The sequence below is a fragment of the Rousettus aegyptiacus genome, unplaced genomic scaffold (genome assembly GCF_014176215.1).
Source record: "Rousettus aegyptiacus isolate mRouAeg1 unplaced genomic scaffold, mRouAeg1.p scaffold_m13_p_10, whole genome shotgun sequence".
Taxonomy (NCBI): Eukaryota; Metazoa; Chordata; class Mammalia; order Chiroptera; family Pteropodidae; genus Rousettus; species Rousettus aegyptiacus.
In genome coordinates, this window is record NW_023416285.1 from 622644 (window position 1) to 687719 (window position 65076).

At 63.5% G+C, this 65076-nt stretch overlaps 4 protein-coding genes across 12 annotated transcripts; 1 reads left to right on the forward strand and 3 right to left on the reverse strand.

Annotated features, from left to right (window-relative positions):
* Positions 1 to 7928: 7928 nt before the first annotated feature.
* On the reverse strand, positions 7929 to 26830 carry FAM53A (family with sequence similarity 53 member A). Of its 4 annotated transcripts, none has more exons than XM_016159318.2 (5): positions 26686 to 26830; positions 17152 to 17389; positions 14285 to 14339; positions 13058 to 13749; positions 7929 to 8731 (listed from the first exon to the last, which is right to left on the reverse strand). In XM_016159318.2, exons 2-5 carry the CDS (start codon positions 17227 to 17229, stop codon positions 8417 to 8419), a joined length of 1140 nt encoding a protein of 379 aa, XP_016014804.2. In that variant the 5' UTR covers positions 17230 to 17389; positions 26686 to 26830; the 3' UTR covers positions 7929 to 8416. The 4 variants fall into 4 exon arrangements, with proteins under 4 accessions (XP_016014804.2, XP_016014803.2, XP_036083278.1 ...); XM_016159317.2 differs by lacking the exon at positions 26686 to 26830 and adding an exon at positions 25994 to 26670; XM_036227385.1 differs by lacking the exon at positions 26686 to 26830 and adding an exon at positions 25532 to 26670.
* A 5009-nt stretch (positions 26831 to 31839) lies between these two features.
* LOC107518023 (stem-loop binding protein) lies at positions 31840 to 42129 on the reverse strand. 2 transcript variants are annotated; one of them, XM_016159326.2, is made up of 8 exons: positions 41976 to 42129; positions 41757 to 41873; positions 39376 to 39480; positions 37380 to 37439; positions 36947 to 37084; positions 36194 to 36343; positions 35217 to 35298; positions 31840 to 32742 (listed from the first exon to the last, which is right to left on the reverse strand). In XM_016159326.2, the coding sequence occupies exons 1-8, from the start codon at positions 42032 to 42034 to the stop codon at positions 32626 to 32628; spliced, it is 828 nt and encodes a 275-aa protein (XP_016014812.1). In that variant the 5' UTR covers positions 42035 to 42129; the 3' UTR covers positions 31840 to 32625. The 2 variants fall into 2 exon arrangements, with proteins under 2 accessions (XP_016014812.1, XP_036083281.1); XM_036227388.1 differs by lacking the exon at positions 41757 to 41873 and having other exon boundaries at positions 41976 to 42108.
* A 1124-nt stretch (positions 42130 to 43253) lies between these two features.
* On the reverse strand, positions 43254 to 48205 carry TMEM129 (transmembrane protein 129, E3 ubiquitin ligase). 3 transcript variants are annotated; one of them, XM_016159321.2, is made up of 4 exons: positions 47575 to 48184; positions 45624 to 46098; positions 44844 to 45003; positions 43254 to 44709 (listed from the first exon to the last, which is right to left on the reverse strand). In XM_016159321.2, exons 1-4 carry the CDS (start codon positions 47777 to 47779, stop codon positions 44461 to 44463), a joined length of 1089 nt encoding a protein of 362 aa, XP_016014807.2. In that variant the 5' UTR covers positions 47780 to 48184; the 3' UTR covers positions 43254 to 44460. The 3 variants fall into 3 exon arrangements, with proteins under 3 accessions (XP_016014807.2, XP_016014809.2, XP_016014808.2); XM_016159322.2 differs by having other exon boundaries at positions 44595 to 44709; positions 44822 to 45003; positions 47575 to 48194; XM_016159323.2 differs by lacking the exon at positions 44844 to 45003 and having other exon boundaries at positions 44520 to 44709; positions 47575 to 48205.
* A 212-nt stretch (positions 48206 to 48417) lies between these two features.
* TACC3 (transforming acidic coiled-coil containing protein 3) lies at positions 48418 to 59342 on the forward strand. 3 transcript variants are annotated; one of them, XM_036227390.1, is made up of 17 exons: positions 48555 to 48702; positions 50260 to 50422; positions 50586 to 50725; positions 52016 to 52330; positions 52394 to 52975; positions 53599 to 53683; positions 53878 to 54034; positions 55453 to 55505; positions 55856 to 55959; positions 56312 to 56399; positions 56563 to 56667; positions 57234 to 57310; positions 57386 to 57429; positions 57910 to 58070; positions 58693 to 58799; positions 58871 to 58991; positions 59128 to 59342. In XM_036227390.1, exons 1-17 carry the CDS (start codon positions 48620 to 48622, stop codon positions 59191 to 59193), a joined length of 2451 nt encoding a protein of 816 aa, XP_036083283.1. In that variant the 5' UTR covers positions 48555 to 48619; the 3' UTR covers positions 59194 to 59342. The 3 variants fall into 3 exon arrangements, with proteins under 3 accessions (XP_016014806.2, XP_036083283.1, XP_036083282.1); XM_016159320.2 differs by lacking the exon at positions 48555 to 48702 and adding an exon at positions 48418 to 48531 and having other exon boundaries at positions 52016 to 52975; positions 59128 to 59339; XM_036227389.1 differs by having other exon boundaries at positions 52016 to 52975.
* The last annotated feature ends 5734 nt before the right edge of the window (positions 59343 to 65076 follow it).

Genomic DNA, 65076 nt, shown 5'->3' on the forward strand with positions numbered 1-65076 from the left:
CCAGGGCCCCTGAGACCCTCACCCTCCAGCTCCCGTCCTAGAAGCAACCTCTCCTGGGGCCTCATCCAGGGGCCAGCCCTCCCGAGGCGATGCCGTGAGCGAGTCGGTGTGGGGCCCAGCGTCCGCGTCCATGGTAGAGTGATCCCAGGGACTCCGGCTCTGCTCTGCCGTGTGTGGCAGGATCCCAGACCTCTCTGGGCTCAGGGTCCTGGGAGGGGAGGGGCATTCCGCAGCCCCTGGGCGGGGGAGGGGCGGCATGGGTGAGGAGCACTGTGCCCGTGCAGACCCAGCAGCCCCTGCCGCTGGGCATCCCGCTGCGGGCTGGGGATCCACTGGGCACTCCGCTGCGGGCTGGGGATCCGGGCCCCCACTCCCCAGCACCCCCAGTGCAGCGGTGCTGGCTCCACCCTCTCCCCCCCCCACAACCCCCTGCAAGGCCAGGCCTCTTAGGGGGGGCCATCTCCTCCCCAACCGTGCCTCCAGGGTGCCCCGCACCTTTCTGGGGACGGCACCTTTCTGGGGACGGCACCCAGACGGCCCCCAAGACCCAGCCCTGGCTGGGACATGGCAGGAGCCAGCAGAGGGACTGGGGTGGTGGGCCCGATGGGGGACCCCACCACCACCACAGCCCGGGCTGCTCCCCGCCCACCATCGGGCAAGCTGCCTCCTCGGCCTCCCCAGGGGCGATCTTTGCTGCCACCCAGTGGCCTGCGGGGGCAGTGCAGGCGGAGCGTCCCCGCTGCAGCCCGTCCTGGGCTTGTCCAAAGCCGCAAATCCGCAGGGGCTGAGAGCGCAGCAGGGGGGACGGGTGGCCGGGGCTGGCTCCTTCGGACGGACGGACGTCTGGGTCCCAGACGGCAGCAGGGGCTGCCCGGCCTGGGGCTGTGCTCACTGCCCCTTCTAGTGGTTAATGTAACGTTATGTGAACTTCGCCTCAAAAAAAGTTTAAGAGGCAGTTAGATAGTTTGGATGTCGAGTACCATGTAAAAGGAACATCCAAATCAACAAACCCCTGTACCCAAACAACGGAAAAGAGCCGTCCCACAGATCGTGACACTTACAATAGCGCTAACAATGGAGAAAGCACAGCTTGGCCTCCGTCCCCGGGCTGTGGCTTGGCTCTCGCCCGTGACCTGGCTGCGCCCAGCCCTACGGTGCCCAGGGAGGGTCTCGTCAGCCCCACCTGGCAGGTGTGGGCGTGACCCCTCAACCTCGCTGGGAGTGGCCGGGCCAGCGTTCACACAGGCACCTAAGACACGCCGTCACCCCCTGCAGGCTGGGGACAGGTGGCATTGTGGCTTTCTGTTCCCAGCTAAACGGGCGGCTCGTCAGGGAGGGGCCCGCAAGAAAGGTCCTCTGACCTGGAGGTGTCAACCTCAGAGGGGTCTCTGTGTCCAGGGGGTGCAGGCGGCCTCTGCGACTCCCCGAACCCCACCCCCCGGCCACCTCCTGGCACTGACGCCAAGTGTGGGCTGCTCCTGGAGGCTCACTTCCAGCAAACGGAAAGCAGCAGAGGGGACGGATGTCATTCCCCGGCCAGGCTCCACAGAAGCGGCTTCCGTCCAGGGTGCACCCCCCTTGCTGGCTGGCCCGTGAGGGGGCCGGCTGCCACGTGCGCGCTTCCCGCAGACAGGCCCACGCGGCGAGGGCCAAGCACGACCCCAGAGGAAGAAAAGGCAGCCGTCGCAGCGCGAGACGTGGGGACCCCGGACGGCGGGACCGAGAGGGAAGGGGCGGCCTGTCCAGGCGGAGGCGGAGGCCTGGGTGGGCTTCAGACTTCGTAAGGCCAAGTGCGCATCGCGACGTCTGGGAAGCCACGTACAGAATAAAACGGGACTAACAGCCTCACGAGTGGGAGGGGACAAAAGGGACGGATCCCATCGCGACGGCTGGAGACACCCTGAATGGTCTCGGTGACAGCTGGAGGGGGGACTCACACAACACTGTGGTCAGGTCGCCAGACGTGTGAGGCCGCGGCGAGGCGTGCCGTCGAGGGACACCAATTCCGGGCCCGTGACATCCGCCCAGCACGCAGGGGGCGTCAGGGCGCCGGGGGCCACGAAAGGCTGGCCGCGCAGAGACACCTCGGAGAGCCCGAGTGTGGGGGGAGGCCAGGCTTGCCGGTGGGCGGGGCCGGGGCGGCCCACACCTGGGGGCCGCCTGGCCAGCGGCCTGAGCCGTCGAGGGGCCTAACGTGCCAAACCAGATTCCCAGGGGGAGAAGATGCAGCAGGAAAAACGCCTCACGACCCACTGACCACAGAAGCTACCAAGTGGCAACCACCATGCAAGATAAACAAAACAAAGACCACCCCTGGATGTCATGGCAACGTGTCAAAAAACAAAGGTAGAGAGAACCTTCAAGGCCTCCAGGGAAAAAAAATACCAAGAAAGGGGAGTAGCCAACGGGAAGTAAGGGCAGCGCTTGTGACTTCTCACCAAGGACTATGCGAGCAGAAGGTGATGGAACTGTCTCCTAAGGACAGACTAGAATTCCGTATCTGGCGACACCGTCCTTCCAAAATCAAGGCAAAAGGAAGGTATTTTCAGGTAAATGAAAGCTGAACATTAACTATGTACATGACTACATACATAACCACGGCAAATGATAAAGAAGTTTTTCAGGCTGAAGGCGAAAGATACCCAATGGAAACTTATCTACGAGGAGGAAGACGGGCCTCCAAACTCCTGAGGGTAAGCAAAGGGAAGATACTGTACCCATGACACTATCAGACGAAACAGAACTGGGGCAGAAACCGCCACTAGAGACAAAGGGGGTCACTTTGTAACTATACGAGTTTCAATTCAACAGAAATAGATAATAATTCTAACCTTGTGTGTACAAGTCTGACACACTGATCAGCACTTGATCCGTCAGACAGAAAAACTCAGTAAGGACACAGAGGTTTGCACAATGAACGTAGATCCTGCAGACACATGCGCAATGCTCCAGCCATCATGGAATGCGTCTTCTTTTTAAGCCCAGGTGGAACCCGCCACCCACCAGCTGCGCCATGAAGGTTCAACAAAGTTCCTGCTGCAAGACAGGTAAGTTAGACGTCGGCAGCGAGAGAGAAAGCACCGTCCGCCGGCAGACCTCGCGCCCTCGAGGACGGCTGCTCTCAGGACAACGGAAACCGCTCCGGGCCGCGGGGTGTGGAGAAATCGGGGCCTCGTGCGCTGTCGGGGGACGCAAGACGGGGCAGCCGCTGCGGGCGCGGTGTGCGGGCGCCCCAAACAGTTAAACATGACGGCCCCGCGCCCCACTTCTGGCGCTCACCGCGGGAGCAGGCGCGGGGGCTCGGAGCGCGGTGTTCTCTGCCGGAACGTGGAAGCGACCCCAGCATCCGTGGACGCATGAGGGTGAGCCATCGCGGTCCGTCCGCGCGGTGGAAGGTGACTCGGCCTCAGAGAGGAGGGGAACCCCGCATGCCTGCGACGTGGACGGGCCTGGGGGACGCCGGCCCCGGGCCGGAAGCCGGCCACGCAGGACGAGCGCTGCGGGAGCCACTCGCGGGAGCCACGGCCGCAGGGACAGGAAGTAGAGGGCGGGACACGGGAGTGAGCGTCTGGGGGGGGACAGAGTGTTGGTTTGGGGAGATGGTGGCGGCGGCCGCACAGCAATGTGAATGCGCTTAACACCATAGAACTGGACACTTTAAAGTGGTTACGATGGGACATTCTATGTTACGTGTATTTTACCATGATAAAAAAAAAAAATGAAGACGGGCCCTTAGGCAGTTAAGTCAAACGAGCTCACCGGGGTGGCCTGGTCAGACCGCTTGTCCTTAGAGGAGGAAATCAGGACAGAGACAGGCTCGGAGGATGACCACGTGAGGACACAGGGGCAGGACAGCGTCGGCACGCCCAGGACAGAGGCCCCAGGAGAAGCCGGCCCGCCACACCTGTGTCTTAGGTGCCCAGGACAGAGGCCCCAGGAGAAGCCGGCCCGCCACACCTGTGTCTTGGGCGCCCAGGACAGAGGCCCCAGGAGAAGCCGGCCCGCCACACCTGTGTCTTGGGCGCCCAGCCTCCGGGACGGGAGAGAGCTGTCGGCTGCCTGAGACCCTCTGGTCCTCGTCACAGCAGCCTCGGACACGAGCAGAGTAAAGGAGAAATGCCATACGATCGCCCGGGTAGATGAATAAGTATAACAAAGTTCACCGTCCATTCATGACTTTTTCATAACTGGCTGACTAGGATTAAAACTGAACACCCTGTGCTTGAACATGTGGCGGTCACCAGCTGGGCCCCTTATTTTCCAGGTGGAGCAAGGACCCAGGGCCGCAGGACCAGCCCCGCCCAGGCCACCCCCTGGGCTTAAAGGCATCTCCGTGCCCTGTTAACAAGCAGCCCTGGCCATCCGGACCCAAACAGGGAATGTGAGGTCAGGCGCCTCGGTCCCCTTTGGCGACCCAGGCCCACGTCGGAGAGTTAGGGCCGGCCCTGCCCGGAGACCCAGGATCAGGGGGATAGAACTGGAATGAAGACAAGAGCCTGTCACCGCCGTGCTGGACCGGGCAGCATTCACTAGAACATTCCACACACATGTGCACGCAGCCAGGCATGTGCACGCACACGCCTACACACCCGTGTGAGCACACATGCACGTGCACAGATGTGGGCACAGGGACACGTGTGGGCATGCGTGCACTGTGCTCGTGTGGGTACATGCACGTGTATACGCACACGCACACGTGCGTGTGTACCTTGCTACATTCCGAATGGTAAAGACATTTACAGGCCTCACCATGTAAAGCAATACAATGAACCTAGAAATTAATAGAAGGACCTAAGAGAGAAGCCCCGTGGTTTGCAAGCCCCAAGACCCTCTCCTAAGTGACTCCTTGTCAGAGCGCAAACGAAGGTGGCCAGGACAGACATTCACAGCCACACAGAGGCTGCACGTTCGCGGAGCCCACGTCGGCGGGAGTTGGTGGAGGACTCACGGCCTTACATGTTTTTATTATCGAGCAAGAGACTGAAAATAAATGAATTAAACGCTCCACACCGGAGGGGAAACGGAGCCATAAAGTACAGCCGCGGGAGGCCGGAGAGGGTGGTGATCAGTCCGAGCGCGGCTTCCCCAAAGCGAGCGGGTGAGAGGCGGCCGCCTCTGGCCAGCCAGCGGGTCAGTGCGCTGGGCGTTCCCGATGAAACTCCAGATTTCCTGAGACAATGTACATTACCCAAACCCAAGAGGTGTAAAGCGCTGCGCCGTACGCTATGCCGTAACTGCGGGAAAACAGCGAGGTGGGTGGCTGGGCGTGGGGCACGGGGTCTCCCATCCAGCATACACCATCGGGAGGGCCAGGCCGGCTCAGCAAGGGGCAGTGAGGTCAGGGCCAGGAAGAGGAGGGCAGGGGCTTGGTGCCCATGGGCGGGCGGCCTCGTGAGGGGACCGGGGTCTTGTCCTCGGCCATCCAGAGGGCTGGGGTGAGGCTAGGGAAGCCAGGCGGGGCTTGCCCGTGACCCTTATTCATACAAACAGGGCCCCCGTGTGGGGTCAGATGGAGAGGTGGGGGAGCAGGGGCGGGTGGTCAGAGGCCGGCCCGGAGCTTCCGCACACCTCGGCCCACAGCCCTCGGCCGTGCGGCCTGTGCTGTGGACCTCGCCCGCGGCGTGGCCCGAGGCCGGTGTCCTGCCCACAGCGGGCGCCCTGCCGCTGGGCCGCCCTCTCCGCGGTCTGGTCCTCGCGCACCCTGTGCGCGCCTCTCCGGGCGGCTCTCGCACTCTTCTCCCAGGAGCTTGTCATTTCCCCGGTTCTTCGCACTGTCCCTCGGTCGTTGTGGCCTCCGCGCAGCCTGGGCTTGTCCCTGTGCCAGCCATACGGGTCGGTCGAGGCCGAGGCCGTGGGTGTCCTCGCCTGGGCCGCGCCCGCGCCCTCCGCTGACCTCTTCCCACCCTCTCCCCGGCTCTGTTCTCTCCCCACGTTCGGGACGCCGCAGAGGCCGGCGTCTGCCCGGCGACAGCGAGCTCAGCGGGGCCTTCCCGCCTGCAGGCGGAGATGAGCAGGGCGTGGGCGAGGGGACTCCCCGGCTGCGGTGGCCCTCGGGACCCGCTTAGCCGCGGCCCTTCTTGAGAGCCTGCTGGCCTCTGCCCGCTGTCCTGAGTGGGATGCTCAGGTCACGAATTCCTCACTTTTGTTCTAATGTGGCCGTTCAGGGTTCCGAGTGCCCTCGCCCCTGACGACTGCAGAGCCGTGTGAGCAGTTTTAACGCGCTTCACCACCGTTCAGTTCCAAGCGTGTTCTGACCAAGATTTCTTCCTCGACCCGCGAGCTATGCAAAAACTTTTAAAACTTCTGCACACAGGAGGTTTCGTGTGCTGTCGTTCCGTTACTGAGCTGTGCTGAGAAGACACGGTCTATAGGAAGCCAAGTTCTCGAAAACTCTCGACATGTCTGTTTTGACCAGTGGCGGCCGCCGCCGCCGCCTGCTCCTGAGCGGGCGCGACCCCCCGGCCCCCAGCAGCCGCGTCCAGATGGCCGCACGGCCTGCTCCACGGTGCTTGCTTCCGGGTTTCCCTGGCCAGCCAGCATGGGGAGGGGCCATCCGAGGACCCCACTGGACGGCAGGCGTGGGGACTTCCGCCCACACCGCTGTCCGTCTCCGCTGCGGCTGTAGCTTCCAGGCGTCCCTTCCACTGCCTGGTGAGTTCGCGTCCCCCGCCCCGCCACCTCCTGGCCTGCCCGCCACCCTCTGGGCCCCTCCCCCACGACACAGGCCCTGCTGCCCGACGGCCATCCCGGGAGGCTCTCCAGAGGGCTTGACACCTCCGCGTTCTCCGGGGCCCTGTCCCAGCTCCTGCTGTCCCAGAGGCCACAGGCGGGCAGTGCCCTGCGGGGCCCCGCGGCCTGCCACCTCAAGCACCACCGGCCCCCACCCCACAGCCTAGAGGCCTGGATTCTCGGGTCAAGCCCAGAACCAACCACTGGCTGGTGACTGCTAATGCATGGAGCCCCTCTCCGAAAAGTAATGCAAAACACAAGCTGCCGGTGCAGGGCCTGGCACTTCGTTGAGAGCTCTGCGCAGGGTCCCAGAAGGGAACCACCCCGCCCCCGCCTAGGACCCCCCGACGGTGGCTCCGGGGCACAGGTGACACACTCGGGGTCGGCACGACCCCAAAGGGCGCTCTGCTTCTCAGGTGCCCACGGGCTCCCGTCCCGCTCGAGGCCCACGATGGGCCACTCACGACGGCCCCGGGCCCGCGGCGGCTTCCGTCTTCCTCCGTAGATGGAACCGCCGCCCGGGCGGCGCCCAGGCGGGCCGCACCAGCGACTTTGCCTCCCACGGTCTGGACGCAGGCTGCTCTGGGCCAGGAGGGAGGCGCCCGGCACACCTGGCCTCGCCCCGGCGCTGCCCCACATGGCCGCGGCTACCCACCCGGAAGCCCGCCAGGCTCTGAGCCACCCGCCCCTGGGAATAGCAGGGCCCCCGGACGGCAGCCTGAATTTTAAGAAGAAAAAAAATTTGTGACATTAAAAATAACCACTGTGGCCACTGAGGTTCTGCAGGATGGACCAGGCCGGGCGCTGCTGGATCCTGCCCTGGGGCACAGGGGTGGCCACGGGGCCTGGTGGGGGGCGGGGGCCTCGGGAAGGCCCGTCTGGGAAGCCTCCCCGAACCGTTGCCTACCTTTGGTCTGCAGTCCAAACTGGCTAAGACGGTTTCCATTATGACAGTGATTTATGCAAATTTTCTCAGGGAAGAAAAAAATCAAGAAACTGTCTCCAAAGATGACTAATGTTTTCTTTTGCTGTCACAAATGCCTTCCTCTGCCCCAAAGCTCCCAGGTCAGCGTCTCTGGTAGGAACCCATGACTTCCCTGCAATGAGGAAGGACGGGCGGGAGAGCCGTCCTGTGCTACCCCGAGGCCAGCGGGCCTGCCTCACACCCGGACACGGAGCCGACACGCAGAGGTCACGCGTGCAAAGCAAATGCCTTTTATTGAAGCCACGGAACGGACGCTTCCGGGACTGCTGTCCTCACGGCCCGGCCGGAAGCCCCAGCTCCTGCACGCCCTCCTCGGCCAAAGGCCGCCGGCCAGCAGGCAGCCCCGCAGCTCGGCCCTGCTCCCCACGGCAGGCAGGAACACGGGGCGCAGGCCGGCCGGGCAGCGCACGGGATGGCCGCGTCCGCGGAGGGCCCGGGCCACTGGCGCCCAAGGCGGTGTTCCGAGCAGCTGGGCAGCGCGCGGTGCCCACCCCGCGCAGGCGTCGCCCGAGGGGCTGACCCGCACCGCGGCCTGTGCACGCTCCCGGCTGACATGCCGCCCTTCTGAAAATTCATCTCAAAACAGATGCTTCAACCCGAACTGTGAAAGCCGTGGGAATGCACGAGACTTCCCTGGGAAGGCCTGAGCCCCAGTCGCACCCGCGCTCACGATGCTGCGCCGCGCCCGGCGCCGCTGCCCGCTCAGTTGTTCTCGATCTGCTCCAGGTCCAGCTCGCTGCGGTCCAGGGGGAAGATGCCCTCCTCCCCGGCACTGTCCCAGTCACTCGGGTCCCCGCTGCTCCCGCCCTCGCCGGCCGCCGGCTCCCCAGAGGCCCACGGGCCGGGGCTGGCGGGATGGGGCCCGGGACACGTGCTCAGGGGGCTGGAGCCAGAGGCGACAAGGCCCATGAGGCCATGTGGGTCACACGGGGAGGACACGGCCGTCTTCACTCCAGGGTCATCCTCATCCTCATCTTCATAATCGAGGGAGCAAAGGCTTTTTGAGTTTTTTAAAGTCTGCAACAGAAAAGACACGGGCTTAAAGCACCCCAGGAGGGTTCATGGGAAGAGGCGTCCTGCCAACCCCGACGGGTCCCCAAGTCACACAAAGCGCTCTTGACCCCCTGTGCCTTGGCCATCACCTGCCCTCGGGGCTGCCATCTCAGAGCCCTGGGCATCCACGTCCCTGGCCTTTCCCAGGCAGCCAACAGGCCCTGCAGCTGCCTGCCAAGGCCTGTCGGGCACCCATGGGAGACATGTGTCTTGGCCCCACCCAGACCACTGCACCAGGCTGAGGGTGCCCAACCCCAGAGCAGAGATGCCAGGGACTGGAGTGTGCCAGGTGCTCAGGAAAGGTGGGCCGGGAGGGTCCCGTGTCCAGCTCCAGCTAGGCGAGTCCTGCATGCCCCGCCCCCGTGTCCGGGGCCCGCCTCACCCCGCTATGCACCCTTCCCTCCCCAGCGGCTCTTCTCCACACATAAACATGCTCGAATCTTCCTCATCTCAAAATACCCAAGGCAGACGCCACATACAGGGCATCCTCTGCCCCTCGGAGCAGCCTCCCCACTGCGACTGGTTCCCCAGATGGGCCACTGCCACCCCGGGACCCCAGCCAACCTCCCCGCATCGGTGAAGACAGGGGTCCCCAGGCTCAGCTCCAGCCCTGCTCCCCAGACCGGAGCTCGCCGCTCAGCTGCAGTCAAGGCCCACCTCTCGGCAGCACCTCCCCCTGGCTGTCTCATGGGGGCTGAGGCCTGGCAGGCCACCCAACCCACCTTTGGGGTGGCTCATCCCAGGCCGCGCGCGGGAGTAGGCCCCGGCCACAGCCCCTCATCACAGGCAGGGCCATGGCCCCCACGCCGCCCACACCCAGGCTCGGCACTCCCGGTCCTCTGTGCCGCCCCTGCATGCCACACCTCTGCCGGAGCAGCCCGCCCCCCCGTGGCTCCACCCAGCCGGGTGTCCTCTCGGCCTCCAGCCCTGGGCCACACGCACCCTGCTCCAGCATGGCTCTACCTGGCTCGGACCTCCTACGGGGACCCTGCTGACCAGGTGTGGCAATGCACGTATCAACCCCAGCCATGGGGACGGCCACCCAATGCCCAGGCTTCAGTTCAGTGCCCGCACACTGACCAGCACCTGCGAACTAGGATGTGCGCTGACAACTGTGCGGCGACGGCCCCCAACCACCGTTTGTCCAGAGCACGGGACGCCCCTTCTGGCTGGAAACAGGGAGCTGCGGCCAGCCCACGCCCCCCGGGGGGCGGCGACGGGGCGCAGAGCTCCTGACAGGCTGCGCGGCCCTGCGAGGCGGAGGCGAGGCCCTGTCCCCGCTGCTTTGCTAATCTATGCTAACAGGTGAGACTCTTTGAAAAGTAAAAGACTGAAGAATCAAATCTTTGAAGATCCTACTGGCCACACGTTTTGATCACAGAGTGAAGGTTCGCGAGATCGTTTCTTCTTTATTCAAATCCAGGTGGGTTCTGGCACGGCCGTTTGGGCCACCCCGTCACTCCGCAGAAGGCAGCCACAGCCTGGGTCCATGCGTGGATGGCAACGAGCCCACGGCACAGAGGGCGCAGCTCCGCACACGCGTGCTGATGGCGTGTTGCGTGTCCTTTTTTAAACCAACGCCTGTGACGTTTCCTTGTGACTCACATAAGCCGAACCTTCTAACCCAACAGCGGTCGCCTGACAGGTGAGGGAAGAACCAGAGGACGGGTCACCTACGGACCACACTGTGGCTCAGGCCGTCTGTGAAGCAGACGGCACCGCTGACGGTGTGCACGCAGAGCCCCGGCCTGCAAACGCGGCCCGACGGGGTATCTACCCCGCCCCCCGGACACGTGCCTCCCGATGCAGAAAGCCAAAATGACCTGGCCTGGGGCCCAACCTGACATGGTGGCCCCTGTCACTGGACAGTGCTGGCTCCTGCTACCGTCTCCGAGGTTTGATGATGACCTGCACATGAGCGGGTGAATGAGAAACGTTTTTTCCAAAATCAAAGGTCAAGACTTGAGTTCTAAATGGTTGAGGGTCTTTCACCCCGTGTGCAAATAGCTGTCCCATGGGATGCTGGCTAAGAGCACCGCTGACCATCCCCACCACCGGAAGCCAAGTTAACAGAGACACCTGAGCCAGCAGATCCTGAAAAGACCACGGAAACCCTCCTATGAGCCATCCTGAGTCTCCTCCAACAGCGCCCGGGCCTGGCCGGCCACCAGCATCCGCCACTAGCCAAAGCGTCCACTCTCCCCCACGAGCCGGGTCCCACGAGGCTTGTGCAGCGTCTGCCCAGCCAGCGCTGGCCGGCTGCCACCAGCAGCCGCCTCCGGAGGCCAGGGCCGAGCAGGAGCCCGGACCAGGGCCCCCAACTCCCTGCGAGCACCCGCCACGCGGCACACGTGTGCACTCGACCGACAGGCTCCAGCTGGCGGGGAGAAACGGACACCCGCCGGCAACAAGCAGCTCCATGGGGCTGGCCTGGCCGACCCCAGCGCACCTTCCTCGCGCAGCCAAAGGGAGGGGCCAGCCACAGAGCCCCAAAGGGCTCGGTGGGTCCACACCGTGGTGGGACAGAGATGGCCAGAGGTGAGGGCGCCCGTGAGCATCCAGGTGCACCTAAGACCTCCCGGGTCCTCCCTGCCTTCCGCAGGACAGCCAACAGCCCCACGGGCCCCTCCTGAAGCCCCCCCGTGTCACTGGGTGGCAGAGGAGCCAGGCAGTGCCCAGCACCCCGCACGCATGTGCTCCTAGGACCACCTAGATGCGGTGGGCGACTGGGCTTCGGCGCCACCCTGCTGGCCACGCCTCCCGGAAAGAAAGCGGAGAAGACGGTGGGAGGCGACCACGGCGGATGCTCATGCAGCCCTCTCTGCTGAGCCGTTTCTGCCCGGAGGGAGCAGGAACCCGCGGCCAGTGTTCCGGGACGGCCCGAGCCTGCCTCGGCCACAGGAGGGCGAGGGCCGCAGACCGACAGCTCCGGGTTTTTGACAGCCACGTGCCGGCAGGCACACCGGCCCGTGGGCCCGCCCTCCGTTAACTAGCTGGGGGCCCTGGACCCAGTCGGCACCAAAAAGGAACTGCCTGCCGTCTGAGGGACTCCTCGCGGCCCCCTCTCACCCCAGGGTGCCCCTGCGGTCACCAAGGCCTGGGCCCGGAGCCCAGGTCGCCTGCTCACCGCCAGCCCCACCACCAGCTGCAGCCTGACCCCACGTGTGGGCGCAGGAGACAAGCAGGACCAGGTCTCCATCCTCCACAGCCCAGGTGGCCACGGAAAGGCCGCGACCTGTCCAATCTCAGCCTGACCCCTCTTGGGAGCCAAGGTCTTCTTTCACGTGACAACTGTCGCGTTCACCCAGCCACACGACGACTCTGGGACGAAACGCCCAGAGTCAGGTGGTTTTCAGATGAGACAGCTGCGTCCACCCACCAGGTCAGGATGTCCCTCTGTCTGCCCAGCCCCCCCGGCCAGGAAGCCTGGGATTGGGGGCCCCTCCCAGCCACCGGGAGGGCTCTTCAGAAAACCCAGTGTTCAAGAAAGGCACGGCGACAGTGACGTCAAGGACCACGCCGCTCTGCGGACGGCCCGGGCTCCGTCTGGGCTCTGGCTGTGGAGCCCCGCGCCCCACGTGGCCCACGGGGCACGGCCGGGCCCAGCGGGCAGCCCCCGCACCCGCTCCCTCCTCGACCCGGCCGGCCCCACTCCTGCTTCCTCAGCCCCTCCCACAGCAGGCCCCGAGGAAACGAGACCGAGCCGCGCGCCCGGGCCCCGTCCCGCTCCCCACGACAGCCCTGCCGTGCCGGCGCCGGGACGTCGCCCTGCAGAAGCAGAGGTGCCGTCCTCTGGGCTGTTCCTTCCCCCCAGCTCCGCTCTGAACAACGGCACGCGCAGAGAACAGGGTGGAAGAGGCGGGGGGCCCACCCGCCTTCACTCTGGCGCACAACCCAAACCTCAAAGCACACGCTGTCCCCAAAGAGGACACGGCAAGGACCCCAAGGAGAAGCCTGGGTCCGAGCGGAGCCGGCTCAGCCCTGGACGGCCTAGGACGGCCCCTCATATCCCAAACTGTCGCCCAAAGAGCTCAGGCCCCTGCTCCCCGCTGCGCCCCGGGGCCAGCGTGGACGGAAGGGGGCGAGGAGTGGACGGCGGCAGGAGGCGTGGCTGCAGTGGTGCTGCCGGGACGCTCTGGCCTCAGACCCGCTGAGCACGCGGCCTGGCCCTGAAGCTGTGCGGAGAACACGGCCCCTCGCCATCACGGCCGCGTGCCGGCCAGCCTGCCCCCAGACCCGCCCGTGGGGGAAAGCGGCGTGGAGAGGTCTGCACCCAGGAGGAAGCCTCACCCGCGTCATCTTCAGGAAGTCCAGGGACGGGCGTGGCCACCGAGCGTCCCCCTCTCGCCGGCGCTTGAGCCGGCCCCTCCTCCCGGGGAGCACGCAGGGCTGCGAGCGGCTCCGGGGCAGGCCCAGCCGCCGGCCTGGTTCGGGCGTGCACGGGGGGCTGCCCACGTCCACCAGGTGCTCCTGCGACAGGGACAGGCGGCGACGTGAGGACAGTGCACAGGGACGGGCAGGACACCAGGGCAGGCCCGGGCCACCCCTGCTGCCATCCGCAGGGCCACTACTGGCAGAGGCCGGCCGCGGAGCTGGGGGTGGGGGCGGGCCGGCCTCGGGGAAGGCCCCGCCTGGCGGCTCGGCGCTCCTGGGCAGGCCGGGGCCCGGCCCCCCCTGCAGCGTGGCGCTCCCACCACTGTGACACCGCCGCTTGGAGACCGGAGTCCAGACCTTGGAGCTGCCAGGGCGCCACGGGGACCGGCAGCGGGCCAGCTCGTCTGGCTCAGACAGGGACCGGCAGTGTCGCTTGGTGGGCGGTGCTAGGGGTGGCCCCGAGCTCTCCCTGAGGTCCACGGAGCTGACGGCACCGAGGCCCCTGCTTGGCCCGCAGGGGCCTGGCGGGAAGGGGAGAGCAGGGCCCGTGGCCACCTGGCTTCCGACAGGTTGTCCTCCACTTAAGACCGTCCAAGGGCGCCTGTCTCCTGGGGAAACAGGAAGGAGAGACAAGTGAGCAGCAGGCATGCGCGCCCCCGCCACACCTCACACCCGCCAGCCTCAGGGCGAGGACACGCCGCCAACGGACACACAGCCATGGGCCCCAGGGGCCCTGAGGACCCAGCACGCCGGGCGTGGGGCATCCCCACCCCCGTGCAGACCCGTCAGTGCCGGCCCCTCCTGCCCACCCGGCCACTCGGTCGAGGCGCCCTGCACTTCTCCAGGGGCACGGTCAGAGGGCAACGGGCGGGCCCTGCAGCCGGAAGCCCGAGGGGCTCTGGGCAGGGACAGGCCGCGTGCGGGGCGGACTCCAGGGGAGGACGTGGCACCCAGGGTGGGTGCCGGTCCACCTCCTACTTCCATCGGTCCTCAGGGCATCTGGGAAAAGCCTGCGCGTGAGGAGTCTGGGGTGCCACCTAACACAGGGGTCACCGCCAACAGCCCCAGTGACCAGAGAGAAGGTAGGACTCAACTCGCCTGAAAGTCACAGAGCTGACACACTTCGGGCTTACGAACACCTACCATGGGTCTCAAGAGGGAACAGGTAGCCACCTTTGCCCAGTTTCTCAGCAGAATACTGAAAGTGATAAGAAAGAGGGTCCACGTGAGACTTCAAAGACAGCACTGAGTCAAGAACCAGCCCTGTTTTTATCACTGCAATCAACTCTTTTTTCCCAGCCCTGTCTTTTTGGTGATTAAAGAGAAAAACAGTGACCCATGGAATACATCTTTTTCTTAGGATTCTTAAAAGCCCAACAACGTCGACTTGAGTAAGGGGAACAATGAGCCACGAGCCTGCGCCTGGAGCGGGTCAGCCCTCCGGCCACCGCAGCAGCTGTGGCCATGGCCATGGATGGCGGCCGACAGAGAAGGCGCTGCCCCTCTGGGACGGAGCTGTCTCTTCCGGCCGCGGTCTGCCAGTGAAGTCAGGGCCTGCTCGGCGAGCTCCAGGCCCTGGCTCAGGCATGGCACCCCGGGGCACTAAGCCCCACCAGAACCCAGAGGCCACACGCAGGAGGTGCATGTCCTGCAGAGGTCATGCAGCCGTCACTATGCAACTGGCCATCGCAAGACCTCTGGAAACTGAGCAAGACGCCCCACGCTGTGAGGACACGGAGCCCCCGGGAGACACTGCCACGCCTGCAGCGACCTTGCTACTCAAGAGGAGCAGGACAGATGACCACCAAGACCGGCGCGCGTGCGGTCAGCAGCCAGAAGCTGGCCGCCGCCCGTCGTCCGCTGGCAGAACCACGCCCGCAGGACAGCGCAAAGGGCCGAGCCGCCGCGCGCCCCCAGCGCCTTTCCTGAATTTCGGTTTAAAAGCCCGCGGGGACCAGGGGCTCCTGTACAGGACGGCACAGCGAGTTCCGATCGGCAACGTGCAGAACGGGCTGGGCGCAGGGGACACGTGAAAAGACACCTTTCGGAGACGCGCACTGGAACACCCACGGAGGGGGAAGGCCGGGCGGGCGCGGGCGCGGGGCAGACGGCGCGGGGCTGGGCGGCGGGCGGGGGGTGCTTCTGACTCCCCGCTCTCGCCTGCATTTAGATGTGGCCATAAAAAGACTATTTTAAGTTGCCTTTGAAAACTTCAGTGTCTATTTTTATACAACAAATTGGTTTTTCAAACTGATTTGTTTCAGTGGATGTTAAAAGTAACCTGCGCTTAGCCATTTGCTGGTAACGGAAAGAGCTGGTCTCACGTACGAGAGTAACTGGCCACCGGGTACAGGGTTTCGGAGTTCTCCCAGAGCTGAGCAACTGTCCTAACTGTAAAGGGTATTAAAGAACCACGTAAACTAAAAGTCAAAAGTCAAATGGGTGATACAGATGGCAGAGACTTCTTTCTCAAACAGATACGACAATTTGCGTTATTTCACGGCATGCAAATTATCTTATTTTTTAAAAAAGTGAATATTAGAAAAAGCAGGTGCTAGAAACGAAAGTCTACGGACCAAGTCTATGAAACCACACAGGTGCATCGGCAGCGCTCACCGGGGGGCTGGCGAGACGTGTCCCGTGATAAGGGGACCCTTTTCCAGACCATTCCCTTCCTGCACAGACCGTGAGGTAGACTCAAAAGCAAAACGACTTGTGTTACATGGGAAGAATTACACACAGGACTTTTCTTGTCACCTAGTGTCTTCACAGTGAAACCTGCTCGCATGCCCCTCTGCCCTGCGGAACGTCACCTGACCGGCAGAGGGGAGTGGCAGGGCCTCCCCCAGGCTACGGTCCTCTCCTCAACACACACCAGAACTATGCTTCAAACACCAGAATGGCTCTTCTTAAAACTGAAAATATTAAAACTGGGGCAAAAGGAAAGTCTATTCTCCCATTTCAAGAAGAAAAAAGTACCATGAAATGGGCCTTAAAAAATTCAAGTCTTGAAAAAAAAACCACTGTCAACAGCAACAACCCAGAACTGACCTGCAGGGCCAGCAGAGGCTGGAGAGAGCAGCTGCACCCAGGCCTCGGCGACACTCACTGGGCCTGCTGCTCGGGGTGCTCCCAAGCGGCCACTGACGACTGGCCACATGGCCTTCTCTCCGCCAGGGGGACAAGGCGTTCCCCAAGCAGGATGAGAATGACAGCCGGCGTGGAGGACTGGGTCACCCAGGTGGCTCCCGGGGGACCCTGCAGGCCCGTCTTCCTGGAAAAGCCACCCGGCGCCTGGCTGCTGGCTCCTTGCACGTGGCGCCCGCTGACGCGCGCGCGGCGCATGCCTCTGGTCCTGGTTAAAGTCTCGTTTCATGGGAAGCGAGACGGGAGCCCGGGCACCGTGTGTGTGCCGCAGGAGCCCCCTCGGGGCAGGCTCAGGGCACCGGGCCAGGCGGGCAGCACTCTGCAAAGGCCCCGCCAGCCCCTGGCCACCCTGGGCAGTGGACAATATAGCCCAGCACCTGTGCGCGGCCACACCCCACGCCAGGTACCCCACTCCGTGGCACTGACCCTCAGACCCGCCGCCCTCTCACCACCGAGGCCCGGGGCGGAGACGGGACAGCTCAGGCTCAGCCCCACACCCAGAGGGGCCGGACACCCAGCCACCTCCTCCGGACCTAAGCTAACCAGGCCAGGGGTGATGTCCTGAAATTCACATTAACACGACCCTGAAAAATAGCCCCCCTCACACGAAGCTCAAACCCAGAAACCAGCCGATGCGGACAGACTCGAGACAGGCTCTCGGGGACGGGCGTGCAGCTGTTGGGCTGGGACGCCGCCACCAGGCCGCCGACTTGCGGGCTGCGCACCGAGGGCTGGCACACGCTCCGCGCAGGTCGGACTCTCGTTAAGACTCGTCACTGATGCTGAACACGCACCGGCCCGGTGTGGACGGGCTCTGGGCTGCGTGCGCGTGTGGGCCAGTGCGCCCGAGGCCGCTGGCTTACCGGGCCGGCGTCGTAGCTGCTGCGGGCCAGGTCGTCCAGGCTCTGGTTCTGCAGCTTCTCGGTGATGAGCGTGACCATGGTCGGGGCCGTGCCCTCCGTCCGCACTGGCGGGCGCTGGGGCTCCGGCACGGCGGGCTCAGCAGGCCCGGGCGTCGCTGGGCGCGCGCGGACGCTCACAGCTGCACTTCCGCCTCGCAGGTGCGCGACCCATCGCCAAAGGCTCTTCCCAGCTTCGCGTCTGTGTTTTGGCAAAGAGACATCACATCACCTGTGACTCGTGTAAAGCCAGTCAGCATTTGTTCCGTGCTGGGAACCAGCTGTGCAAAGTGCTCCTGCCCACTCCACCCGACAAAGCCCTCCCCCAAAAGGACCACACACATTATCTCCCGGAAAGCGCAATTAAAGCGGTGTTCGGGTTGAAGGATGGCGGGCTGAACACACCTGAGAACCAACTCCTCCCAAAGCCCCAGCCGCAGCTCCAGGGACAGCCACCCCCACCTCTCCTCCAAAGAACAAGAAAGCAGGAGACAGGAGACATGGCCACAACATTTTAGAAGCTGCCGGAAAGCCAGGTCTAAGCCAACAGTGGAGAGACCCAAGATACAACCCACCTGTGACCTGCTGGATGCCCCCGCCGACCACTGACCACCACCTGAACACCCCCCTAACTGCCGACCATGCCAGAATGCCCACCTCACCTCTGACCCCTGCCCCAAGCAGTTAAACGCCCCTCCCCCACTCCATCCAACTGCCACTCTGGGGCCGGGGCCAGGAGGGGGCCTGCGGGGGTGCAGGAGATGTGAACTGGAGCGCTGAGCCCCCGGCACCAGCAGCGGGAGCCCGGGCCGCCCCCCGCAGAACGGAGGGGCCTGCGCAGGGGCCTGGCTCCGTGGACACCGGCGGGGAGAGAGCCCCACACATCCGCCACCAGCCCTTCTGGGTGGCCCTGCCGAGTGCGAGCAGCTGCCGAGGGCCCCCGCTGAGGGAGCCAGACGGACAGGACGACCCCAGCGACCCGGAGCAGACAGACAGGAGAGGACGACACCTTGACAGTGCCGGCAACCCCGCCCTCAGAGGGACAGGGCACCATGCCCACGACGCAGAACAGAAAGCCGGTGAAAAGGAGCATTTAGAGAAAAAGACAAGCGCACTCAGAAACTAAAACGCTGAGCCGCGACGCGGCCGCCGCACCCCTGGAATCCAGGCTCCTCGCCACCGCCAGGCCGCGCGGCGCCCCCTCCCCAGCGGGCCCTTGACGGGGCCCCACGGCCCACCTCAAACCACTCGGTCACCTTCTGGGCCAGCATCTCTCATCACGTCGCCCCAGACCTCAGGGTGTCTGAGCAGCATGACCTGCCTGCGGGGACAGCGGCCTGCACCCCAAGCAGGCTGCCAGGAACACAGGGCCCCCCCTCCCAGGAAACCTGTTAGCGAAACACACCAGCTGGTCTCAGGAGAAACCGGGGAACGTTTCCGGGGCCACCGAGATGTCGACAAACTGAACACCCACTGCTTATTCTTACACACGCATGTGTGCACACTCTTAAGTCAACTGACACCCTCGACATGACTTTAAACCCAGGCCCAGGGCCAGCTGCTCACGGGGCGAACGCAGGCGTCCGGCAGCAGACAGACATGCACCGCCACACTGCACGTGTGCACTCACCGAGGCCATGCAGGGCGGAGCGGGGGCGTGGGGACGGGGCTCGCCGAGCCGAGGGAACCCGATGTCACGAGCCACACTCAGGCTCACTCCAGGAGAGGCGTGCACCGTCAGCACCGTCCACGGGTACTCACACCCTAGCCAGGCGGCGTTAGCACCTGGCGGCCTGGCACGGACAGCCCTCTGGGCAGGGACAGCCCCCTTCTGCAGCATGGCCGGGATCCCGAGGCCTGAAGAGGGCCAGCCCGTTCGCCAGAGGGGCGTGTCTCTACGCAAGGAGTGGCTGCACTTGGATGTGTTTGGGGGTGGGGGGAGCCAGAGCCAGCCACGGCATGCTTACACCACAGGCCCAGTCACCTGGGCAGGACCAGGTGGGCCCAGGACGGCATCTGCCACTTGGCCAATTCTTGCTGCCACTCCACGTAAATCGTCCCTGGGCCCCCGCCTAACCTGGCACCTCCCTCACAGGACGCCCCTTCAGGCCAGCCAGCTTTGCTGCAACCCCACCAGCCCACGACAGCAACGGCACTGGCCTCTGACACAGGGCCAAGGGGCAGCTTTCTCCTCTGCCCACAGTGCCCACCCCTTGGGGGCCTCTCAAATCCCCGTCAAAGCCTCCTGGTGGCATACGGCACGCACAAACCCTAGCATGGTTACGGTGGCTACCACAAAACTTGAAAAATGATAAAATGAAAAAATAAAATTAAAAAAAACCTAAAGTTAAATTAAAAAATAAAATAAAAGTGATAAAATGACTAGCATTTTACTTTATAAACAGGCCACACACCCTTGGAGAGATGGTTGGTTTCCAGGGCTCAGGCAGGGCAAGGACAAGGACAAGGACAAGACGAGGCTGGAGCACCCCGAGTTGGGTGCACGCGGAGAATGCCGACAGGCCTCCGGGCAGCCGCCGGTGGTGAGGGGCCGGGGTACTGTCCCCGGAACAAAACAAGAATCCGCAAATCCACACGGCCCCAAATGGATGAAGAGTAAGGAGACGGGGAAGGGAAGCTCCGCGTCTCGGGGCGCCGACTGAGAAACGTGGGTGGAATGTCACCATCGAACGAACACACCACAATGACTCAGGCAGGAATCATTAAGAAACGCTAAAATCGGTGGGAAAAGCTGAGGAGAAACAGGACATTCCCATGGGCTCAAAGTATCTCCTGCAAGACACAGGCTAATCACAAAGGGAAAAGGGAAACGATCACTCTACGCCCGGGGTCCCTGACCCCCAGTGGGCCACAGGCCAGGACCGTCTGGCCCGCGAGGAACCGAGCCGCACGGCAGGAGGCGAGCGGCGGGCAGGGGAGTGACACGTCATCTCTGTTTGCAGCTCCCCAGTGCCGGCTTCACCACCCCAGATCATCAGGCACTAGATTCTCACGGGTGCACTGGTCCCTGAGGCCGCAAAGGCTGGGGACCGCGCCTCTATGCAGAAGCCTGGCAGGACGTGCTTCCATAGTGGAGCAGTGAGCACGTCCGCTTTCCACGCAGAAGGTCCCAGGGTCACGCCCCAGTGGAGCCACGGTCCATGGTCTACAGCCAGGCCACCCTGAACAAGCCCCATGTCTGACCTCGGAAGCTAAGCAGGGTCGGGCCTGGTTAGTGCTTGGATGGGAGGCCACCTAGGAAGACCAGGTGCTGTAGGCAGAGATGATTAAAAAATTTTTTTAAAAAGCCCGGCAGACACCGACTCAAGCAAGTGATCAAAGCAGGTACTGCCAGCCACAGGACAAACACGCAGCGCGCCGTGCTGGGAGGACACGGGGTCCTGCCCGCACCCCGCGAACATGCACCCTGGCTCGAGTCGTGAGGAAACACCCCGCGAGCCCGAGCGAAGCGAAGCGCGCCTCACGACAGGCCGTGCTCTCTGGGGGTGCGCGGGCGGCGTGACCGCCAGGGGGGCACCGAGCCCAGCTCAGGGCAGGGCTGACGCCAGGGGCAAGTCCCGGGAGCTGAGCGGGCCCCAGGAGGACGCTGGCGCCGCGCCGCACCACGTGTCCTACGGACGCCTGCGCGGCACCCGCCCGCTGCGCGCACTGGGGACCGACGAGCCCCAAACGGGCCTGACCAGCTCCAACGTGAACGGTCATCCTGTGACAAGCCACAGTTTTAAAAAATAAAGCAGAGTGTGCTCAGTGTAAACGTGACCCCGGCCACGTGGGCCACACAGAGCGCCAGTCACGGCCACGGCAGCAGACGCACACGAGGCGAGCACAGCCGTGGGGGACGACCCCAGGTGGCCGCCACGGTGCCCCGCCAGGAGCTGAGATGGGGATCGGGTGCTGGGCAGGGGAGAAGGGACCCTGGAGTGTGCCATCTCAACCTCCTCTGAGGAGGACACGTTACTCAGGTGTTCTAAAACACACGTTCGAATCCCAGCATGCTGGCTTCCGGTGCTGCCGTCGCAAGGCGCCCCACGCGGGGGTGTGACACGGAAGCCTCTGTCCTCACAGCTCCGCAGCCACACGTCTGGAGTCGAAGCATCGGCAGGCGGTTCCCTCTGGAGGCCAGGCCTGCGTGCTCACAGGGCCTTCTCCCTGGGTGTCAACCCTAAACCGGTGCGACCTCACCTTACATCTTAATTACATCTGCAAAGACCCTGTTCCCAAACAAAGTCACGTTCCCAGGTCCTAGCGGTTAGGATTTGACCCTGTCTTTTAGGGGAGACATAATTCAATCCACACTGCAGAGCCAGGTTCCCTTCATAAGAAACCGATCAGGACGCAGGTCCTCAGCAACAGGGCGGCCAGTAGGGGGCACTCAGGGAAGCCCTTCTGAGGGGGTGGCGGCTGAGCGGGAGGTGCTGAGGTGGATGCAGCGCCAGGTGTGGGCAGGATGGAGGACAGGTGCAGGATGCGAGGGCGCCCCAGCCTTGCCGCCCGCTGGCCCGGGAGAGGCGCGGGCGGGAAGGGGGCCTGCACGCTGCACAGGGCCCCGGTGGCGCTGGGCTTGTGCACAGCCGACCTCCAGCACCCCCCGCGGCTCTGGCACTCCGGTCCTTCGCCCCCACGCACACAGACCAGGGGACGCCCTGGGCTCAGGGGACGCCCTCTCCTCGTGTCTAGTGAACTCAGACCAGAGGAGGCACGGTTAACAGCCTCATCTCTACTCTGCCTTCTATAAGAAGTTCAAAGCTGCCGGCCTTGCCTCCAGACGTGCGGGTCCTTCTCCGCGACCAGAGCAGGGACTCAGCTGACAACCCGCACGGTCCCTCTCTGCCCCTCGGGCCCGTTCCTCCGCCACCGCACCCCGCTCAGGCCCCCTCTGTGAACCTGGGCAGCGTGGTGGCCTAAACCGTCCCTTCCCGTCCTCTAGGCACCCCAGCCAGCCTCGGCAGGGTGTAACCACAGAGCCCCAACGGGACACAGCTCAGCCTGTGACAAGCCGCACGTGCTTCCCGTGGCCATGCATTCGGTCTTAGAACCCATGGTGCCGCGTCCCTGTCACAGGCAGAGGCTCCGCGCCACCGGTCCCCACCCCAGGGGGCCCCTCGCCTCCGGCTCTGCACTAGCCATTTCCGTGCGCTGCACGAGACGCACAGCTGCTCACTGACCGGTCCACTCTGCGTGACACCGGCCACTGAGTGTGGGCACCCTACCCCAACCCCCCTACCCTGATGGACTTTGTCGTTAAGTCGCCACGGACACTATCACGTCACTATGGAGTGTTCCCGGCTAGGCCACACAGTGGCGTCTGTTCCCCAGAGTTAATAATTTCCTCCTTTTTCTCATATGCAAACTTTCTGCCCAATATAAATTCTTCCTCCCAAATCCCCAAAATCATAGAACTTGACAAACCATCAGGATGCCCTCGGCCCTTCTGCACTTGGCTCCCCAGCCTCCACTCAGGCTGATGTTGTCACCCTGCCCTCATCCTGTGGCTTCCTGAGCAGGGTGCCCTGGGCAGGCGGGTGGCTGACACCCATGTCCCTTCCCCCGGATGCCTGCCGGGCTCGCAGGAACTCCTCCCTCCCCATGCTGGAAGATGTGCCCGGGGCCTTGGGACAGTCGCCCTGGCCTGGAAACCAGCCAGTGGGGTCTCAGGGATTTGCTGGTGTCGCTGCCGAGTCCCTCCCCACCTTGCCCGGTGCATTCCTGGAGCGGCTGGTGGTCTGACTGCACCCCCCACCCCCCGGGCTGGCCCCCGACCTTCAGCCTCTGCCACTCTCTCTGGGGCTGCTGCGGAGCGACTTCCAGGACTGGCTCTGACTTCATCGTCCAAGCGTTCTTACAACGTGTCATTCCCGCTCCTCTGTGCTTAGCTGGCCTGGGCCTCCTTGGCCGCAAGTGGTCCTGGGACAGCCGCCCTGGCCACGTCCCACCGCGGGCTCTTCTCGTTCACGACCACTTCGTCCTTGCACTGCACTGAACCAGTTCCCTCGCTCCCTCTGCGTTCATGCTTGAGGGCCCCACTCACGAGACCTACCGTCCATGCCACCCCACAGCCACGCAGCCCCTCCACATACCCCCGCGGCCGCCTGACCCACAGGAGAGGTCAGCAAGGACTTGCAGGGTGAACAAACATGCGTGGACGACCGGCCCCAGGGCAGCAGGCACGTGGGCAAGCCACCCGCAGGTGGCCGTGGCTCTCCCAGGCCGAGCCCCCGCCGGCACGGAACCCAGACCTTCGCTGGCTGCAGGTCAGACGCCGAGCTCCAACGCGGGCCGCGGGCCGGCCCCTCGTGCCCCTCCACACCAGCTCCTGAAGCACGAAGTTGGGGCCACCTCAGCACCTGGCCCCAGAGCTCGCCATCCACAGGAGCCAGGATCCAAAGGCCACTCCAGCCCATGTAGCAGCACAAGAGTGCCGTGGTCCCTGGGAGAGCTGTCACAGCAGATGGCAGCGGGGTCCGCCACACTGCTGGACAGAGCACAGTAAACGGAAGCAGCGCCGCGCAAAGGCCGACCCCGCGGCCAGCACCACAGCCGGCCCCCAGCCACCCCAGCGGCACCAGACCCCCAGCCCGAGGGGCTTTCTTTCTTTCCAGCTCCCTCTCAGAGAACACTGAGACCGTACCCTGTAACCTGGTCGGACAGCAGCAATTAACAAGCGACTGTGAGTGCGGTGCGGGCAGCGCGTGACGGCGACGCTCTGGCGCTGCCCCCGTGGAAAGGCAGGGTTTAGCCGCCCCTAGAACGTGACAGAGGCGGGCGACTCCCCGGACTGCAGCAGCACAAGCGCTGCCATCACCTGGCTACACACCCCCAAGCCCTCATGTCCAGAGACCACGTGGACGTGGGGTGACCACAGAGCCCCCGCTGTCGAAGACTTCCCAGCCCCGGTACCAGACACGGAGTGGGAGGCCAGAGGGGACGCTCGGCCCAGCCCGCATCTGACCGGCCTGCGCAAGACCCCAGGCCCCGATTGCCAGCTGAGCTGCTCCGGAATTGGACCCCTGAAACCAGGAGCAATGATGAATGAGTAATCACGTTTGAAGCCACCAATTCTGGAGATAATTTGTTATGCTGCCATAGTAACCAAAGCAGTGACACTTAACAAGGCAAATGGGGCCAAACACCACTCTCTCCTTGTTGGAACCAGCCATTACCACTCCTACATCACACGGAGGCTAGGAAGACAAAGGACATGGCCATGTCCTCATACTCAGTACAAGACATGCGAGCGAAGTTACCGCAGACCACCAAAATCACAGAGGAGACTGCACCACAGTGAAGGAAAACCGCGGCAAGCAATTTCCAAGAGGACACAGGTGGACAGAGGACCCAGGTTCAGGCTGGCCCGCTCACAGGCTGAGCACTCGCATACAAGTGGCTTCACCTCTCTGGGACTGCATTTCCTTAAATGAAATGGGTAAGAACCACCCACTACATGAGGCCACGGGGAATCAAATTAAATAACACGCACAAAAATACCCGGGTCTCGGTGCACGTGTTTAAATTATGACCACTTACAACACACATGAAAGTTAATTTTCCTTTAAGAAATATTGCTTCAGAAAAAGCTGAAAGGGTTTATATAAAAATGTGGGTTTTTAAAACTGTTCTAAAGTTTTTTTTTTAAATGTTTGCAATGCACCTGTGAAAACTACCTAAACGTTCTAGTTCTTTCATCCACCAGTAAAAACAGATGAGTCTCTTTGTATGCCTGCTCCCTGTGCACATGAGTGCGCGTGGGCAAATGTCTAACTAGGAAAGGTCCCAATGAATCCACTTGAAATAAACACGGTAACTGGCACGTTCTCCATTACATATTTCCAGGAGCAACAAGGGACTGCTGTGGCCCCCACATCCAGCGTAAGTCAGGAAAACATCAGGCTCCATCCTCAGGGCAGAGCCGTGACGATGGCTCCCCTCCACACTATGCACTGCCACCCTAGCAGTGTGGCCCTCGAAGTGGCACCACAGAGTGCACCAGAGGAACAGAGCTCCAGAACCAAGCTCTAAGTTGCTGGACATCGAGGGGAATGAGGGGAATCACCTACCGAGTCACGGGAGGGGCCAGGGCTGCCACCACCACTGCCCACAGCACAAAGGACACTCCAAAGTGGGAAACAGCTCCCCCCCCCAGGAAATTCCGGAGGAGGCAAAATAAAATGAAGACTTGAAGAAGAGACTTGTCTGAATCACTGTCTAGAATCCCTGTACTAACCAAGCCAATTTAAAGAAAACCCACTGTTCTTGAACAATTCTGATTTCAGTATCTATTTCAGGATTATAGTCAAGAACTGCAAAATAATCAGTGTCTCCCCACCTTCTACCATCAGAGAGAGAGGATGCACTTCCCTTCCAGCCCTGCTGTGATCCAGGGCACACTCAAGAGACAGCGAGGTGACAGCTGACTTGTTTGAAGAAGCAGAATCTATATGCTCAGGTTAATTTCTTAAGTACTGTGAAACGGAAGCACATTTAAGAAGTCTAACCCATCTTAAAAGTTCTCAGTGCTGACAGATCGTCATAAACTAAGTAATGAGTTGACTTGAGGGTTGTTTTTTTTTTTTTTTTAAGTATTTTAAAGTTACGGAAGCTCAGACTCAAAGTAGAGGTACCCCACGATAAAATGCAAACACTGGAGTCCACTTAAAACGGACTGAGGAATAAACCTCGGATCTGCCGGTGCCCTTGGAATCTGCGGGAAACCAAGTAGGAAGAGCGCAGCTATCGCCTAGCGCGCCCTTCCTCCTCGGTCACAGCGAAAGTCCGAGGGAAGACTTACGCCCCTCCAGTCCATGCAGAGGCGCAGCGCGGGATCCACTTCCAAGTCCCCCGTCCTTGCACAGGTCGCTGGGGGGCGGGGGGATTCTGGCCACCTCACGCCGTCCGGGTCCACTTTTAGGGTTCCCTTAACCACAGCTTGTCACACCAAACTTCCTGCTTCTCTCTCGCTACAAAATGACAAGCACGTGAGCCCCAGGAACGACAAGAGCTCGAATGGGCGACACCAAAGTTGGTTCAACAAGTGGCAGCGCAGCCCAGGCGCAGCCCCTTCCAGCCAGAGTGCGTGGAAGGCGCCGGGGCGCGGGCGGCGCGGAAGGTCCCGGGATGCGGGCGGGGTCTCCGGGCGCGAGGTTCCGGGGGCGCGAGGGTGTCGGGGCTGGCCGGAGAAGTCGCGTGAGCGGCGGCGGCCACAACCCTGGATCTCGAGCCCCTGGGCCCCGCGTCCTAGGCGACCCGCCTGCAGCGCTCTCGGGGCCCAGCGGCGAACACGCTGGGCACCGACGCGGGCGGAAAAGCATCGGGCCGCGCGGGCCGGACTCGGCGCACTGACAGCAGCCGGACCGTCCGGCCCAAGTTCACGCGCGGCTCCGCGCCGGGGCGCGCACGCACCGCGCCGAAGGGCGCGCACGCACGCACGGGCGAGGGACGCACTCCCGGCTGCCGCCTCGCGGGCCAACACCGGGCCGGTACCTGAGCGCGGCCGGGCGGCGGGGGCCACGACCGGCCCGAAGGAGCGACTCAGGCGCCGGCCTCGCAGGCTGCGCTCCTCCCGCAACGGCCGACGCGCCTCAGCCGCGGGGGAGCACACCGCGCGACCCCGCCCCCTCCGGCCGCCCTCATTGGCCGCCCGCCCGCAGCCACCGCCCGCAGCCACCGCCCGCCCGCGCCGCGCCGCGCCGCCGCACCGCCCCTCAGCCGCGCCGCGCGCACGGGCACGGAGCCTGCGCCGACGGGGGGCGGAGCCTGCGCCGACAGAGATCTGCGCCGACGAGGGGGCGGGACCTGAGCCTGAGGGATGGGGCCTGCGCCGACGGGGGTGGGGCCAGCGCCGACGGGGGGCGGGACCCGAGCCTGAGGGATGGGGCCCGCGCCGACGGGGGCGGGACCTGCGCCGACGGGGGGCGGGACCCGAGCCTGAGGGATGGGGCCCGCGCCGACGGGGGCGGGGCCTGCGCCGACAGAGATCTGCGCCGACGAGGGGGCGGGACCTGAGCCTGAGGGATGGGGCCCGCGCCGACGGGGGCGGGGCCTGCGCCGACGAGCGGGCGGGACCCGAGCCTGAGGGATGGGGCTCGCGCCGACGGGGGCGGGGCCTGCGCCGACGAGCGGGCGGGACCTGAGCCTGAGGGATGGGGCCTGCGCCGACGGGGGCGGGGCCTGCGCCGACGAGCGGGCGGGACCTGAGTTTGAGGGATGGGGCCCGCGCCGACGGGGGCGGGGCCTGCGCTTGAAGGGCGGAGCCTGCCCCGACGGAGGCCGGCGGCGACGGGAGGCGGGGCCTGCGTCTGCGAGGGGGCGGGGCCTGCACTCACGTGAGCATGCTCTGAACGCGAAGGCGATGGCGACCTGAGGCGGCTGCGACATGAGGCGGCGGGAGTGGCCTCTGGGCCAGGAGACCCTGTGGCTCAGGCTGGAGCGAAGGGCTTGGCCCTGCCCGCAGCCCAGGCAGCGGGCCCCTATCTTCCGACATCGGGGTCCCTATTACACGGGCAGCCCCCGCCCTGCTCATGAGCCGCTTGGTGACCTTTGGCAAGTCCCTGGCTCTTAAAAATTTAAGAGCATGCTATAGGGCCTCAGCAGCACAACAAAAGAAACAAATGCATGTTATAAGGACTGGGAAGGAAGAACTGAAGCTGCCATTATTTATTCTAAACATGGTTTTCTACAAAGGCCAAGAAAACATAACAAATCTGTTACAATGTCAGCAAGGGAGTAGGACCCAGATCAATATACAACGGTGACAATGCTCTTCACATACAACGCACAGGACGTGGAAAGTTTAGAAAGTGCCAGGCTAAGGGTCAGGTTCCTGTGAGTGAACATGAGGTTTCAGGAGACCCTCGTGGGGAAGGCGAGAAAACATCAGAGAAGGCGGTTGAAGAACCTCTGCGTGACACGGAGGCTGCCACACCCGCGGACAGGAAGACTCGGAACCACAGAGAGGGTGTCTCCAGTAACCCAAGCGTCTCCTCGCGCCCTTCTGCCCACGTCCCAGTTGCACCTGTTTCTTACTCTCGCGTTTTGAGAGTTCTTTATGTATTACAAAAGCAAGTCCTGTGTCGGGTATGTGGTTCGGAAGGATTTCTCCTAGTCTGCAGTTTGTCTTTTCAACCTCTTTACGGGGTCTTTCACAGAGCAAACGCTGGGGACGCAGGAGTTCTGCCTTTTCCCTAAGAACACAGTGAGTGTGCTGATGCTGTCACACCTGTAGACCCCCTTCGAAATTGCATTCAGGGCCACTGGGGGGCCCGCCACCTGCCCCTTGCGTGGCTCAGTGTTCACAGGGTGGCGGGGGGCACAGCATACACACAACTGGGTTCCAGGAGCCCTCCCGGGGCGGAGCCAACCCCGCCCTGGGCCTCCATGCAGCGCTGGGAGCCTGTCCCCGGCCTCCCAGTGCCTGAGTGCCAGCAGTCGTCGGTCTTGCCGAAAACCATTCCTGCCCTGCCCATTATTAATGCAAGCACAGGGTCTTGTCAACACGTTGAGGGGGCCCCTCTGCAACCAAAGAGCTGCCACCGCTGAGCGCTGGGAAGCATGTGGCATGCACCGTCTCCTCTCCTCCTTAGAGCCAGCCTACGAGGTGGACACTATGCAGGTGTGGGCACGAGGGCTCCGTCACACAGCAGGGACTAGACGGCAGGTCTGTGCTCCTCACTGAACACAAAGTGCCCCTGAGGTGCCAGGCCCAGAGGGCGCCCTCTGGGGCACCTACACAGCTGGTGTCCGTGTTGGAACACCAGTCACCGAGCCCCTAGGGGCAACATCTGGAGCCTTCTCTTCCTACACACCTACACTCAGGAAGTATTTTTCCAGAAAATTTTACATGCCTCGTTGAAGTGTGAGTTTTACAGTGGCTTAGGTACAATTAAAGCATAAATAAATAACACTCCTCAAGATTGGTAAACATAAAATATGTAACCTGACAATCAAAAGGCCCACTCCTCCCCACCCTCCCAAAACATGCGCGCGCACACACACACGCACGCACACACACACATGGAGCCAACCCTGGTTTGGAGAAGACAGCTAACACATTCATTTGTAAGGCACTTATAGTTTGTCAAGTACGGTAACATGACCTTACCCAACAGTCCTTTCAAATTTGCCTACATGGGGGGAAAAAACACTGTAAACTCTACCTTAATTGGAAAAGCCACCCACACAGGTCCAGAGTGCAGGCTTCCGGTCCAGGTGGGGGCTGCTGACTCACCTGGGAGGCCCCGTCTCGTCTTCCCACCAAAGGGACGGAGGAATCAGCAACTCGATGGCCGAATTGCTGAAAAGAGCCCCTGGAGGACAGAAACCTGATGGACCGGCAAGAAACAAGAATGGCTTCATAATATGTGAAAAAAGTAAGTCGGGGGATGCAGGATGACAACCCCGATAAGCTGGCCATGTCCATCTAGACATGGGAAGATAGGAAAATGAACCACCAGCGGGAGCGAGATAGCCATCAGCCTGGAATCGTGCAGAATTAATCATGCTGGACAAACTTAATTTAGTTCTGACACTTCCTGGTTCGATGTACAAGTCGAGAATAAAGCGAGCCGCCCCCAGCCTGCTCGTTATTTGGAACGCTTGCACACAGAATACTAGATTATGTTAGCATTAAAGGCAAGCAGCAGAGCCTGAAGATTTTCTCTGTGCTTAAGAGCATTCTAAGAATCTAAATGTCAAGCAAACGCTAGTAGCCAGGGTAGATTCTTCTAGAAGCTGAGTCAGATATCAGGCCCCTCTCGGGGCCTCCCGGCTGCCCGCCTCAGAGGAGAGCCAGGCGCCTCCGGGCAGCACCCCAGCCCGACCTCGCCTCTCACTCACTCCCACCCTGCCTCCTTGCCACCCTCCTCTGCCCAGGCCTCCAGTGTCGCCTGCTGCAGCATCAGCCTGAAGTCTGGTCTCATCCCGGAGATCGGCTCTCCTGGTGTGACTTCCTTTCAGCCTGGAGACCTCTGGATTAAAGGGAAGACTAGTCTGCCCTGTGTCCCTGGCCTGCCACTCACACACCCAGCAGACTGTGGTAACCGTGACAGACACGCCTGCGCAGAGTGGGAAGGACACAGGAGTCGCTGGCCATGGCAGCTGCATGACGAGGCCCCAGTCCTGCTCCGTGGGACACCTTCCCCGCCCTGGCTCTGCCGCTCGGCTCCTGGCCCCGCGCCCATCTCCCCCTTTGCCATGAAAGGGACCCAAGTCCGCAGCTCAATAGTTTCTTGGCCTGTGGAATCTCAAGGGTCCAAAGGCCTTTCGTGTCATATTGCCTGTCCCTTTCAGCCCAAACTAGCAGTGTTTTTGCCAATGTAATTCTTTCAAAAGTGTTTTGAGTGTCCTGTGAATCTTATTAGGGTTCATGAGACAAGAGCCACGTGCACAGGTGTCAGTCAAGCCTTCTGTCCCAGGCTTCTGCTGAGGCACGAGCTCTTGGGTTTCTCGGGAGCTCTGCTGTTTGGTGGCGTGCTCGTTCCTGTGGCCCTAGCAAGCCGCGTCGGCCCGGCCCAGCTCCTGACCCCACCTCCCTCCCGCTGGAGGGGCTCTGCCCGGGGGCCCTTCGCAGCAGCCCCATTCCCCATCCGAGAAGGCGGAGAAGCCGAGACCGCCCGGTGCTGCTCCTTGCCACTGGACATCCGGCACCATTCCTTCAGCTGTCACCCTTAGCTGCGGTGCTAAGCTTGCCGGACCCAGCGAGGACGCCCACTGCTCCAGCTCCCGAAACCCCGGGGCGTGCCCGCCCTCACCGTCTCCTCCAGGGACCCCGAGGGTCCACCACGCCACGTTCCTCACAACGCCTCGAGTCCCTCCTGTGGTCCTCGCACGTCTGATTCTAGTGGCAGCCCACGCCCCCCCCCCGACTGTCCCTGTGGAAACGCCACCGACGAGACACGTCCCCACCACCTGGCACTACCCACACCCTCTGCCCTCCACTGTCCCTGAACCTCAGCGGTTCTATGGCCTCCCGTCCCCATTACGGCCTGAGTGCGGGCCTGAGCATCCTGTCTCCTGCACGTCCCCAGCTTCTGCTGGACTGTGCCTGACACAAAGTATGGGATCAACACACGTGTTAAATGAACAAGGACGGCCTTCCGCCCTCCCGAAGCCCTGGACAAAGCTGCCAGAGCCCGTCACTTGCTTGAGGCAAGCTCAGCGCTTCTGAGGGAGCACTCTGGGGCGTCTGGCTGTGGGCTGGTGGCAGCAGCCAGGGTCCGAGTATGTGGCTGGGAGATGTGCCATGGGCGGTGCAGCCCACCAAGGACCCAAGTGCGGCGCCCGCTCAGCTCCTGGGGAGACCGCACCGCCCTGGCGTCACCCCCAGCTGCCCAGCAGCACTGCGCCGAGGGTCCCGGCTTCCTCGGTGCGTCTGCCAGGCATGCATGTCCCTCGAGCAGGAGGCCTGGGGTCTGAGGGAAGCGCACACTGAGTGTGCGACTGGGCCCCAGCTCCTGACACAAAACAGGGTCCTCCTCATCAGGCGCAGTGAGGTTAACGAGACCGGCCAGGACACCGCCGCCCGTGCGTCCTCCCTGTCTCCCGCGGGCCCCATGAGGCAGCCAGGTGCTCACCTGCTCTTCCAAACACAGGCACTGCTGTGGTAGCTGGTCTACCTGGCAGTGTCATGAGTCAGTTAAATGAGAGTCTTCACTTTTTATTTTTGCATTGTCATTCCATACAAAAGCAATAGAAACTTAACAGTCTTAACAAGAAGTTTACAATTGAATATTTGAACAGAAAACCTGTATACATTATACATTATCATTTACAGCACTTTTACATGGTGAATTAACTGTGTAAAAAACATCCCTTCCAAACCCCTCTGCTGTCCAGACCGCTGGGCACTACTGGGACAAGACCTGCCCGAGCCACTGATGAGCCGAGACTGGCATTTACATGAAACCTATTAATTCAACAGCTCGATCTAGTATCTGACCATTCAGTGCTCTGTACGAGGAGAAAAGCCACTTTGATGCATTGACAGAAGGCTAGAAATTAAGTTTCCATAAAGATGCTAAAGGCCTCCGACTCTGAGAACACAGATGCCAGGAAAGAAAGCTGCAGCCAGGCCGGTCCTGTGAACACATGGTCAAAGCCGCGCCAGCTGCGTGACAAGTGGCAACCCACTGTCGAAAACGCCACGGGAACAGGCCATGTGCACTTGGCGGTCGGCTTGGAGTTTGTTGCAAGATTGCTCTAAGTTCGATTTTCACTGCACTTAGTTCCATTTACTATTTAAAACATGCAAAATACACTCGCTATACATAAAATTGTTTCTTAAGAAAATAAGGCAAGAAGAACAACTCACCATGAGATAACAAACTATTAACGGACACCACCCCGTTCAAACGCGTGAGCACCCCCGCTGGCCCCCCGCCTGCCCAGGGAGTGACGACGTCCTCTCAGACGCCTCACGCAGCACACTTAGCGCATGGCGGAGAAGTCCTTCAAGGGTTCACTCAAACAAGCTTCCAAGTCAAACTCGTCCTCCGCTTGGCAGTCCACGTGTCTGACTTTGGTGGGTGTGCCAGAGAACATATCCTGGAAAACAGAAGCAGAGGTCAGGGCCAGCTTCTCAGACGAACGGGACTTGCGGCTGGTGGCAGCAAGCACAAGGCCGCCGACCCCACCGAGGGAGTGCGTGCCTGGCCCTCTGCCCCGCGGCACGACAGGCCTGAGACCGCGATCACCAGCTGCGGCCGGGGGACGCTGGAACACGCGCCAGAGCACCCAGAACGGTCAGCGATTAAGACCCAGGGAAACATCGCCAAACTCTAGTGTAGCCGGATGTGTCAAATGACTACCCACCACCCCCCTACCCCCAGATTAGAGACCAGTGGACCCTTGAAGGCCTCTGAGCTGCAGCCGCCCTGCTCAGACGGGAGCCGCAGCGTGGCCTGGGTGCGTGCTGTCACCCCGAGACCTGAGAGGCAGAATGCCACCGAATCGCCGACAGATTTGCCTCAGCTCCAGCCAGGGGCACAGTGTGGAGGGCAGCCCCTCCCCACGCCCACCTCCGAAACTTGTGGGAACCACAGTGGGAGGAACCCAAAGGGCCAGGATGCAGCATTCACAGGGCACTGCACAAACCCACGCACGCTTTTCGCAAGCACAGAGAGTGCCAAAAGCCGGACAGAGCTGGACGCTGGCTGCCAGAACAGGAAGTGACAGCTTAGCAAGTCTCTGAATCATTTTAATGAAGAGGTTTTGCCTTTGTCATTAAAAATGTTTAACTGAAGGGTCATACTTCAAATGCTAGAGTTCACAATTTCGGGCGTTTAAACTAGCTGGAGCCCAATGGTTACACCAACTAAAACCAAAGTTTTAAGTGAACGTTAAGAAAAGTTTTTTATAACGGAGAAGCCTGGTCAGCAGCACCTGAACCACGGCACCCCACCCCACGGTCACAGTCTCTCCCGAGGCGCTACCTGGGTCTGTCCCACAAGGAGCGTGTGACAGCGGCGCCCCCGACCCCCATGAGGAACGCCCTGCTTCACCAGCCTGGACCCTGAGAAAGGTCGAAGTCAGGGGGAAGGCCAGAAAACTACTCTAAGTTAAAGGGAATTTAAGATACCTGGCAATTTAAATGCGCAATCCTTGATTAAATTCCGGCTCAAAAAAGAAGAGCCCCGCGCCACGGTCAGCAGGAGACCAGGAAGCCGGGCGAGCACGCGGCCACACTGCGGTGGTTCTGCCGCCGGCCGGCCGCGAAGCCCGACCCCCTGCCGCCGGCCTGGGTGGCTGAGGACACGAGCTGTCGCCCGGGGGGCCTTATCCTCAGCACCTATCCCGGCCCGGCTCTTCCCTCCGCACACCCAGCCACCTCTGAGCCACCTGTCCTTGGAAGCCCCAGGGACCCGCCAGAGCCCCGGCCTCTCGTCTTCGCGGGCCGGCTCCCCACACGCACCTCCACCCGCCTGGGGGCTGCACGTGGCACGTCCGCAATGTCCCGAGCCAGGACGCGGGCTACTCCTAACCCGAACCAAGGAAGCCACGTGAGACCTTCCTGAGCGTGCTCCGAGCCCTGCCTCCGTGTGGACGCCACACGGCTGGGCTGTCCTAGCGCGAAATACCCTGGTCTCATTCCCCCCAAGATGTCGCCCGTCCTCGGAATCAATCTGTGGCAGCCGCCATGATTCTGCCTTTCCTCCACGTCAGACATTTGTGTAACCTCTAACTTGTCGCAGACTGTCGGTCACAGATAGTGCACGGTTGCAGGTGGCCCTCAAAACCGGGGCCCAGGCCCAGTGTGGGGCTTGTACAGAGCGCGAACCCGTCACAGACTTTTCCTTTTACACTTAACATGCTGGATATTTCCATATGCAAATACTGGGGAGGTCTCCTTTCCGGGAACGAGGGGACCTTTCTCGTCGTGGGCGGCTGCCGTGTGTCGCTCGCACACGTGCAGAGAAGCGTGGACGAGCACCCGGCCGATGACCACAAACTACAGGTGAGGCGCTTCTGTGCGCCGCCCCCCCCCCGCCCTTAATTCCGCCCCCGCCCCGCTTCCACCCCTGACCTCTGGATGCTGCCGTTTCCCTTTTCCTCGAGAACCGGATCTCTGAAGGCGGGGCGCCCCCTCCCACCCGCTCTGGCTGTACCTGGGGCCCCACCTCCACTGGGGCGCGAGCCCCGGCCCTCTGTGTGCAAAGCGGACCCGCTCACCGCTACACTGCGGAGCCGCCCCCTGTACGTTGCTTTTAACTTCTGAATTTCTTTCCTCGAAAACGTGACTTTCTAAAATTAGTGAACGTGGAAAACCCCTTGGCCGGAGGCGCCGCTCGGCTGGGACCACAGGGAAAGGCCTTCGCTCCCGGAGGGAAACGGACGGACCGAACCACAAACCTGCTGAGGCCGCTGACTAGGCACCTGTCACGGCTGGCTCCTGACGGGACCAAGTGAGGGGTGAGGAGCCCCCTCCTTGGAAGCTCCGAAAGCCAACTGCAGCGGAGAGCACTGCCAACGGGGAGCCCCCCGCCACCGCCACGCGGGAGCGACGCGGGACCAGCACTTACGAGGTTTTCCTGGGAGCTGCTCTGGGACCCGGAGCTGCTCTCTGCGGCCTCGGTCTCCATCTCCCCGAGGTCCACGGGGTGTCTGGAAGAGCAAGCAGGCGTGAGCAGACATGTGAGGCAGGAACGGTCTCCACGGCCGTTCCCTAACACCACACCCCCCACAGGACGCTGCCCCTGGGGGACCCCAAGCGCTCAGGGACCCCCATGCGCCAGTCGATCCGGGGGAAAGCTGGCAGAACCCCTGGGCCCCCGAGGAGAAGGGTCGACAGTGAGCCCCACTCTAACGGGACCGACACTGTGAGCTGCCGCTACACGGCTCCGCGGCTTCTTCCCGTTTTCTCCTCGTAAAGAGATTGGGACAAGTGTCACACTAGAAAGAAATCAGTAGGACAACTGCGAAGTCAAATATGCAGAGCCACGTCAGAATCGTTCCAAACACGACAGTTTCTAATAAATTTCCCCAGCACGAAGCAAACACGCCAACGTTAGCGGAACAGGTAAATGTGTCTGCGGGCGGGAGGCTCCGGCTGAGAAGGGCCGAGAAGAGGAACTGCACAGCGGAGGCCACGGCCCCTGACCACGTGGCAAAAGTCGGCCTGTGGCCTCACCGACCAGCCGCAAGTTTAAGACCCGAGGGGAAAGAGAAAAGCCTTCGACTTTTTATTTTCACAACTCAAAATAAATTACTCGACTAATTTTTGCAATGTTTATCTTAAAAGTAACGCAGTTTTAGGTTTGCGCAGCTCCGTTTTTCTAGCTACGAAGGCAACTTGGGTCCGGGAAGCACGCTCCTCCCTCCAGCCGCCCTCCAGAGCCCCCCCAGCTGCGCACACTCGCGCTCAGAAAGCGGACGTGAGCCATGCCCTTCGGCTGCTCTGTTCTCCCCCTGGAACTTCGGGGGGAGGGGGGGCGGGGGCGGCGCTTTGCATCACGATGACCTGCCTGCCACACAAGGCACACAGCTAGTTCAGACATACATTTCTTGGAAATCACATCCTTCTTCAGCTGGAGGATCCCAAAAATGCAGAGCCACCTTCCAGAGTTTGATCTGCTGGTCCCACGACCGTCGGCTGTACTTCTTGAATTTGTTAGGGGTCTTGGGATGAATGCCAGGTTGTCGAAGGTGTCTGCAGGAGAGGGACATCACCCTAGCACACACCACGCACGTCTGCGCAGCCTCAAGATCGACCGCCCTGAGATCACCATTATCTACCAAGCACAGATCCACCGACAGTCCGCAGATGGGCACGGCGCCGGGGGCGGGGGAAGCCTGCTGGCCTCACTGCTCCCCTGCGACCCGTCCTGCGACGTGCCACGCTACCTACAGCCTCCTGTCTCCTCGTGCGGGGAGGTGGGGTGGGCAAGGGCATGCGGCCTGGACCACACGGGGCACTGCACATTTTTGTCCCCAGTCAGGTCTTTACAATCTACCAGTCAAAACCGCGCTTTCCCCATCGTGTATTTTAATAAACTTTGCACTTAGAGGACTGCTGAGTCCTGAAAAAGGAAATGTCATCCAACATTCTAAACAGTGAAAGTGTTATTTTTTAAATCTTCCTGTCCTCGATTCTTTAGTCACCAAGCCATTCTTATTTCTACAAGCGCCTGAAAGTCACTAATAGTTCTTAGAGATGTGACCTATTTCTAGAATCAGGTCTGCCGTCTAAGCAGCCCTTCGGACCGCACTGTTCCTGTGACCGGATGGGCACGTCCCGGAGGGGCGAGACGACCTCGGGACTTCTTTGATGTAGCGGTCGTAGGCGAGGGTGTTCTTCCCGTAGCTGATCTGCTTCTGCCTCCTCATCAGGACGCTCTCGTCCGTCTCCAAGTCGGCGGGCACTGCGGACGCGGACTCCTTCGAGTCAGAACTGAAGAAAACAAAATCAACTACAGAACGAGCCTCGTGGCTAAGACCACTGTGTGGGAAAACAGACACACGAGACCAAGGGCTTCTGTCCTCTGGGATCCAAACCCTGCCCACCCCGGGCGGGCTGGGAACCTTGCTACGGGTCGGGGAGCTTAGTGCCCGACAGACACACGGTCTCAGTGAGCAACGGACTAATCCACAGCGCTAGCGAGACAACCGGCATCGCACCCACAACTTTTTTCATTAATAAATTACAGGTCTATCAAATCAGAAAAGAAACATTTACGTGGCATTACCTTCCCGATGATGATTTTCTCTCTCTTCCAAAGTCGTTTATGAGAAGTTTTCTTTTATATCTGGGAGCAAAACAAATGTTGCTGTTTTTAAAAAGATATAAAAGTTATTGCCTGCAGAACTAAAAGGCAACGCGGGACGCAGAGCGCTCTTCCTGAGCGGGGTCGGGGTGAAAGCAGGTCGTTTCTCTTACTTTCAAGCTCCCTCAGGCGCCTTCTCCATAAGACGAAGGGCACTCTGCTCAGGGCACCGCGCTGAGCTGTGTCCCCGGGCCGCGCTGCTTATAACAAAGGTTTCTCTAGGCCAAAGAAACCCCACAGCCCAGCTCCAAATCCAGCAGCAAGGTCCGGGCCTAGACATCTACATCCCCAAACTCTGTCGCCTTAAAACAAACCCAGGCTAAAATAAAGGTTTATCTCTCATACCACAATTAGCAACTAAGGGACCGCGTGCCCGCCCTGCTCTCTGGTCTCGGCAGAGACTGGCCACCAGCCCTCACCGGGGACTTTGCGAGCCACCTGCTTCCTGTCACCGCCACGACCAAGACCCCGCGAAGGGATGCCGCGGAGAGGAGCGTAACGCAGGAACACAGACGAGGAACCGCCTCTGCTGTTCACACGAGAGTTGGGATGTTGGCAGTCACTGCATCTCCTTCCAAAATCTAAATGCTCGCCCCCACCCCAGGTTTGCCGTGGCGTCCCGCGTAGCCTCCGACACCAGGAGGTGGCGAACTAATTCATCCCCCGTGTGTCCAGGACACCGATTACGCAGCACGCTGTGATCAGCGGGACTAGTCTCTCAATCCATTTTCTGTAAGACTTCTTCCTGGAGCACGGCAGACTGCCATCATCGGCCCCCCAGCAGGTCACACCACCTGGTCCCTCAGAAAGGGTGTGGTCAGCACAGTGGCCCCAAACAGAGCAGGCCCGTCTGGCAAAGGAGGACAATTTCAGAGATGGGCCTTTGGGACAGCTGAGGAACAAAGAGGGGTCCACCGGCAGGCAGGAGGGCTGAGACAGACAGGGTCTCCCTGCACAGCACAAGGGTGGCGGATGGTCCCCGGCAAGGGGTGGCGGGGGGCGGCACACAGGTATGGGGCAGGAGTTGGTGTAAGCCTTGAGGGCATAAGAGAGAAACCGCACAGATCCGGTCGAAGACTCCAACTTCATGGATGACCAAATCAAGACTAATCTGAGTAGACGGCTCACTCAAAGCACGGGCCACGCGTCTGCCAACCCCGCACAGGCTGCACGCCCCGCACACCTTCTGACGCCTCGAAGAAACAAAGTGGCCCCTGGACGGGCACGACCCACCCGGCGTGTGCCACCCCTTTCCAAAGGGGGCAGCAACAAACCCCGGCCAGCGCGGCGGCGGGTGGCAGGCTGGCCGGCCTCCCCACGACACCCGGGACACTCCGTCATCGGAATGAAGACCCAACGGACTCTCAGTTCAACATACTTCGACTAACTCTGAGCCAAGCCACCACATTTGAACCCGAGTCCCTCCAGCTGGGCGGGCTGGGTGGCACACACCTGGGGCAGCAAGGCCCGCACCACCAGGGAGGGTGACAGGCAGCTGATGCACACACGGCTCTGGGAACAACTGCACGGGGTTCACAGCCTCCAGGTTAGGGGCCTCTCCCTGTGCCCTGTCCATTTCCAGGTGTCACCTGAGCCAGGTGTCGGTCAGGAGTGCACTCCCTATGTGGAGAGAACATGTCCGCGGCTCAGCCAGGCGCGGTGCCGAGTGTGCCGGGTGAGAGCAAATTGCGGGGGTCAGTATTGCCTGCTATTCAGCAGGCCGCCCCCAACGCGGGGAAGCAGGCCCGGCACACGCCCTCGACGCGGCAAGCACCCTCACCCGGAGCGCTGGAGCCACAGCGGACCCCAGCCGCAGGCCTGCAGCCTGGCTCGCGTGAACCACCGCCCCAAGCACACCCCAAACTTGACGTGGCGTCACAGCAGCAGGGACCCCGTTCCGAGCGGCCCGGACGCCTACCTGGCGATCTCCTTGTTCACGCGGCTCCGCATCTCGTCCTCCTCCACCGCACTCGCCCAGTCTGCACACCGGGAGCGGGGCTTTGGGCCCTCGGGTGTCGTGAAGCTGCAATTGGGAGAAGGCACACTTGGACCCTGGCGCTGGCGCGGTGTCCTCGCACCCTGGACCTCGGCAAGTGCGCAGAGCTGGTCTGGAGGGTGCCTCAGGGGTGGGCCAGGTCGGCCCTGCCCCGTAACCTCCTGGCTCAGAGCCTGGGCAGCTCACTGACAGCCCATCCAGGCTTCGCTCAGTAAGCTTCTCCGTGCACCCAGCACGTGACAGCGCGGGCAAAACCACGGGGACAAAGTCCACCGCGGGGAAAGGCAGATAAAGCACAACAGCCATCGTCGGCTCTGAGAAACGGGTCTAATACGACTTGCTCTGTTATTTGCAAAACGAGGGGCGATTTTTCTTTTTCAGGACTTTAAAAGATTTCAAATACACTGAATGCTAAGCAGAGTGACTGGCGCACTAAAAGGCACCTAACAGACTATGGCTACTGGTCACTCTTAGATGCACACAATTAATGACTCAGAACACGGCACGTGTAATCAAAACCAATGGTGTAAGACTATGGCGGAGGTCCTGCTGTATCAGGACTTAGACTACTGGCGCAGGCACCCTAGGGTCGGGTTCAACTTAATCTGGCTCAGCCCCACCTAGAACTCGAGGAGACCTTCAGCCGGGACCAGGTGACGTGACACAAAGCTTGATGCAAAGGACTCTGGCAGTTAGAATTATTGGTGCGTCTGCACTTCTCAGATTAGATGCGAACGTACACTTTTACACTTCCTCAATTCTCTGTCGGCCATTACTGCTGTATCGAAACTAGACAGCTGTCAGCTGCGGCTGTAAGCACCCTTATACATTCCCGCTGCGGACCAGCGGCATGCTTGGAAGGCACAACTGCAATAAAAGATTAGTCCCCTTGTGTTACTACCATTTCTCCCCATAGTTACGCCACCCAGAAACTCAGGCTGGATTTCTAAGAGTCACCTCTAGTCTAGAAAGGGCTGGTAGGATGTAAAACGAGCCTCCACTCCAGGCACCACAGGGCGCTGCGGGGATGCGCAGGGCGGGCCCACCGAGGCAGAGGAATGAGGAGCGGCCGGTGAGCTAGGGGGTACCGTGTGAGCGTAAAGCCTTCCAAGGCAACGTCGGGGCTCCCCATTTTCCCTTCAGCTACGTGGGAGCCCACGGCAGGCTTCAGAGTGAGATCTCGACAGCAGGTTCGGTTACCCTCTGCACACCTGCCCTCCTCTAGTGCCTGCCCTCAAAGTCACGCACGCGCGCTAACAGCTCCCATGTGTGCCTAACTCGAGTGGCCTCCCCTCCAGTGTCTTAGATCCCATTACTGTCCCAACCCCACCTTGCTCATCGGAGACACAGCTGAGCCTAACCCTGATCCTCCCCGTGCCACGGCTGCCCCACCTTGTCCTCTTCATCTTGACAAACAGCCCCACAATCCACCAAGTCACCTGCCCCCCACTCATCAGTAAGTATCCCGAGTCCTGCCTTAAAGAGTGCATCCTGAGCCACGTTTCCTACATCTCTGCTCAACCCTCACCACCCACCTTCACCTGAGCTTGGCAACGGCCAGCCCCGCCATCCTCTAGTCAGTTCTCGAACAGGCCAAACCGTCCCTACCTGAGGGTCTTGCTTGGCACATGGGTCCCCAGAGGGATGACGTCCCATTTCGTCCTAGTCACCACCCAAGGCATCACCTGGCCCCAGGCTCTGAACAGCGATGCTGGCCTTTGCCACCCACCCCCGCGCTGAAATTCCCACTCTAATCTCCTGACCCGCCCACGGCAGGGCACAGGAACAACAAAAACAGCGATCCTGGCGTCCCGACCTCTGCGGCACACCGCCCTGCCTGAGAACCTCAAAAAAACATGCAAACGTTGCTGCCCCGGAGGACAGACCTGGAGTGTCCGGATGGGGCCTAACTCGTCCCGGTCTGCACGAAATGACACACAAATCTGAACGGTCTGCACCTGGCAGCCGCTCCGGCGCCTCCGGTTAGACACCTAACGTCGGAACTGCCTCTCACCAGGGCGACCCTGACTAGCCTCGGCTGTCACTGTCCTTGGGACATAATGGGGCTCGCTGGCTGAGGTCCCATTTTGTTGACACCTATCCCTGGGGCACCTCGCAGGATCTTCGGGTCCTTGGAAGTCATGCTGACCCGCGAGCACCTTCGCCAGTGGGGCTGGTGACTCACGGGCGCCCCAGCGAGCCCAGGCCGCCGCCCGCCCCGGCGGCCCCGCAGAGGAGCCCCGGGCGCCGCCTGCGTCCCCTGCCCCGCGGCGAGCGGCCCCGAGCACGCGCGCCGGGCCCACCTGTCGGGTCTGCGGTTGCCCGGCGGCTTCGCGGGGCCCTCGGCGTCCTCGGCCGTCCTGCGCCTGCCGTCAGCTCTGCGCTTGCGCCCGAGGCTCCATCTCGCGGGGGACGGCGGGCTGCGGAGAGCCGCGTCAGGCGGGCCGGGCGGGCCGCGACCCTCGCCCCGGGCCCCGGCCCCCCGGCCCGCCCGGAACGCCCGCGGCGCGCGGCCCGCTCACCTGGCGTCGCGGTCGCAGCGGCTCCCGTCCCGGGGGGGGCTTCGCGGGCGGCAGGCCATGTCCAGCGCAGCGGCCCGCGCGTCCTCTCGGCGGCGCTGACAGACTGCGCGCCCCCGCCCCCAACCGCCTTTATCCGCCGCCGCCCCGCCCCGCGCCGCTCCCGCGCCCGGCCGGGCGAGACCACCGGGCCCCGCGCGCGGGGGGGGGACGCGCTCGGCCGAGCACGCCGCGCAGGCGGCCCGGGACCGGCGCGGGCGCGCAGCCGCCGCCCGGAGGCTGCCGGCTGCGGGCGGGCCGCCGCCGTGGGCTCGCCCGCGGGCAGGCCCGGGATCGAGGTGGCCCCGGGCACCGCGGAGCCCGCGGCCCCTCGGGTGCGCGTTGGACGCGCCTTCGCGGGCGCGGGGAGGGGCCCTGGCGGGAGATCCGGCCGCGCGCTGCGCGGGCGCCGGGCGGGGGCCCCGCGGCACGTCCCGGCTGCTCGGCCCTCCGATTGGTCCCGGCCCGGGAGGGGCGGCCTCCGATTGGTGGCCCGGCGGCCACCGTCTGCGCGCTGGCGGGAACAGGAACCCGGAAGCAGCGGCAGCCTGCAGCCGTCGCTGGTCTGTGGCAGCGGGTTTCCCGCGACGGTCACCCGGGGCCCATGGCGTCACGCCTCCTCGCCCTGCGCGGCTCCCTTCGGCCGCTTTCAGTGCCGCCCCGCGGAGCCTTGGGCCGGTCTCCGTGCTGCTACATGCTGACACACGTGTGCACAAGGACAGTGATGAGAAGGCCCCAGGCGGAAAGAAAACCATTCAGGACGCAGGAAACCAGAGTTCGGCCACCTTTTGCGTCTCTAGGGGTTCTGTGTACCTCTTCCCCGAAAATGTTTGGGTCCCAGCAGCGATGAGAGCAGCAAGAACGTTGCCCACCTGAGAGCCTGGGCAGCAGGGCCTGGCTGCCCTCCTGGGCCATCCAGGCCACCCCACCCCCCACAGGACACAGCTGCAAGCACAGAGACGCAGGCCTTCGGCCACGGATGTGTCTCACGTGGGCCCGAGGTCCTGCAAGGCTGACCTCAGCCTCCAAGGGCCCTGGCCACCACCCTTCACCAGAACCAGGCCCAGGAACTGTGGGCCTGCTCCCAGATGCCCTAGAAATGGGCTTTAGAGATACCTCCGCCCCGCCCCCCGCACACACACCTCCCGGCTAAGAAATCGGAGGGGAAGGTTTCTACTGCGCCTGCCTCCCCCGCCCTAATCTGAAGAGAACAGGCATGTTGAAGCAGTGAGAGAAAGCAAGTAAACTTCAGACTAATGTTTATTAAATGCTGTATCACTTAGCTACAATAGGCTTATCTTTACAAAACTAACTTTTGTAGTAAAAACCCTACCCTGGCCCTCCCTTGGCAGCACTCGAAGCTCCAGGCTGAGGCTGGGCGAGGCTCCCGGTGCCCCCTCTACGACCATCTGCAGAGCACCCCAGGGGCCCACAAGTCCTCTACTGCTCCGGCAGCCACGCATGTCAGAACTGGGCCCTGGGGTCTGGCACTGCCCTCCCCCGCCCCACTGGCTGCACCAGGGCTGGTCAGACCTGCATCAGTGCAACCTGTGTGGGCTGCAGTCAGGCTGGTGGGCCATTGCTTCCTCAGTCAACACCGAGTCCGGTGGATCAAGTTTGCCATGGGGGCATGTCCTCTTCTGAACGAGGTGGGCCCTGTGGAGCTGTGACTGGCCCTGTGCTACATCCTGACAGATTTGTGGTGTGGATGTCACTATGGAACTTGGTCTTCAGCTTGGTGCCCAGCCGAGAAGGTGACGCTTGAGCCTTCCCTGGCCTCTTGGGGGCAGCAGAAGGCACATAGTCACATGCTCCTCCAGAGTATGGGTGGCCCCCACAAGCACACAGCTAAGGGAACGAGGCTGAGCAGCCAGTCTCTTGCCCAGCCCCTGATGGAAAGCCCAGGATCTACCTGGGCAGGGAGCAGGCAGGGGCCACCTCGATCAGGAGCAGCCACCAGAAAAACCCGGGCTGTGCTATCACCCTGGAGTGGCACAAGACCTTCCCTTGACTGTCTGGCTCTGCCCGGGTCCCTTCCATGGGGCCAGCGGCAGGCTCAGGGACAGGAGCAGGACTGATGGCAGTCGGGTCGGGATGAATTTGGGCCTGGCGTATAATCAAAGGGCAGATGTGCTCCATAAAATTAAGGCAAGTGGCCCGAATTAGGGCCATCTGGGGCAGACCCTAGAATCTCCCACAAGACAGCTCAGGGGACTCCAGAATCCTCTGGAGATGGGCTCAAGACTGTGCTCTCTGTGACCAGCACCCATCCAGACCCAGGGGAGTAGAAGGCGAAGGGGGCAGAGGTGCTGAAGACCACCTCCACTCCCCTGGGAACTTCAGCAGAGAACTTCCTTTCTGAACAAAAGCCCGTGCCCTTCCCCAGCTGGGTAGGAAGCCCCAGCCTGGAGGCAGCAGTGAGGGTCCTGGCAGGGCTGGCCCAGCCAGCTCAGCGCACAGCGCGCACATCCAGAATGCAAAAACGTGCACGGCAGGTAGGGCAGGGCACACGGCTGGCCAGCCAGGTGTCCGGGCGCTGCTGGTCCTGGCGGCTGGCGAACCACTTGCCCATGCAGGTGAGACACCACATGGGGCGGCAGTAGCACTGCTGGCACTCGCCTTCGGTCACTTCCTGGCAAGTCTTCACCAGCTTCACGCTGGCCCGTGTCTGCATGCAGCCGATGCACGCCTCCAGCTCCTGCAGGTGGCTCAAGGTGGGTCACAGGAGCCCGACTGGACACCCCCATGGGGCCTCCTTGTCCCCCACCCCAGGGATCCTGGCCCGTGGGGTCCCTGCTGTGGGAACCCACCTGTCCCCGCCTAGCCCCCCACCTGGCTGCTGGGGACGGAGTAGACCGGGTTCGCCTCCACCAGGGAGGCGAACGTCTCCAGGAACAGGTCGCCCAGGCTCTGGCGGATGACCACGTTGGCTGCGCTGCGGATGGGGGCCCACAGCTTCTCACACAGCTCGCCGTACTCCGTGGAGTTCAGCCTGCATGAGGCAGGGGCTGCTGGGCTGAGGCCGCTGAAGTGAGGCCCCCCCCAAAACGGCAAGCCTGGGGAGGCCACGGTGACCGGGGTGCCCACAACCACAGAGCGTGGGAGCCCAGCCCAGCTGCCCAATGAACACCAGCCCACAAAGTGGCCCTGAGGACAGAGCCACAGACCCGGCACCGCCGCTCGCCCCCACGGGACACAGGAGGGTGGGAGGGCTGCAGGTGAGACACGGAACGCCTGGGCCTCGGCAGGTTCAGACGACGCACGTCCCGGGGGGGCTCGAAGGCCAGGCATGCACAAGCAGTATGGAGAACCTCAGAGGCAAGGCAGCCACCAAGCCTTGGTCCTGTCTGGCCCCCAGACATCCCGGTGTGCTCCCCCGAGGAGCAGAAGGCAGCTCAGAGGACAGCGTGGATGGGGTGGTGGAGGGTACCTGCAGAGTGTGAGGGGGGCAGGGGGCCCGTGGGGGGGGGCCTGAGGGAGGGTCACACTAGAGGAGCCACTCCTACCTATCACCTCTCAGAGGGACACAAAGACCAGCACGGGGCGCAGGCTGGACACGTGCCCCACAGCGAGCCCGCGCCCCGCCACCCCGGCCACTGCAGGCGCGCCTACCGGATGTCGAAGGCCTGCACGGCAGGGCTGGCGCTGGCCACGCGGATGGTGAGGAGCTGCACCGGCAGGTTCGAGTCTGGCGAGAGCTCATGCTGCTGCGACTCCGTCACGGTCAGGTGCACGTCCTGCTGCTGGGCCACATGTACGCGGTACGTGGTCACCTTCATCACCCACGTGTCCGTCACGATCACACGGGCACCTGGTGCCCCTGTGGCAAACTTATCGATCCGCCGGAACTCGGTGTTGACTGAGGAAGCAACGGCCCGCCAGCCCGACTGCGGGAGGGCGTAGAGGGCCAGGGTGCGGGCAAGCGGGTGGCGGGCCCACCGGTCCCGGGACCAGTAGTAGATCAGGGTGCAGGCAATGGTGGGCAGCGTCACCGCCAGCAGGAGAAAGAGCCGCCAGGCCTCTGGGACCTGGCTGGGGGAGTAGAGCCGCTTTTCTGAGGCTGCGAAGCACATGCCCACGTAGTAGCCTGCAAGGACAGGGCAGCCTCAGCAGGGCTCGGGCTGCCAGGCCCTTGTCCTACCTGGGTGGTGCCCACCGAGAGCTCCAGTGCTGTCCCTGCCCCTCCTAGGGGACCACTTCCTCTTATCCCCAGCCCTGGGCCTGGTATTCTACCCTGATCAGCTTCTAGGGCGAGGCTGTGGAACCCCAGGCCACGTGGGTCTCACCACACTGGCCAGGCTCAGACCCTGCCCACGGCGGTGACACGATAAATGAAAGAAAAGCATTTTTAACTTGCCACTTAAGTTTCACACAATATGAGTACAGAAAAGCCCGAAAGACCTAGAAAATCAAAACAAATGCAAGGATCCGATATCATCCAACACCGCTGCCCACTGTCCCCTCTCCTTGGCCCTGACCCCACGCCCTCTGAGGAGGCAGATAAGAGCATGGCCCATCCTGAGCTGGATCGAGTGGCAAAACGTAAGCAAAGAAGGATGGGGACATGTCCCAAGAACAGCGGAGCCAGTGCCTGGGCCCCTGCCTGGGCCCCTGCAGGCCAGATTCAGACCAATTTGCACGTCGACATGACTGTTTTAAAGTAATTGTCATCTTGCAATAGATGTTATGTCTATGGTTTCAGGTTTTTCAAAATAAATTGAAAAAAAAAAAAGGTTTGTGTCTGGCCACAGACCAGGCTTCACTAACTTCTCCAAGTGTGGCCTCCTTGAATCACTCTGCTCCCTAAGTTCTGGTTTCCTGTAGATAGCCCCCCTGCAATTCCAGCCTCAGCCCAGGGGCCTCCCCACTCCTCTCCACACTAGACAGGGCTGCTGCACCTGGCTGCCAGCTGAAAACCCCTCCCTGCGTCCACAGGGCTATAGGTGGGGCCCACCCCCAGCCACTTGCTGTCCCCAGGCCTGCTTCTGCCCCCATGTCCTCCAGAGAGCCCCTGACTGGTACCCCACTCTTCAGCCGGACCTCAACCAGCCAGCTGACAGACCAGCCTCCCAAAGACACGCTAGCACCTGGGTCAGTGCCAGACATATATCCGTCCTGGTCACACACAAGCTTTTCCCCTGTCTCTGCACCTGTGACACCACCCATATCTGCCTGCTCTTCTCACACCCACTTTCCATGGCCTGGGTATGGCCCCCAAACCCCCCACCCCGGCCCCGCATGCCTTGGTATCAGTTAATTTATGGCCCTCTGATGTGACAGTTCGAGACCTGCCCCAGCTAGGGGAAGCATCCCCTCTCCAGGGCTCTTAGTCTACATTTCTGCCACCTGCAAATGGCCAGCTGCCACCAGCTGGGACACACGGGCGATGGCCCACAGCCTCTACTCTTGTGGCAACCGGGAGATCCGGCACCCTCCCTAGACTCTTTCCCAGAGAAAAGTGACCCCGCGACCCAGCCACCTCAGGGGCCCCAGAGCTCGGCCGCGACTCGGCTGGCCACCTCTGCCCACCAGGACACTGGCTAGGAGGTGTCGGGCGCCTCACCCAGCGGCAGCAGCGAGTGGCACAGCAACGTGGCGGCTGTGCGGCGCAGGTGATAGGGCACGAAGGCGGCGTCCTCGCTGCCCAGCCAGCCCGACAGCAGGTTCTGTACCGTGAGCCCGGCCGAGTGGAACTCGGTGGGCGTGAACACGAAGCACACGGCGAACACCAGGTAAGCCAGCGTGAAGGTGACCTCGGGGCTGTCCATCGCTCCGCTGCCGGCACAAACACCAAGCCGTCGGGTCGAGGACACCGCCCACGGTGCAGCGAACAGGCCCGAGAGTCCCTGTACTGTGGACGCGAGGGCCACAGCCGCCGGCCCAGCGCGGAGTACTGTGGGAAATGGAGTGCGAGGCCGCGGGGCGCACCGGGAGATGTAGTCCGACTACAGGGCGCACGCGGGGCCCACTGGGAGATGGAGTCCGACCACAGGGCCTCCCGCAGAGCACCCGGAAAATGGAGTTCCCGCGCCCCTCCAACTCTCCGCATATTTGGCTCCTCCTCACGGCCCGCCTTGAGGGCGGTGCCGCACCTGGTCCCATATTTACAGGTGGTGAAACTGAGACCTGTGAGAGTGGCTCTCAGGACCCAGCTTTTACGCGCATCCCAGGCGCGTCCGCAGCAGAGCCGGAGAGCCCGTCAACGGCGAGCCCGCCGTCATCCCCTATCCACAAGCAGCGAGCCCCTCGCATTCGTCTGCTGCGCGAGCCGCAGTACCCAAGGAATTCCGTTTCCCACCACGCCCAGCGTGTCTCTCACCCCGGAAGCACAACCGCCAACGTGCTGGGGGCGTGGCCAAAGTCGCTGCCTCCCATTGGCAGTCGGCGCCGGTGCGAACCGCCCCGGGCCGCTCGCTGATTGGCCACGCGGGCCAACCGTCGGTATTTGAATCGGCGGCGGGCGGACGGGTTCTCGGACTCCGTGCTTCCTGTTCCCTCTTCTTCGTTCCGTGGCCGGCAGGTAAGGCGGCGGGGTCCCGGGTTCGGGGCTCCGTCCCATCCTCCGGTCACTGTGGCGTCAGGTGGACGCCAGCCGACGTCTACCCTTGATGGAACCTCCCTCTCTCGCCTTTTCTGCGGCTCTTCCGGGGCCGCTGCCCAAACGGTCCCTTCATCCCGGAGCCGGCCGCAGGTTCTTGTCGCTGCCCTTCTAGGGACACCTCGCCGGTTCCCATCCTGCCGGCCCGGCCGCAGCCGGGGACGGAGACTGGGGGCTCCGGCCTCCCCGGCTTCTCCGTCTCTTCGGTCGCTCTCCAGGAGGGTCGTCCGTGGGACGCTGCCCATGGGCCTCCTCCCTCCCGCGGGCACCTCGTCCAGCCTCAAATTACACCTGTAGCTGCGCCTTAGAAGGCCCTGTCCCCGCCCCAGACCCCTGCCGGCGCCTCCAGCCCGGAATCCTCACGGGCCCTCGCAGCTCCTCGTGGCCCACCCCCTTCCTCAGGCAGCCCCACCTGGGGGCCATCCCCAATGCCGCCTCCAGCTCACCTGCCGCGACACCTGGGCCCACGCCTTCCCTACCGCAGCTCCTAGCGCGCAGGCACCCCCTGCTTGGGAGCCCCTCCTGTGACCCCTGTCGTTAGTAGAAGTCAAACCTGACAGGCCGCCAGCGCCAGGCAAGGACAGGCAAGGACTGCCAGAAAGGTGGCCTCTAGGCTCCTGCTCCGTTTTACCCAGTTGCTCAGGCCCAAAACTTGAGTCACCCTTCACTTATCTCTCCTGCTTCTGCACAGTGGGTTGGGCCTGCTGCCCCAGAGTCCTGGCCCCCCTGTTCTAGCAGGCTGGTGGAACCCCCTTCTCGCTTTCCTCCTCACCCTCCACAGGCAGCACTCTGCCCCCACTTTTTCAGAGGCATTTTGTCACGCCTCCTTCCTGCCCTGACCTTTCTGGACTGCCTCTGCTCCCCCTGCCCCACCCCCTGGCTTCGGTGTTCTACCACCAGCAAGTTCCCATGGTGCCCCTGGGCAGGCGGGGCAGGCCAAGGCTCAGCCCTCTGGAGACTCCTAGATTCCATGTGTCATGTCTGGGACCACCACCAGGACTGAGAAGGAAGAGTGGGCTGTTCTAGGACCTTCTGGGTTTGATTGGAGGCCCCGGTGTGTTTCTGAGACTCCAGGCCCCAAAGTGGGAGCTCCTGGACTCCCCACCGAATACTTTGACCCTCACTGCTTGTTCCTTCTCCAGCTCCTTCCTGGGCCTCAGTCCTCTCTTGGTCTCCATTTTCTAGCCCTGTGAGGGGAGAGCGAGGCTCGGCGCCCTCCTCCTTCTCAGTCCTCTGCTGACTGGGGCACCTGCTCCAGCCCTGAGGAGGCCTCGGTGCCTTGAGCAGAGGCCTGTGGGGAGACAGAGGCTTCCTCTGTTTTCCCCCGTTTTCTCCCAAGCCAGCACTCAACTGACCTGTCCCTAAATCTTGAGTTAATGCGAGGACACTGCCCTTCCTCCATGCCACGCAGGTCGAGGGCCCTTCTAGCTCGTGGTCCTGGGAGCTGGTGGCTCCATAGCCCATTTGAAGAGTTATAGTCCCCTGAAACAGTACAGGGACTGTCTGACAAAGGACACTGCCTGAGTGTGACCCATTCATGCAAGAAGGGGGACGTCCTCCCTGCGACGCTGCAGGGTCAGCTCTCGGTGTCACGACTGTGCAGCTGGGCACCACGGCCCTCAAGCTGACACAAACTGTCCACTTTCCCAGAATGAGTGTGCAGATCTTCAGTGATGAAAACGTCACTGGCGACAGAAGCACAGAAAACTGCGGCTTCCTGTTTTCACCACCGGAAGTTACGGGAAGATCGTCTGTTCTCCGTATGTCACAGAAAGAAAATGTGCCACCCAAGAGCACAGCCCGAGCGATGAAGGTGAGCGTGTTTTGCCTGAGTGAGGCCGGCGGTGGCCGTGTCGGGTCACCCTGGGCCCCACTGTCCCGGCGACTCGCTGAGCTGGCAGGGTGTGGCGTTGCCGACATGGTGGCTGAAGACTTGGGTCACTGAGTGGGTGCTGGCCCTCTTCCCTCCCCGCCAGGTGACCTTCCAGACTCCTCTGCGGGATCCACAGACGCACAGGATTCTAAGCCCCAGCATGAGCAGCAACCTCGAGGCTTATTCGGCCCTGGGCAACAGTGACGGACTGGACAGCTCTCTCCCAGGCCGGACCCCCAAGACGTAAGTGCTGGTGCCGCTGGCGCGCTGCACTCTGTGGCGTCTCCGGAGCGCCGGCGCTGGCTGCGTGTCTGGGAAGGTGGGCCACGGACTGCGCAGAGTAGGTCCACGCTTCAGGATCCACTTCCACTTCCCCGCCGTGCCCTTGCCAACACACTCGCCTCGGGTTTTGCTTCTCTGACCTCATGAGGTGTCCTGACCACGTCTCCGAGGAGGGACACACTGTGGCTCTGTTTTGCACACTGGGGTCTCCCTTCCACCCACCAGTCGGCCCCGAGTTCCTAAGGTCGAGCCTTGGAGGAAGTTAGGGTTAGGTGCTGCTGTCAAAGGCAGAGGAGTCGGTCATGCAGGGTGGCAGTATGAGTGGCCGAAGGGGCAGGTTCTGAACACTTGACTTGAACCGGAAGCTTCCTGGCAGCCCGACCAGGCGCTGGGTGGGTGTCTGGGGCGGCCGTGGTGGCGGACTCGGCTTGGGCGGGCTTTTCCCGCTGCTGTGGAGAGGCCCACTGGCTGCTCTTCGCTCCCGGGTCAGGCTGGGCTGCGGCTGTGCCCGGGTCTCTGCCGGGACCTCCGCGTCCCATGCGGGGCGCTCACCAGCATGTTTCTGTTCTGACGTTCACTGACTTCAGCTGCTTAAACTTGTTTTCTCTTTTAAACAAATTTCGGATGTCCAGAGAAGGTAAGGTAAGCAAGCCAAATGCCACTAGTACACAGTACACCCTCCACTTGAGTAAAACACCCTCATGGCCACTCTCCCAGCCCTGCGGAAGCTTCTTGAACCTGAATCCATTTCTCTCCCCGGTGTCTTTGCTACTCGTCAACTTCTTTGTACTTTCACCTCGTTCGGGGGAAGGTTGGCAGGAGGAGCGACTCCACCAGCACTGTTCCTTCAGGACAACCCCAAGGAGGGAGGAGACCCCGGGAGCCAGGGCCCTGCTCTGGCCCAAGGCCAGCCGCCCGCTCTTGCCTTCCTCTCTCCAGTGAAGAGTGGACCCCGTGCGTCCTGACTGCGTAGCTGGGGGGCGGCCAGCCAAAGGGGAAAACAGGCCACACAGAACACCTTACTTTGGTCCTTTGTCTGGTGCCTCCCTGCCCTGTCTTGCTCAGTAACCTGCATCCCCAGCTGGCCCGCCAGCAGTGGTTTATGGGAACATGCTCGTGTAAGTTGCTTCCGAGGAGAAGGTTGACTGAATGCTATTTTTTCCTGTCTTCAGCTAATGTTCAATGTGGAGAAAACCTACTTAAAAAGCTAAAGTGGATCCCTTAGTGTTAACTAAATCTGTTTCTAAAAAGCCCGCAGTTCACCAAGGAAGCGGATGCCCAGACGAGCAACGGGATGCTTCGGGAGCCGGGGGCAGGCACAGGCCGCCCCCCGGAGGACTCGAGGCCGGCCTCCGCCGACGGGCGCTCCAGCGGGCCCGCCTCCACTCCCCAGGCCAGCCGGGACCTGTCCAGCTCTCCCCAGACCCCAGCAAGTCTTGAAAAGCAAGTGGCATCTGCAGAGCGAGTGCCCGACAGCCCTGGGCAGCGCGCGGAGGAACCTGCCGGCTCTTGTTCCCTAGAGAAAACCGCTGCACCCGCCTCTGAGATCCCCGAAGACACCCCCAGGATGGCACCCCAAGACAGAGCAGAGGAACCTCACAGAGCCATGGGACCCGAAGACACCCCCAGGATGGCACCCCAAGACAGAGCAGAGGAACCTCACAGAGCCATGGGAGACAGCTCAAGCGAAGTCCCCGCTTCCGCGGCTAAGGCCACGTCCCCCCCTGGTACTCAGCCCGAAGTCCCCCGCAGAGAAAGCCCCTGTGCAGACCTGCCTGGGGCCCGGGCCGGCCCTCCGGAGGCTGGGGGTGCCACGGCCCCAAGTCCTCGGGAGGAAGCAGCCGGCGGCCAAGTGACCGACTCTTCAGGGAGTGGGCCCATCACGCTAGAGTTGGACCTCTGTGACGACGCCACATGCAAAAGGCCGCCCCCACCAAGGAGTGTAGGGCAGAGGCCCGGCCCCCAGCCTCCCTTGAGGAGACCCGCAGCCAGGCAGGAAAAGGCCCCTGCGGAGGCAGACCAGAGTCCTGCTCCCCCTCCCCGGGGATCCTACAACTTGGACTGGGACAAGCTGGACGACCCCAACTTTAACCCGTTTGGAGGTGGTAGAGAAGCCCTGCCCCAAGAGCACCCCCCGAGCAGGCCAGCCAGCCCAGTGGCCGAGCAGCTGAGCACTGGACCTGCAGCCACAGAGGCCTCGCCTTGGAGCCAGTGAGTTGGGGGCGGTGGCGTCGGGCGGCTGGTCTGCGGCCCGAGGCTGCTGGGAAATGGCGAGAGCCGGAAGGTCCCCCGGGTGGGCTGCCCTCCCCACCCCGGGTGGGCTGCCGTGTGCTTCCTGAGAGCCGTCAGTAACACACCTGAGGCCGAGAGGGATGCTGGAGGGGGCAGTGCTGGGGCCCAGGCGACTCCGCTCCCCTGGCCCGAGCTGCCCGTGTGCACCTCGTCACACGGCTCGCTGCTCTCTGGGGACAGCTGCTCCGTGGCCGCCAGGTGTTGGGGCCTAGGAGCAGCGTGGCCAGTGCCCGGCCACCCAGCAGCCACGCTTGGCGCAGCCCCAACCGTGCCCAGGCCGCCCTCCCTCCCACCTGCTGCTCGGCCAACTCTCTGGGGATGAGGACACCTCTCGAGGTGCTCCCCACTGAGCCGGGCGGCTCAGCTCCCGCCTGCCGCCCAGGCCTCTTCCGAGGCTCGAGTTCTCCCGCAGGTGAGGCAAGGGTGGGGGGCTTGGCCAGCGCCCAGCATAGCCCCCACTCCTGGCTTTCCAGGTGAGGGTTCACAGGACAGGTGGCAGCTGAGGGCTGGGGCACAGGCCTCCCTGACCCTCATCTCCTCAGGCAGGTCCCTTCAGCCTCCGCGGATGGTGCACCTGTGACCCCTGCGATGCCGCCCACGGCAGGGAGCTCGGGGGCGGCCGGCGAGGTACGGAATGTGTGTGGGAGCGTGTGCGCCCCACGAGCAAGAGCGCATGCCAGCGCGGTCGCCTCTACCTGCCTGTGGCCACAGGGTGGGAAACAGTGCTGCCCCTACCCACAGAGCAGGCGGAGGCCCGCCGGGACCCCGACCGCTCGGCATGCCCCACCGAGCCCCCCAGGTGACCCTCGCCTCTCTTCCAGGAGGGAAGCGCTGGTTCTCCAGGGGCAGCAGTGGCCAGCAGCAGGCCCGGCGGAGAGCCCACGGGTGTGCCCGCGGACCCGGCGCCCCCCGCCGCTCCGCGGGGGCCGGGGCCGGCCGCAGACCTGAGCGAGGAGCTCTTCCGGGACCCCGCGGACGGTGCGTTGCCCCTGCGTCCAGCTTGCTCGAGACGGGCGCGTGTGTCGAGTGGCCTTTGCAGGCGCGTCAGTCTCTGAGCTCAGCGTGTCCACGCGGGGCCAGCTCACCAGAGGCTGCGCGTTTTCAGGAGGGCCCTCTGGCACGAGGGCTCTGGGGACCCCGTGGGAGCGCATGCAACGGTGACGAGTCCACAGGGATGCCCAGGGCCTCGGGTCGTCAAAGGGACACTGAGCCCCACAGTGCCGAGCCGAGCTCACCTGCCCTGGGCGGCAGAGGTGGGTGGTGGCGGAGGTGCGTGCAGGGAGCAGAGGGGCTGGGTCGCTCCTAAGCCACCAGGCGACTCGGCAGCTCTCAGCCCAAGTGACGTAAAAGCCACAGCACAAAGAGGATGAGATGGCCTTATCGGCTGGGGGTAGGCGCAGGGTCTTCACGCGGGTGGGCCAGGAGCTGTGCAGAGACTTGTAGGGTGGCCTGCCACCCGCACAAGACCCGGGAGCCCCCTAAGATGCAGGCTTTTGTGGGGTGCCGGCGCCGTGCCGTCTGGGCCAGGTGCTCTGCGGCGAGTGTGTCCCAGCCGTCACGGCGAGACTGCCGTGGGGCACGGCTCCGCATGCTCGCACAGCCTCTCTCTCCTGAGTACAGACCTGGAGGGGGCTCCTGGCCCGACACCACCCCGCATCTGACTTCCCGGGATGCCGTGGCCTGTCTTCCACGGGCACTTGCTCCGACTCCCGGTTCGGGGTGTGGGGTCCTGGCGTGTGGCACGCGCCCTCCGCGTGCTCGCTGGCCGTCCCTCCGTGCGCGGTGTCGGCCCCAGCCGGCAGGGGTCCCCGGTCAGACGCGGGCTGCGGCGTTGCCCCGTCCTGTGGATCGGCGCGCCCGAGGAAGCACAGCTGGGCACTCTGAAGTCCAACTGGTGTTTTTTCTTTTGTCTGTGACTTCGGAGTCAGATCCAAGACAGCATTGCCTGAGCTCACGGCACGGAGGTTTGCTCTCCAGTTTTCTCCTAAGAACTTGAATTTTGGTTCTTATGTTTAGGTCTCTGATCCATTTTGAGTTAATTTTTACTTATGGCTTGAGGCTCCCTTAGGTTTTTAAAGCAAAGGTCACATTATCAGAAATCGAGACTTTTCTGGGGTCGTTTCACAGGGCGGTTCTCAAGCCGGGCGACCTAGCCCCAGGGGGTACTTTTGCTGTCACCCCTGGGGGTGCTTCTCAACACATGCCCACGAGACAATCCGGCCAGGGTGTTGGGTGGAGGCCGGAAACACGAAGGCCCTGGGACCCCAGGTCCAGGGTGGGCGGTGGGCGGTGTTTGCAGAGCCCGGGTCGGGGGCTCTGGGGACCCCCTGCTTGGGCGAGGCCGCGGCGGCCTGCGCACGGGGACGGTGTCTGCAGCGTGTCCCGCTCCCTCTCAGTTCTAGGCGTGGGGGCCGACGTGGACTACCTGGAGCAGTTTGGGGCGTCCTCGGTGAGTGTCCCCCCGGGGCGTGTCTGGAGCAGCCCCGTGCCACTGTCACACGGAGGCGAGCCCGACACTTCCTGAGCCCCGACGTCCATATGTCCACGCGTGGCCAGGACTTGCTACGCCTGGCGGCACCAAGGCCGGCCGGGTCTCTCCAGAGCCCCTGGTCTGCAGCCTCTTCTCCGCTGCCCCCCGGTCTCAGCACAGTCCTGTCCCGGGGCTCACGCTGAGCCGTGCAGGGTGCGGTCGCACCTTGGCGACGTCTTGCCGTGTGCCATGACCTCCCCTGGCCCTGCGCTCTCAGGGTCGCCTGTCGGGGATGCCGGGGACCCTGCTGACTTACCCGCCCCTCTCAGTTTAAGGAGTCGGCGCTGAGGAAGCAGTCCTTGTACCTCAAGTTCGACCCGCTCTTGAGTGGCAGTCCTCAGAGACTAGTGCCCGTGGCCCCCGAGACCCCCAGGTACCTGCACCCCTCCCCCAATCCCGTCATGGGCTTGGTCGCCCCAGGCAGAGACTTCTGGACAAGGCGACGTTCCAGACTCACCCTCTGGGACACAGGCCCCATGAGGCTCTGAGGAGGAGGAGTTGGTGGGGACCGGGGGCAGGACCGCCAGCCCGTTGCCTGTCTCTGAGGGTGGCAGGCGCGGTCCCACGTCCCTCTGGTGGCTGCACGGCCACCCTCGCACTGCGACTGCAGGTCGCCAGTCGAGACAGGCCACATGGCCCGCAAACCCTCGTGCTCACTGGGCCCTGGGGAGGGCCCAGGCAGGGCCCGTCTGGGGACACAGCTGTCCCCCCTGTCCCTGCTGCAGTGTGCAGGCTGCAGACGCGCCCTCCTGTGAGGGCCCGCCCGAGGCGACGCTGGTGGACCTCGACTTGCCCGCAGCCCCGGCCGGCCCCGTGAGTACTGCGGCCCGCGTGCCTGGTCGGGTGGGGGGCCTTGTCACCGGTCACGGCTGTGCCGTCCCAGGAGCCTCCCGCCTCCAAGGAGCTGTCCCCCCTGGCAGTGGGGTGGGGTGAATGCCGGAGGCGCTTGCGGCCCAGCTGCCCCGTCCCTCCACAGGTGCTGGGCCCGCCTCCGTGTGTCCTGGGGCCGGGGGGCCCGCTGCTGCCTGTGGGGCCCATCGTGGACGTGCTTCAGTACAGTCAGAAGGACCTGGACGCAGCGGTGAGCACGAGGCGTGGGGAGCGTGGGGTATTGGCGCGCTGTCCTGCCCGCTGGCACGACACCGGGGGAAGCTCCGGGGACTTGCCGCGAGCTGAGGGAGGACGGCCCAGTGCTGGTCACCCTCACGCTGCCGCAGGCGGAGCCGGAGGCATCCATGCATTCAGCCCCAGCCCGTGCCCAGTTAGTGGAGGAGCGCATGCTCTCAGCCACGTCCCACAGAGAGCCTGCTTCCTCCCCAAGGGGCTGGGCCTCAGGCCCCACTGACCCCTCGGTGTCCATCTGGGCCCTTCAGGGAAGGACTCTGACTAAACACGCATAGGCTGCCCCTGCCAGAGGCTGCATTGTCTGGTGGCCGCCGGCCCTGCTCAGCAGCCCACAGCGTGGGGCCCTCTGCCTTCCAGTGTGGTGGTCTGCCACTGGGTTCCCCCCACCCCTCGCCCGCAGGCTGCTCTCCCGGCCCGCACGCCCACCCTTACACAGGCACGGGCCCCTGGGGGCCGCTGGGGACCTGGTGCTCGCCCCGGGCATGGGGGGCGCCCGGCTCCAGCGGCGTGTGCTTCGTGCAGGTGGAGGCGACGCAGAAGGAGAACCTGCAGCTGAGGAGCCGCTGCGAGGCGCTGCACGCCAAGAACCTAGAGATGGGGTGAGGCCTGCGGCGGGGCCGGCTCCGGCGGCGGCGGCCACCGCAGGCGCTCACGGCACTTCCCTCCTCCCGCAGGAAGGTCATGGACGGGTTCGAGCGAGTCGTGTACCAGTCGCTCGGTGAGCGCCAGGAGCCAGGGCCCCTTCTAGTGGCGGTCCCCGCAGGGGAGCCGTGGGGGGGCAGGGAGGCCATGCGGCGGGCAGACCCTGAGCCAGCAGCTGGGGGGCACCTGGGGTTCCTGCCGTGGCCGCCTGTCACAACCTGTCCCCCAGGTGGCTGCATGTCCAGCTTTGGTCTCTGCGAGTATTGGGTCCCAGGTGTGCCCAGGGCTGTAGGACAGGAGTCTGGGCGTCTCCCAGGCAAGCACTTGGGTTCCTGGAGGTCCCCAAAGGTGGGAACGGGTGTCGCCGTGACCCCCTTCCTCGGGGACCTCTGCTGCCAGGCCCCGGGCTCACAGTGCGCCTGGCACCTCCCTCTGGTGGCCCTCAGGCACACCGCAGCTGCCCGCTCGCCCCCTGCCCTCGGGCGCGTGGGCCTCGGCGTGCAGGCCTCGGCGCGCAGGCTGCCCCGGGCCCATGTGTTTGCTTTTCCTTCTTAAGAGGAGGCTCAGAAACAGAAGGAACATGCTGAAGCGGAGATCCAGAAGGTTCTGAAGGAAAAAGACCAGCTGGCTGCGGACCTGAGCGCCATGGGGAAGTCGTTCTCCGGCCTCCTGAAGCGGTTTGAGAAGCAGAAGGAAGTGATTGAAGGCTACCGCACGGTAGGCGGGGCCTGGCGCCCGAGCCCAGCTGGCCTGGGCCTGAGCCTTGTCTGGGCTTAGGACCGGAGCCCCACCATGCTGGGGGGACACGGACACTCACACCACCCCTCCACCCCCGCCCCTCCCCGTCCCTCAGACTGGCACCTGGTCACACCTTTCCCTGGGGCCGTGCCGGGCGCCCGAGCCGGGGAGCTGGAGACAGGGCCACGGCGGGCCGACGGAGTACCTCGGTGGCAGTAGGCCTGAGGAGCCAGCGTCTGCCTTGCAGGGGAAGGCCTGGGCCCCGCTAGACCTCAGTGGCACCCTGGCTGGGGGTGTGCAGCGGTTAGAGCCGCACACCGGGCTGCCAGGCAGGCTGAGGGGACAGGCAGGGAGCCTGGCCTGCAGGCGGCGACGGCAGCAAGGAGGGGCCGGGGTCAGGCCCAGCACCCAGGGCTGTGTGTGTGGAGGGGCCTTGTCAACAACAAGAAGTGCCGTCTCCCTGTGGCCTTCCGGTCGGAGCTTCTGTGTCGCTAAGTCTCATGCTGGGGCCCTGTCCCCCTGACTGCGGGGCCCCCTGAAAGCCAAGCCCAGGTACAGAGGAGCAGGCTGCTCGCAGCTAACGCCCATCCATCCCCTAAAGAACGAGGAGTCGCTGAAGAAGTGCGTGGAGGACTACATCGTCAGGATCGAGGCAGAGGGCCAGCGGTACCAGGCGCTGAAGGCCCATGCGGAGGAGAAGCTCCAGCAGTGAGTAGGGTCTGCCGCAGGCCTGGGGTGGGTGCCGGCGGCCCGGCTCAGCCCGCCCTCTGCTTGTCCAGGGCGAACGAGGAGATCGCCCAGGTCCGCAGCAAGGCCCAAGCGGAGGCCTTGGCCTTCCAGGCGAGTCTGCGGAAGGAGCAGATGCGCGTCCACTCGCTGGAGAAGGCGGTGGAGCAGAAGGTGGGCGCAGGCGGGGTGGGCGGCGGGGCGGGGCCACTCCCAGGCTGGGCCACCTCCAGCCTGGCCTTCGAGTCCTGGGCCACAAAGTCTCCTAGGCCGTTGTGAGAAATCCAGGCATTTGATGTTTCTCCTTCAGACTAAAGAAAACGACGAACTGACCAGAATCTGTGACGACCTCATTTCCAAGATGGAGAAGATCTGATGGGGTCCTCGCCCTGCCCCCCACCGCCCCCCTGCCTGTCTGTGTGTCTGTCTGTCAGAAGGTGTCATATTCTCTCCTAACCTCAGCTCATTTTTAAACTAGATTGCTTTAAAAAAAAAGACTAAATAAAGTTTTCCTTAAGTTAAGCACCGAACTTGCCCTGGTCTTGATTCAGTCGAAGCCGCCATAGCTGCCCCCTGTGCCTGCAGCCCTGCACTGCCCGCACCTGGGCACTGCCATGCGGGGGGGAGGGGGGAACCCTGCCCGAGGCACGGCCGTGTGGCCCTTGGGGAGTGTCTGCCTCGGACTGCAGATCAGAATCTAAGCGGACCAAAAAAGCCAATAGGCAGGCAAGGTGATGGCTGGCCCCAGAGCAAGGCCCTCGCCCACCGCAGTGGCACTGAGGGACGAGGCGGCGTGGCCGGCTGACACCTAGTGCCCGCAGTGTCCTTGCAGCTGTGGCTGCCTCCAGCCCCGTGAAGCCCAGGAGCGAAGGCCGCCCCAAGGAAGATCCTCCAGCCCCTCAGCCCCAGCCAGCCTGGCTGCCCCGCAGACCCCAGGTTTCCTGGCCATGCCCCCAGCCCCTTCTCTAGAGGTTTCCCTGACACCGCCCTCCACAAGTGAACCCTCCCACCCGCCCCGCCCAGGCCAGCCCCAGGTGTGGCCCTTGGTAAAGCAGCTTGCCAGCCGGTGAGGCCTAAGCTTAAGTGTGCCTCAGATGGACAGGTCCCCCTCGGCCTCCCCTCGGCAGGCAGGCCCAGCCCCCCGCGCTGAGCAAGCAGCCCCTGTCAGGGCTCTGCAGCCCTCCACGCCATTGCCCTGTTCTGTGGGATCTTTGGTTTAGGAGAATTGGCCCCCAGAAGGCAGCCCCCCAAGAGCAGATATGATGTCTCAGGGTTTATGTGTCTCCCAAACAGGGCTCTGGGCCCCTCCCTCACCCTTGCCCCAACCAGGTAACCCCTTCCCTGCCCCCACCCCATGTCGGCCCCACCCCTGTACTGGAACCCCATATCCCACCCCTCACTCCAATAAAATGGGGTGCACTCCCACCCAGGAGGACCCTAGAAGCTAAGGGGCCTTTACAAGCCTGCAAGGCCCACTCCATAGACACGAAAACAGGCCTGGGACCAGCAACCGTTGGCTGAGCATGGGGTGTCTCCGGGGGTGTGGGCTGAGAAGCCAGTGGCCCTGGCGCCGCAGGGCTGAGCTGCCCCGCGGCTCGGAGGGGCAGGCACAGCAGCCCCGCTCCCCGTCCCCCCCTGCCCTGGGCACACGTGGCTGAGGGCCTCAGGGCCCCTCTCTTCACCGACCAGGGCTGCTGCAGAGGGGCCTGGGAGGCTTCCTCCAGCCACTCTGGGAGCTGCCCAGTGCCCTGTCCCCCCGCTGGGCCTCTCTGAGCCAGGCCAGGCCTCTGCCCGGAGAAGGCCATGCAGGGCAGCCGGCAGTGCTGAGGCCACAGGCCGCCGGGCAGCGTCCTGGGCCGGGAGCCTCTCAGGGACAAAGGGTCCTTGTATGGCTGAACGGGTGTTTATCCTGGAGCCCGAGTTAACTCAGGCCACGGGGCTGGCTGGTGGCCCTGACCCTCCGCGGGTAAACAAGACCCAAGCCAGGCACAGAGCAGCATGCCTGGACCCCCGCAACCTGCATTTCCTGCGCACCGGATGCCGCCAGCACTGGGGGATCCTGCCAGAATGGGGAGCCCGGGAAGCGGAGCTGTCCTGGGGACCCCTCCGGGTGCTGTGACTGCGCAGAGAGCCTCGTGGATGGAGCCCCTAGGGGCTGCCTCCCAGGCTCAGGGCCACCCCCGACCCACCCCCAAGCACGGTCCCACCCCCCCCATCCCCCACCCCTATCCCCCTTTCCCCTCACCCCCCACCTCCCACACCAACGCAGCCTGGGCCCTCAGGGACCTGGACCAAGACGTCTGGCCTCGAGGACCTTGTGCGTGGAGGCCCTCACACCCCATGCGGCCCTTGGATGGGGAGTAGACGAGATCACGAGTGTGGGGCCCTGCGCTGGGATCAGTGCCCTTGCGGGGAGACCACGGGACAGGGCGCCCTGCTGTGTAAGGACAGAGGACAGGCGCGAAGGCACCAGTGTAGGCCAGGACCTACGTACGTACCCCCACCTCGGCCTGAAGCAAATTCACTGCCACCGCGATCCCCGCAGTCCCGCCTGCCCGCCGTCCGGCCTACAGCACTGTGAGGCGCCGTCTGAGGCCCCGCCTGCAGCTGCCAGCGGCCCGCGCTAAGATACACCCCCCCCCCGCCCCCGCAATGCCGCGCCTTGGCCACCCACCGCCCACTTGTCCCCCTGCAGCTGTGCCCGCCTGCGCCCCTCTGGGGGTCCATCCGGGGCTGAGCGCACGCGGCTCCCTCTCATGCCTCCCTTGAGCCAGGGGCTCCCTCCCTGCACGTGGCTGAGCCTCCACGGGGAGCTGGGGCTCCGAGCTCCCTCACTGGCCCCTCGGGCTGCCCTGGAGTGAGGGGCTCCTGCCCAGTGTCCTGTGGGGGAGGCTGGTAGGGGAAGCCAGGCCACTCAGGAACCAGGAGCATGCTCAGAACCACCAGCCTGTCGCCACAGCACCTGGGGTCAGAAGAGGCCAGAGAAGGGGGCCGGGACTCAGCCGAGGCTTTCTCTGAGGGCCGTGTTGGGGACAGGCACGCACATCCTGGCCCTGGCTCCCAGCGACCTCCACTCCCCAGACCCCAGACCCCAGGACCTCTGTACAGGCCCCACTCGCAAACTCTCAGGCCCCAGGCTGCTGGGGCCCAGCTGGAGTCGTTGCACGGGGAGGCCTACAGGGGGCGCCGTGGGGCCGGCCTGAGCCTCCGGCCAGAACCGACTGGCTCAGGCCGCCTGGCCCCGCCTCCTGTGCCAGGGTCTCCCAGACCCCCACGCTGGGGCACCACCCCCACGCGCCTGGAGGGTAGGCCCCGCCCCTGTGGGTGCACGCCACCGCCCACCGAGGGGCTGGGCAAGCCTGGGGCGGGGCTGCGCGACAGGGCCCAGGCAGGGCCCGGCCCCCTCCCTCCCAGGGCTGCCCCCTGGTGGGGTGGACGGACTCTTCACCCCGGCCCCTTGAGCCGCCAGCCAGGCACAGCCTGTGCCCCACCTCTGTAATTCTTCGGGAGTGGGGACGACGCCTCCGAGAACCCCCCTGCCCCAGCCTGGCACTGGGTGTTTGTAGAGCGAATGGATGTGGGGGTACCTGTGCAGGCACCGGAAGCGCCCCACCCCCCTCGCTCTGGGGTGGGGGGAAGGGGAGGACATCACGCGCCCTGCAGACCGCGGGTGGGGTGGCAGGATGTAATGGAGGAATGAATGAATGAATGAATGAGCGAGGCTGTGCCCAGCACGGGAGTGGCCGTGTTCCCACTGGCGGGTCCTGTGCGCCCCGCGGTGCTGGAGGGTGGTCCCTCTCCTGCGTCCCCTTCCTCGCGCACTGACCGCCTGTCGGTCCACTCCCTGCCAGCCGCTCACCAGCCCACAGGCACTGACGGGCCCGCCTGGGCTGGGCTCCCAAGGGCGCCGAGCCCAGTCTGCAGGGGCAGCGATGGGAGGCAGATGGGACTGGGGGGGCGGGGTGCATGTTTATTTTTGACACAAAAGCCTGTGAGAACAAGGCCCCAGAAGGAAGGGCCCCTGTGTGGGTGGCGGGGACCCCTGGGGTGCCATGGGCTGTGGGGAATGTGCCACACTGGCCGGCCGGCTGTCAGCCTTCCGGGGCTCCCAACACTCCACACGTCCACGCGTGGGGGCTGAAGGCGGGGTGCTGCGGAGTGGGGGGACTGACAGTCCTGGCCAGCCGGAGGGGCCACCAGAGGGCGCTCCTTCGCCAGGGTGCCCAGCCCCGCCAGCCAAGGACAGTGCCCGCCCCTGAACCAGGACCGCACCCCGCGGGTGGTGTCTCACCTGTGGCCTGTGGGGCGGGTCAGCAAAGGGGCTGAGGAAAGCCTGGGCTCCGCCTGGGCTGCCTCGTCCCCGCCCGCTGTCTGCCCCCGCCCCAGCTCCCCCTGAGCCCCTCCGGGCCAGCACCTAGGGCCGGAAGCAGGGCCAGCTCCAGCGGGCTGCGGTGCTGCTGGCCGTAGTGAGGGGGAGGGCCGTTAGCTCTGGGTAGACCCCCACCCAGAACCCTACCGAGCCCCAAGCCCCATGTCCCCATCAGGCAGCGAGAAACCCTCGCTGTCAGTCACTCACATGACGAGCGTGCTGAGAGCCTTCTGTGCCAGGCCGTGGGGGGCAGCAGGGACACAGGGCCAGGCCCTGCCCCATGCAGCCGGCCTTCTGGCCGGGGGAGGGGGAGGGGAGCAGACGATGAAAGAATAAACTGTCGAGTACAGGACGTGTGGGGGTGACAGCACTGTTGGGGGGCAGAAAGTGGGGAGCAAGTGGGCTCAGGTTCACTTGGGGGGCTCCAGGTGCCCCTCCAGCCCAGTGAGATTCTCTACCTTCCTCAGCGTCCCCACCCCCACTCTCCACACCAAGGAGGCTCCCCCACCTCTGCCAAGCTTCCTGGGCTGGGGTGCTCACTCCCCACCTGTGCCAGAGAGCAGCGGCTCTGGGGTCCCTGACATGTTTGAGGCCAGAGCAGCAGGGAGCATGGGAGACAGACTGGGGTGCTCGCACGACTGCCCAGGGAGGGGCCGGCCCTGGACCCTGCAAGCCCACTCGCATGGGGCGCAGACAGCCCCACCCCTGACTGGCCCAGCACCCAGCGGGCAGGTAGGTGGGGTGGCCCCCACCCCTCAGATGGTCTGGGGCTCCAGCGTGGGTCGTCCTGCACCAGGCCAGGCGGACACAGCAGCCTGGGCACCAGGCAGCCCGTGGGGGCGCCTCTTCCACAAGCCCCATCCCGAGGAGGCCTCGAGGAATCAGAAACACATGGCCGGGCCAGTCCGGCATCCCTGTGTCCCTGTGTCCAGCCCGCAGGCAGCTCACCCGCAGAGTGGAGAGGGGGGACCCGGGTGTGCCAGGCCTTCCTGCCCCTCCCCCCACCGGGGACAGCCTGCATTTCAGCCTACACCACCCCGCCCGCTCTGCCGCCTCCTGCACCCAGAGGCCCATGCTTCTGCCAAGGGAAGATGTGCCCTTGGAGCTGAGACTGCTCACGGGGGCCGGGGGGGGGGACCTCCTGCCGCAGCCTGAGCTCAAGGACTGGCCCGGGCTCCAGGGGGCAGAGGGAAGACCCCGGCCAGCCGCAACAGGCCACGCTGCCCCCGAGCTCTGCCCGGCTGCTGCGCTCCGGCCAGGAGGCGGCCCCGCGGCTCCCCCTCACCTCGACGACACCCAGCCCCTAAGTGGCAAAGGGGATGCTGACCCCACAGCCTGCCTCCAGAGTCTGGTCACCCCACGCTGCTGACCAGGCCATGCCGCTCACCCCTGCTCTCTGTGGCGGACACCCCGCGGGCCGGCCTGGCTTTGTGGGCCTTCCTGGAGGAAGGGGCTCCTGAGCTGGGCTGAGGGACATGAGCAGTGCCTGGCAGGGGCCTCTCCCCCGGAGACACTCCAGATGCTGTAGGCGCCCAACGGACCGAGCCCCCTTGGGGAGACCCTGCCCCGCCGAGGGCCACGCCACGCGGGCCGGGCGAGTGCCGGCGGGATCCGCACGGCCCGGACCTGCCGTGCTGCTGGCCTCCAGGTGCTGGCTCGCCTGCCAGCAGCGTGATTTCACCTGCCCTCGGCAGGGCGGGCCTGGCGACACCCCACCCCACAGGTGATGCGACTTGCCCAGGTCCCGCAGCCACCCCAGCGGCTCCCCACCTGGCCCCATCACCCCCCCTTCTCTGCTTCGCATGGATGGAGACAGCCCAGGGCAGGGCCCTGGCGGGTGGGGGGGCGGGGGGGGGCGAGCACAGCTGGTTCCCAGCAGGCCGGCGGGCA

Coding starts and splice junctions, on each gene's coding strand:
- LOC107518023 (XM_016159326.2), bottom strand. CDS start 42,034: ATGGCCTGCCGCCCGCGAAGCCCCCCCCGGGACGGGAGCCGCTGCGAC. Junction 41,874..41,975: donor CGCTGCGACCGCGACGCCAG/GTGAGCGGGCCG, acceptor GGCTCTCCGCAG/CCCGCCGTCCCCCGCGAGAT. Junction 36,344..36,946: donor TACATCAAAGAAGTCCCGAG/GTCGTCTCGCCC, acceptor CCTCTCCTGCAG/ACACCTTCGACAACCTGGCA.
- TMEM129 (XM_016159321.2), bottom strand. CDS start 47,779: ATGGACAGCCCCGAGGTCACCTTCACGCTGGCTTACCTGGTGTTCGCC. Junction 45,004..45,623: donor GTGCAGGCCTTCGACATCCG/GTAGGCGCGCCT, acceptor TGCCTCATGCAG/GCTGAACTCCACGGAGTACG. Junction 44,710..44,843: donor ACTCCGTCCCCAGCAGCCAG/GTGGGGGGCTAG, acceptor AGCCACCTGCAG/GAGCTGGAGGCGTGCATCGG.
- TACC3 (XM_036227389.1), top strand. CDS start 48,620: ATGGAACCTCCCTCTCTCGCCTTTTCTGCGGCTCTTCCGGGGCCGCTG. Junction 54,035..55,452: donor CTTCCGGGACCCCGCGGACG/GTGCGTTGCCCC, acceptor GCTCCCTCTCAG/TTCTAGGCGTGGGGGCCGAC. Junction 55,506..55,855: donor AGCAGTTTGGGGCGTCCTCG/GTGAGTGTCCCC, acceptor CGCCCCTCTCAG/TTTAAGGAGTCGGCGCTGAG.
- FAM53A (XM_016159318.2), bottom strand. CDS start 17,229: ATGGTCACGCTCATCACCGAGAAGCTGCAGAACCAGAGCCTGGACGAC. Junction 14,340..17,151: donor GCAGCTACGACGCCGGCCCG/GTAAGCCAGCGG, acceptor TATCACTTTCAG/TATTCTGCTGAGAAACTGGG. Junction 13,750..14,284: donor GTTCCCTCTTGAGACCCATG/GTAGGTGTTCGT, acceptor CTGTTTCCCCAG/GAGACAGGCGCCCTTGGACG.